The sequence below is a fragment of the Myxocyprinus asiaticus genome, chromosome 39 (assembly GCF_019703515.2).
Source record: "Myxocyprinus asiaticus isolate MX2 ecotype Aquarium Trade chromosome 39, UBuf_Myxa_2, whole genome shotgun sequence".
Taxonomy (NCBI): Eukaryota; Metazoa; Chordata; class Actinopteri; order Cypriniformes; family Catostomidae; genus Myxocyprinus; species Myxocyprinus asiaticus.
The window spans coordinates 9760255-9811621 of record NC_059382.1 but is presented as its reverse complement, the minus strand read 5'-3'; the positions used below and the strand labels follow the sequence as shown (position 1 = coordinate 9811621).

The following is a 51367-nucleotide window of genomic DNA, read 5'->3' as shown; positions in this document are numbered from 1 at the left end:
TTGGTTGTGTCAAGTTAAAGAAACTAGCTACAACATTTAAATAATATTAGTTTGTAGTAGTGACTGGATGTGGTCTGTTTATTTTACCATGATCAGATTTTGACATTTATTTCTGAATGCAGCAATATCAGTGAAATACTTTTGTAAAAGTAGTTTCTCAGCAGATCAAAAGAATTGTGTGACAATGTACAAATTAATCTGCTTCTAATTTAATTTGTTTACTTTTTACATAATGATAATAATTTATTTAAATTAAATTTGTTTAAAAATAAAATAAAATAATGACACCATTTGAGGCTGGAGACTTTTATTAAACAAAATGAAAGCGAGCAAAGAACATCATTTAAATAATTATGAATGAGTTGGGCTAATTTAAATGAAGATCAGAGATTCTTTTCTGCATTATTATGTCAATGAGGAGACAACATTACTTTGTTCATTATTATTGCCATCACACAGTCAGATACATACAAATATTCTTTACAACACTCAAAGTGTAAAATCAGACTTACAAATGTGCCCCCAAATCCGTTTGCTTCCAAATAAATAAAGACTTGTATAGCACTTGTGTATATATCTTCAAACATGGACAGTTTGTGTTACTACAACGTAATTGTATATGCACATATAATGTCATTGTGTTTCTGCAAAATATACACCATTGTTGCACAATGTATGTTCCTGTTGTGTAGTCAAAAGGTCGACAACACAGAACTATATATCATGCAGAGTATTTACATACATTGGTATCCTACCAAGGTGCCTATATGAATTCCTTATGGATGTAAGATGTGATTAATTTAACATAATTAATTTGTTAGTGAAATTGTAATTCAAGGGCCAAATGCATATGCTGACCATTTAACTAACTTCTAAATGAACACAACCTTGCCAGAGGATTACATGATTACATAACACATTACATTTACGTCAAGCACCTTAGGTAAAGAGATACCTTCCTATATGTTTCAAAGGGTCTTTTAGCGTATTTAATTATTAAATATTAATTTCTACTGATATGAAATCTCAGCTTTACCCTATTAGATTGCAGTTTGTATCAGGGCTGGGATGGCCATCAGATATTACGCTTTATAGTACCTTTACTTCCTGTTTTGGTCCTTGCTGTACTTGGAACATATCTAAAATCTGAGTAGATAAAAGAAAGAACTCACAAATATATGTCTGAATACATTTGTGCCAGAAAAAATAAAAATCCAGTTTCTGGTTTGTTTTCAGTTAATAATATGAATAAATTATGATCAAACTGTAAAGAAAAGATACAGTGTATCAACTTGAATCTACAGTGAAATCCCAAAAACACTTCAGCATTCACTTCAGGTGGGGGGGTGGAATATCAGCAGACGAATAATGAAATATGTGTAGACTGGTACGTGCAGAAAAAGACTGAATCAACCGCTGTATTTGAGAGAGTGTTAATCCCCCCAAACATTCCCAGACTTGGGGATAGTGCTTATACAGTACATTGAGGCACAAATTGTGCCTTGTTCCCTGATGCTTCAACTTACAGCGGACACAGTGAAAAGGACCACTAGTAACTGATACTTGCCTGTAACCAATACCATTTTTCCTCAAGCTTTCTTCAAACTATAAGGGGTGGTCCAGACTGAATGTGTTAATGGCAACAGTCAAAGATGTCTATCTAGTGCATGTTTACATAGAAAAACAATGGAAAAAGAGTGTAGACGGATGCAAATAGGCGTGTGCTCTAACTCTTGAAAAATAGACCCCTCCTTTTAAAGGCTCTTGTACTAGGTGAAAACTATTACCTCTCATTTCTAAAGGTATTCCTTCCAAAAAACAAGAAGAAAAAGAGATATGGTTGCAGTCAAGAATGGATATAAAGTGTGTGCATAAATGTATATTTAAAACATGTCTGTGGTTGTCCTGTTGAAAAGACCGGCATATGTTGTGTTTTGGATGCTGTTATGTGGTGTGCCTGCCAGGCCTCTTAACTAGATTAACCAGCACACCTCCCTTGGTCAACAAGCTACGCCAGAAAGACCATGCTGGTTGACCAGCATTTTTTGCTGTGAATAGCATATCTAGACCAGTTTCAAATCAGCATAAAGCAGCATAAAATTAATGCTGGTCTAAGCTAGTCTTTTTAGCAGTGTGTTCCAATGAGATAACTCAACAAGTCTACATTAATGTGGGTGAAATAGTAAATTATTGGGGAAGGAGGAATGAATGGACCCTAGTGGCCACCGTGTCCCGTTTGGCCGAGGCATCAGGGAAGAATCGCGGTTCATTTGGCTTTAACTTCAGTATAGTCACTGCCTACACCATCAGCCCTCCTGAAGGCCCCCTCCCGGTGTCGTCCTTGGAGAAATTCTAGAGCAGTGTAATTCAGCTCTTGCCTCTCCATGACTCCCACTGAGCCAACAGATTGGTAATCACTGTTGTCTCCCTATGAAGAAAGAGTAAACATAATATTTAAAGGCAGAACAGAAAACCTCAGTATGTCAAAATAGGTATGTGCAAAATGTTATATTTTCAAAATCAACTAGTCTGTAGGTTGCCTGAGTGACTAGTCGACTTTATAATGGTGCTATTTTCGGATTCGTATGTAGGGCTGCCAGCTTTTCACCATACATATACGGGACATTTGAGTATTTTGAGCACTTCAATATGGGATGTTTCGCAGTCAGAACGGGGGGTGGGGGTAGTTTCCCTCGAGCGTGTGTCCTCTTTAATGATGGACGTCCTGGCTAATATGGGACAGTTGGCAACCCTATTCACGTTACCCCAGTTGAGCATGTTTCTTTGAGGGCATTTACATAAAACAGATTCTTGCGTACAAAAACAGATAGACAGAGCATACCGGAATGGAACCATAAGCAGGGTTCTCGAGACATGCTTTTAAAGTTGGACTTTTTACAACCTAGTCTCACAGAATGAACGTTACTATAATAAAAAAAAAAAATTCAAACTGACGTTTATTTGCTGCCTTCTATGTTCCTTCGCAGTTTCCTGGTGAAATTATCACTGGAGGCGCTACTGCTGCTACAACTTCCCATTTTCACCCAATTTGGAATGCCCAATTCCCAATGTGCTTTTAAGTCCTCATGGTCACGTAGTGATTTGCCTCAATCTGGGTGGCGGAGGACGAATCCCAGCTGCCTCTGCTTCTGAGACCATCAACCTGCGCATCTTATCACGTGGCTTGTTGAGCGTGTTGCCACAGACCGAACCACATTATAGCAACCACGAGGAGGTTACCCCATGTGACTCTACCCTCCCTAGCAACTGGGCCAATTTGGTTGCTTAGGAGACCTGGCTGGAGTCACTCAGCACGCCCTGGGATTCGAACTAGTGAACTAGCAAACTCCAGGGGTGGTAGCCAGCGTCTTTTACCACTGAGCTACCCAGGCCCCCAACTGTTCATTTTATTAACTTTCACACAAATCACTACAACAGCTAATTATGACTTTATAAACACTTATTTTTGGCTCTATTACTCGCACACTGCTATGTTATGATATCGAAACACTTACTATAATGCATAATTTGAAAAAACTATACATTTTAACGCTTGTATTACAGTTCCACCAACATTTACACACTTACTCCAATGTAACTAGTTTGCGCAGTAGCTCACCGGATTGAGAGAGCGTTGGACTTTGGACTCTAAAGTCCACGGTTCGAGCCAGCCAAACATGTAAGCTGACAATTGAAACGAAAGTGTCACGAAATGACGTGGTTGCTTCAGAAAATGTGCTTTTCCTTTCGCATTTTGTTTTTGGTTAGGTTTAGGCTTTGGTTTAGGGTAAGGATGTCTGTTTTGGTTTTCTATCATTTGATTTTATATCACTATTGGCTAGGTTTAGGTTTAGGTTAAAGTTTTAGGTTAGGGAGGTACGTTTTACTCATTAAAACCTCCATCTAATATTCACCTTAAAAACCTCATCTGATTCCGACACCATTTCACACACTTTTGCCCCCACCTCCCGCTGTACATTTAACTTGGAAACTGTCTTGAAACCTGTAATAAGGCATGTAATTTAGTTTTGCAAAAACATTGCCGTGATCACATAATATTGATGAGAACAGGCTGACTTTTTAACTTGGCACAGCATCTTAAAAGTTCTACAGTCTTAGCATGGTGCTCAGGGTCTGTCTAAATGTTTATGTCTGGAGCGGCGGTGCTTTAAAAAAAGAAGGAAAAAAATCTACAATAACTCATTAACCTCACAAATCGACTAGTCGGTTGGACAATAAGTCGACTAGTAAACCATTGTGGCCCATCCGTTTGTCAAAATAAAAGTCCTGAACAAAGACAGTCTCAAAAGCAAATGGTTAGCAATTAGCTGCTGAACAGAATGAGGTAGCTAGCACATGGTGAACTGTTAGCTTACAGGCAGCAATACAACAGCAGTGTTACAAACAGTCCGAATTGGATATTGTTTCTAAAATATTGTTCCATATTTTGATTTTGTTGTTGTCTATAGCAGATCAGTTCACCTCCACCCATTTGTTTGCATGCGCGTCTTAAATTTCAGCCTTACCGTGCCTTCCTCTAGGATGGAGTTAAACTTTGAGCCCAGGAGCTCAGTCTTAAGCTACGTTAGGGAAGAAAAACAGACAGAGAATGCACAAAAGCAATGAAGGAGGGGAGAATAGAGGTAAGGATATGCTAAAGCACAGGCTACACTGGGACTCTCAGGTGTAACGTGCCATCTACACTTGGCTTTATCACAATGGCTTTGTTCAGAATAGCATACTAGCTTACTACTTTTATGCAAATATGAATGTATTTGCAAAAAATACCCTGATGACCAACAACATTTGCCATAATGTGCAATAACCTGAGCATCCTGTACAGAATAATGTATCCACCAATGCAATGTGCTCAACTTCCATTTCCAGAGTGCTGACTGAACCGGAAGTAATTACAGACATGACTTTTGTTAAGACACTGGATGCCACTTACATGCAATGTAATTAGGCCATGTGACAGCAATGTAGCATACTACTGTTTGAAACGTTTATCTTGGAACAGTGCCTAATGTTTCACTTACTTTTTCTAAAAAGTAGAAGGCAGTAAACTGTACAGTGTATACTGCACAGTATTCACTAAGTAGTAAACTAGTATTCTATTCCGAACATAGCTCATATTCATGACTTTTTCAGGTGTGTGTATCAGTGAATGATAAAATTGCACTGTTTTCCTCTTCAGGCCAAATGCAGGAAGTATGTGAGCAATTATTTTAAAAAGACATAAAAGGATAGTTCATCCAAAAAGAAAGTTTAGTCATTGTTTACTCACCCCTGTGTTGTTATAACCTCGTATGAGTTTCTTTCTTTTTCTTAACACAAAGTTAGAAATTGTGAAAAACAAATTGTGCTCAGTGATGTCATACAATGGCAGTTTATGGTGACCACATCTTCAAGCTTCAAAAAGACACAAAAGTATAATTCAGAAGTCTAATAAATTATTCAATGAGACTCATGATTGTTCTGAAGGAATACAACACAGCTGCACACAAACCAGAGAACCGAACTTACTTAATATGTCTGATGACTATGTAATTGGAGAATAGATGCATTTCTATGCCCAGCCTCATTTGTTTGAAACAGAGTACTCAATCAAACTAAGAGATAGAGGAAGCGGGAATGTTTTGTCTCCATTCTGAACTAGTGAGCGTTTGTAACAGACCTCTGACTGAAGAGAACTATACCTCAGTGAAAACATTCGGTAGGTGTAACATTCTCGGCCAAAGTCAAGTAGTTTTTAACTGACTAGAGAGATGCAGGCTTCAATATACTGTTACAAGAAAGTTTTTGGACTGGTGCCAGTTCATAGTGGGTGGGGTTTCACTGTGCAATGCTGAAAATAGAAAAAAGTGATCGACAGCATGTCCCATTGCTTGTCACAGCTGGTTAGGACAAAAGAAAAGATACCTTTTATCATGTGTCATTTGCCGTCAGGTTAAGACACAGTGTGACTGTAGCTGCCTTCAGCCTCCTCTGTCTATCTCTCATAGTTTGATTGAGTACTCTGTTTCAAACAAATGAGGCCGGGCAAAGAAATGCATCTATTCTCTGACTATAAACTCATAAGACATATTTAGTAAGTTCTGTTCTTTGGTTTGTGTTGTGTTCTGTTGTTTCTATCGCTGTGGTGGACCAGTTTCTGATAAACAAAACGTGTTTTCTCTTGAACGCCCCATGTTGAGAGGGGGCTGCGTGAATTGTTTTTCGTGCAGTCTCATCATGAATGCACAGAGGAGAGTAACAATCGGTCAACAGTTTTACTAAATAATACATTCGATTTCGGTTTGTTTCTCACCGAAGCTAATCGTATGCTTTCTTACAATCATGAGTCTCATTGAATAATTTATTAGACTTCTGAATTTTACTTTTGCATCCTTTTGAAGCTTGAAGAGATGGTCACCATAAACTGCCATTGTGTGACATCACTGAGCACAACATTTTTTCACAATTTCTCCCTTTGTTTTAAAAAAGAGAAAGTCAAATGGGGTTATAACAACACAGGTGTGAGTCAACAATGACTGAATTTCCATTTTGGGGTGAAATATCCCCTTTAATGGTAAGGCTAAGTGTGGAAAGCTAATTACAACAAGAGAAGGGCCAATATATAATATCTTTTGCCACACATATGCATGGAAAAGAGCATGTTTGTCTAATTTATTGTCTGGTGTATTGGCTCTTGTTTTATTACTGTTTACACTGTGTAAGTGATTTATTCATCACTGTAATATCTCACCACTTTTTTCCTGAGACTCTGTTTGTCCTTCTTGACTGTGCTGTAGAACATTGAGGGATTCTCCACTTTAGATCCCACGTCCTGCCCAGGGTTACCATTCTCTCTGGAGGGTGGAGTCAGAGGATCAGACTCTGTCTCTCACACGCAATGAGACTAAACTAGATGGTTCACGGCAACACTTTAAAGGATTAGTTGACCCATGAACATTCTGTCATCATTTACTCACCCTCATATTGTTCCAAACCTGTATGTTTTTCTTTCTTTCATGGAACACAAAGGAAAACATTTTGTCCAAAGCTCAGTTTCTTCACTGCTCTTTTCCATACAATGGAAATGAATAGGAATAGGGCTGTCAAGATTTAAAAAAATTACATATCAGCTTTGACGTCATTGGATGCACCATGTTTGAATTGAACGCTAGCATAATATTTGAGAGCTACAGCGGAGAGGAAGAATTTCGGCAAATAACGGCTAAAATTGTTGTATATTCCTCACACAAAGTTATCATAAAGATTTATGTAATATAAAGCATAAGTCACATTTATGGAGTATCTTTTTGGAGCTTGACAGTCCCAGTACCAATACATTTTCACTGTACACTTTTTGCAAATATCTTCCTTTGTGTTCCACAGAAGAAAGAATAACATATTTTGGGCTACCTGATCTCATAGAATCATGTGAGTAAAACTACATTTTTTCTAAATTATTTTTACGTGGCTCGTTGTATCGCAGCAGTTGATGAACATTAGAGGCGCAACAACAGCAAATACTTTTATTCACTTTCACACATATCACGAGTAAAACGGCAGATTATCAGTTCATAAACACGTTCACTCTGTTCCTCACACAATGCTATCTTACAGTATGACATCTCAACACTTTTCTACTATAGCCTAGGGCATAAATTGTAAAGCGATACATTTTAACATTTGGATTGAAAGTGTCAGAAGCACCACAAAATTATGTGGCTGCTTCAGCAATTGTGCTTTTCATGTCACATTTGCTTGTTGTAATAATGACACTAACAGTAAGGTTTAGCTTTAAGGTTTAGGGTAGCTAGGGGGGTCGATTTTGTTGATTTAAAACTTGACAGAGCATTAAACTAGTGATTTTTTGTTCGTGAACAAATCTTTTAAGTGAACAAATTGTTGTCGTTCACCTCCACACACCTTTCGAAGCCAATGAAGCTCCACTGCTTTTCATGCCTGTAAAGACTGATAATAGCATGAGCCAACAGCATTCGAGTGCACATTGTGAAGGAGCATTTCATTGGTTCAGCCTGCTGAACGAATATGCACCTTCTCTGAACTAATAATAGTCGGTCATTTGAATTTGAACGAGATGAGATGTCATTCATGAACTAACTGAATTTACTGGTAAACTTGTTTGTGAATGACTCGTGAACGAAGATCTGCCTGAACGACTGAACTGGAGGTGTGCCATTCGTTCAGTTTGGCATGTGAGTCAATCGTGTTCAACAAGGAGAGACAGGCGTGAAATGCACTTAAGACAAATTTATAGGTATACACAAAACATGATCCCCAATTTATGAATGTGTAAAAATGACTGAAGATTTGCAGTAAAAATTACATGGATTACTGGTGTAAGATATTTAGGCTTTTCTTAAACTTTTTCTTTGTCTTGGTAATAATTAAGCTCAGCATTTGACAAAATATAGTGAAAATAAGACCTGCCGTTTGTGGTGAAAAAGTTTTGGTGTTTAAACTCAATTTTGAAAGTGTCTTTGTACATTTGTAGACATGCAAATTCCATTTGTCTTGCTTTGTCATGCTTTGTTGTGCTTTTAAAGACTGACTTTAGCATGAGCCATTAGCATTCGAGAGCGGGCTGTGAAGAGGAGCATATCTATGGTTGGATACACTGAACGAATACACCCCTTTACTGAACTAGTCGGTCATTTCGTTCGTGTTGTGTACGAACTGAATGTACTGGTAAACTTGTTCGCAACCGACATGAATGAATCAGTTATCATGAACGATGATCTGCTGACCGAGAGAAGGAGCTACATGTCGTTCGTTCATATCGTCAATCTCATTCAACAAGAAAAGGGGCCGGATGAAATCTAAATAAAAGTGAGTGTTGACAACACATTACAATGACATATGGACATTAATGAAACTCATATTTTTTTTTAGGCTAGTATTGTTGTCCTTATTTTTTTGTATAGCTTGATAAAAAGTCATGCTCAGCAGTTCAAAGTATGATAGATATGCTTTGTTGTCATTTTTGGGGGAAATCTTATGATGCTTTAATAAAGGATAATTAGACTTGTTCTGGTCGAGAATGACAGATTTCAGTTCAATGCAATTACTTAAAAGACGGTCATCTGGGGGGGCCTGGGTAGCTCAGTGAGTATTGATGCTGACTACCACCCCTGGAGTTGTGAGTTCAAATCCAGGGTGTGCTGAGTGACTCCAGCCAGGTCTCCTAAGCAACCAAATTGGCTTGGTTGCTAGGGAGGGTAGAGTCACATGGGGTAACCTCCTCATGGTCACGATTAGTGGTTCTCGCTCTCAGTGGGGCGTATGGTAAGTTGTGCGTGGATCGCAGAGAGTATCATGAGCCTCCACATGCTGGGAGTCTCCGAGGAGTCATGCACAATGAGCTATGTGATAAGATGTGCAGATTGACAGTCTCAGAAGCGGAGGCAACTGAGACTTGTCCACTGCCAACCGGATTGAGGTGAGTAACGCACCACCATGAGGACCTACTAAGTAGTGGGAATTGGGCATTCCAAATTGGGAGAAAAAGAAAAAGAAAGAATCGAGTCACTGAAATGAATCAAAATCACCACCACTACATTAAACTTTAATTTGACTTGCTTTTAGCACCACTCAGTGGACATTTCACTTCAGAACTGTCACGATATGTGTAAGGAGCCACGCAATATCATTTTGCACAAATGTCGCAAGAGTCACATAACAGGCTAGTTTTGGAACGACATGATGGTGAGTACATGATGACAGAATTTTCATTTTTGGGTGAACTATTCCTTTAAGCCTGGGCATCCATTTTAACAAAAGGGGATCATTTTCACCCCTTTATAAAATGCCATTGTGGCACAGAGTCAAGTTTTGGGATGGTTTTGTTTTCTTTTCCAATGGGACGTTTTATTTTTTGTTGCAAAATTAGAAAGTAGCAGGATGTTGGCTGCAGAGCTCAGCGGTTTAAAGGCTAAAAAGCAATGGAGGGACAATTGAACCTGCAATAGGTTTGTTAGTCTGCAGTTTTCATGCACAATATGGCTAACTTCATGTTTACTTTTTTACCAAGCAGTCAGATTGGATCATCTGTGAGTGGTTATGACTTGAAAACCAAATGTCAAAAAACCAAAACAAAACTGAAAATGGATGACCTGGCTTGGGTGTTTAAATAAGTCCAAAACCCCATAATCCCCAAAAAAACTTGTTTTCCCAGTCTTTCTCTTGTGAAAGATACTTACTTTTTATTGTTCTGACTGACGTATCTCACAGCTGCGATGATAAAGGCGATGACTGCTACACCTCCAATAGTCCCCACAATCACAGCCATCATGTACTTTTCTGAAACAATGCATGGATTATTCTGAATCTGAATATAGTCTGATATTGTAATTTTTTTTAGATGATACCTAAAAAATCACATTGTGGTGCATTCGTGTGATAGATACATTTGCTGGCACTTTCCACAAAAAGGATACAAAATCGGGTCTAAAACTAGTTTAAAAATTCCTGAAGTCCTTTTTTACTTGTTCAGCATTTTTTTTTCCCCTTTTCAGAGAATGCTGATCATCAATATCAGGAGGTCAAACTAATATTATTTGAGCTATTCCATTTCATTTTATTTAGTATTTTATTTAATATTTTCATGATTTTATTTCTAAACGAGGTTTGAAAACCTGTTTCCAAATGTTGACACATGTCAAATACAATTGAAAATGAAAACCCTTTTTTGTGTGATTTTTGGGTGAACTAGACCTTTAACTCTTTTTACAGTAATTAACTTACTCTCCTGCTGCAGTTCCAAGCGGAATGTCTCTGAGCCGTACATGTTGCTGATGCTACAGTGCACATGGACATCTGTATCCCCGTTGTTTCCCCTTTCACCCTTGTCGCGGAGCTTGATCATGCCCGTGGATGTGTACCCATCTGTGTGCGTGTAGTAGCTGAAGCGGTTATTGGTCCGGTTGATAGTAATATTGAGGTCAGGCAGGTAGAATTCAATCACAGGCTCAGGGTTTCCAGAGGCAATGCATACACATTGAACACCCTCCCGAACTATAGTGCACTTTGAGTCATCCAGAAGGACTGGAGCAACTGCGGAAATCGAGCAGAAATAGTAAAACAATAATAATAATAAAAATATTCCACTACTGCCCATGTATACAGCAGAAACAATGTTAGGAAGAATTCATTCATTTCATTGTATGGAAAACATATGAATGTAAAAGAGTGACTGAGTTTAACATACTGCCTAACAACTCCATTCCATGAACAAAGAAAGTCATACAGGTTTGAAACAACATGAGGGTGATTAAATAATTTTTGGGTGAACTATCCCTTTAAGGCTGGCCATTTAACTCTTACTTAAATGTAATCCTTCCTCTGGAGAAAACATCCCCATTAACTTAAATTGGTCATGACAAGAGTTCACTGTACTATAAAAACATACTGTAAGTTTCAGAACTCAAAACTTCTCACTGCTAAAAGAACATTTGTGGAAACCAAGCTGACAAAATGACTTGTTTTCTACTTCCTCTACATTGTGATGTCACACTGTGGTAGACATTTGCATCTGACCGCCTACACAACAACACATCAAAAACTACTTTACCTTATCATTTCCGTAGCCCCGCACAGTAACAGAGGACATTTACTGTCAAGTCTTAAAGGAGAAACAGCACCAAAACCGAGTGTCAGGGTCAGAATGAGGGTGGAAAATTATCATGTTTTACAAAATATATGACTGTTTTTTTTGTTTTTTTTGTGCCTTTCCTAATATTATAAGTGAACCTCAAGGAACAAATTAAAATAATAAAAAAAGGCATGTCATGACCCTTTTAAAGGGATAGTTCACCCAAAAATGAATATTCTCTCATCATTTACTCACCCTCTTGCCATCACAGGTGACTTTATAGTGTATGACTTCCTTCAGCAGAACACAAACAAAGATTTTTAGAAGAATATCTCAGCTCTGTAGGTCCATACAATGCAAGTTAATGGTGAACAGACCTTTGTAGCTCCAAAAATCATATAAAGGAACATAGAAATAATTTATAAGACTCCAGTGGTTAAATCCATATCTTCAGAAACAATATAAGTAATGAAAATGAAAGTTAAAGTGGAGATTTAGAGTAAAAAAGGACTTAAATATTGTTCTGTTTCTCACCCACACCTATTATATCACTTCTGAAGATATGGATTTAAACACTGAAGTCATATGGATTACTTTTATGCTGCCTTTATGTGATGTTTGGAGCTACAAATGTCAGATCACTGTTTACTTGCATTGTATGGACCTACAGAGAAGAGATCTTTTTCTAAAAATCTTAGGTTTTTTTTCTGCTAAAGAAAGAAAGTCATACACATCTGCGATGGCATCAGGGTGATTAAATGATAAGAGAATTGTCATTTTTGGTTGAACAATCCCTTTAATGTCATACTCAAACCTGGTTACTCTTCTCCAGTGACTTACATTCTACGGTAACGTTAAGTGAGCTGCTGGCTCGGCCATGTTCGTTCTCAGCTAGGCAGCGGTAAACTCCGTCGGCCTGTGGCGTGATCTCATGCAGCTCCAGCACAGACCCCTCCTCTGCTGTGATGGTGCCCACCAACTCCCCATCCTTCAGCCAGGTCAGTGTTGGCATTGGGTTACCTTTACTTATGCACTGGAGAGCAAATGAAGAACCCTCCAATACTGTCAGCGATTCATTGAGCCACGGTTCCCGTGGGGGATCTTCCAGTTTGAGAGAAAAGAAAGAAAATACAGAAGAAAACCTGGTGTAAAATCATCCACACCAAGTGCAGATTAGCCTAGAGATTCTCATTAGAGGAGGTAAATGAAACCAATGATGTTCATACAGTAGTGCAAGGGATGGAATACTAAAGGTGCACTCAGTAATTTTTTTCCTCATTTAAAAAGTTTTACTTCTAAAGAAATTATTAGTAATTTTGAAACATATGTATAAAATCATTACCACTCATGTGAGATGAAGAGTTCAGTCATATCAGTAACCTTATAAAAGCTCTTTTATTCTACATGGAGCAGGGGTGCCTCATGGGGGCTGCCATGTTGGAATCACATGACCAGCTGAACACTACTGGCTTCATCTCAGTAACTGCACTGTTATTGGACACTTTCACTCATGGATTTAATTAATCCAGGTTTACTGTGCATAGTCAATTTCTACAATGGCACTGGTAACCAGTGTTGGGTGTAATGCATTATTAAGTATTTAATTACTGTAATTAAATTACTTTTTCATTGAAAAAGTAAAGTATTGGACTACTCTTAATTTTTCAGTAATTTAATTACAGTTACTTCTGATGTAATTGTGTTAAATACTGTATATACTATAGAACAATTCTATATAAAACAATAGTGAATTTTAAAATCGAAATTTAATGTCTTATGATAAAATGTATGTTTTCTAATTAAATGCAGCCCCCTTAAATTCTTTGGCCAGTTCATGAATAACTTATCTGATTTTATATGATTTATCTGAAAGAATTAATAGAACAATTTCATGTCTATCCTTGTATTTTACATCTGGTTGAGGCTGATAAGTGTTTTAGAATGTAATTAGTAATAAGTAATGCAACTACTTTTCAGACAGAGTAATTAGTACAGTAATCTAATTACACTGTAGAAGATGTAATTAGTAGTTAGTAATTAATTACTTTTTTAGAGTAACTTACCCAACACTGTTGGTAACTGAAAACTACTGTGTTTGAATGATGCAGCATCCAGACCACTAGGTGTCAGTGTAAGCCATACTTTGACATTCTTAAAAAAATGACTGAGTGCACCTTTAAAGGAATGTTCCAAGTTGGAAGCATTTGTGGCATAATGTTAATTACCACAAAAGATATTTTAGATCCGTGCCCTTGTATTAAAAAAAAGAAAGAAAAAATAGGGTTAGGGTTAGGGTTGGGTTAAGGTTATAGTAAGTTACTTACATTGGAAGTCAATGGGGCCTGTCCAGAAACATTTAAGTACACACGGTTTCAGAAGTATAGCCACAAGACGTAAATGCTTCATGACAACAAAGTTTAAATATTGGTTATAATTTACAAAGATAAGATTAGTAAGCAATTTTATCAAACAAAAATTTTAACATTTATTATTTTTACATCTTGTGTCTATACTTATGTGTGTGTTTTATTTTTTTATGAACTGGCCCCATTCACTTCCATTGTCAGTGCCTTACTGTAACCGCTACTTTTTTTAAATTAAATGTTAACATGCTAAAATGTTAAAATAAATGCCACAAACACTACTGATTGAGCTCAACCTGTCTTGAACATAGAATATTTCTCTAATGTACACAGTACACACTTAATAATTCCTAAAATGATTTAAAACAATTATAATAAAAAATAAGCAAACATCATGCAATGATAATCATTTCAAACAATAACAAAAAACATTGTTATATATATATATATATATATATATATATATATATATATATATATATATATATATATATATATACATACACACACACACACACATACACACACACACACACATGCTAAAAATATGGCGCTTCAGATGGCTGCTTCGGTGTGGAGCTCTCTAGCGTTTTTGTTACTTTTGATTGTCATGTTTTTTGTCACTCTTTCCTGATCAGTTTCACCAGGGATGAACTGCTGAATATTCGGCAGAGCATACCTGATAATTTTTTGCTGGTGTTTGATTATTCAGACATTTTATTAGACATCTTAGTTGGAGGTGCAGCGGTGCTCTACAAGCGATCCAAAAGACGCACGCGAGGGAAGCGAGCCAGTGCGCTTGTGAAGCTTCGTCAATGTAGCTTTAGGACTCTGCTGTCGAGTATTCATCTGGCGAATGTCTGCTCCTTCGCCAACAAAACGTACAAACTGCTTCTGCTCACTCAAACAAATAAGGACTTTTCTAACTCCGCTGCTCTGTGTTTCACGGAAACCTGGCTAAGTGAAGCCATCCTGGACAGTGTGCTGCATCTACTGGGCTTTCAGCTGTTCAGAGCGGATCGCATCGTGGAGTTATCGGGGAAAACGAGATGCGGTGGAACATGCATTTACATCAACAAAAGTTGGTGTACAGATGTAACATCATTGAAGAAGATGTGCTGTCCTAATTTAGAGGCACTCTTCATCAACTGTAAACCTTTCTACTCTCCGCGAGAGTTTCCTCGTTTAATCTGGTGAGTGTTTATATCTCGCCAAAAGCATGCGTGAACGCAGCGTTGCAACAGCTGGCTGATCATATCACAGACATGGAGCAACAACACCTCTCTGATCACTGTCTGGTTCATCTTCTCCCGACCTACAAGCAGAAACTAAAATTAGCTAAGCCTGTAGTAAGGACTGTAAAGAGATGGACCAACGAATCAGAGCTTGAACTACAAGCCTGCTTTGAATGCACTGATTGGAGTGTTTTTGAGGCTGCAGCCACAGACCTGGACAAGCTCACAGATACTGTGACATCATGTATCAGTTTCTGTGAGGATATGTGCATCCCTACTAGGACATTTTTATCATTCATTAAAGATAATTAACCATAAGAACCATGGTTTACAGGAAACCTCAGACAACTTTGTCATGCCAAAGAGGATGCTTACAGACATGGAGATAAAACACTGTACAACCAGGCCAGGAACACATTTACTAAGGAAATCAGACTCTGAAAAGATGAAAACCCAGTTTTCAGCCAACGATCCTGCATCTGTGTGGAAAGGTCTAAAAAGCGTCACCAAATACAAGACACCTCCCCCTTGCTCTGTAGAGAGTCAACAAATGGCTGATGAACTGAATGTGTTTTACTGCAGGTTTGAAAAGCCCAGTCTCACACCCTCCCACTCTCTGATCTTCACTTCACACCAACACCTCCTGGAACCCACCTCCTCCCCCCTCCTGCTACTTAATCTGCACTTATGGTCTGTGAGGAGGATGTGTGCTGGGTCTTTTGGAAACAAAAGACTAGGAAAGCTTCAGGCCCAGACGGTGTTTCACCTGCCTGTCTGAAAGTCTACATTGACCAACTGGCCCCCATATTCACACAGATCTTCAATAGATCACTGGAGCAGCGTGAAGTTCCCTGCTGCTTCAAATGCTCCACCATCATTCCGGTCCCCAAAAAAACCCAAATCACAGGACTTATTGACTACAGACCTGTCACTCTCACATCTGTGGGAGTCGTTTGAGAGACTGGTTTTGGCCTACCTGAAGGAAATCACTGGACCCCTGCTGGACTCCGTTCAGTTTGCTTACTGAGCAAACAGGTCTGTGGATGATGCTGTCAATATGGGACTGCATTATATCCTGCAACACCTCGACAGACCTGGGACTTATGCAAGGATCCTATTTGTGGACTTCAGTTCAGCCTTCAATACCATCATGCCTGATCTTCTCTCAACCAAACTGAACCAGCTCTCTGTGCCCACCCCAATCTGTCAATGGATCACCAGCTTTCTGACAGATAGGCTGCAGTTAGTGAGACCCTCACTATTAGCACTGGTGCTCCTCAGGAATGTGTTCTCTCTCCACTGCTCTTCTCCCTGTACATGACTGACTGCACTGCAAAAGACCCCACTGTCAAGCTCCTGAAGTTTGTATATGACACCACGGTCATCTGCCTCATCCACGACGGTGACAAGTCTGCATACAGATGGGAGGTTGATCAGCTGGCTTTCTGGTGTGGTTACAACAACATTGAGCTGAACATACTCAAAACAGTGGAGATGATAGTGGACTTCAGGAGAAATCCCCCTGCACTCCCCCCCCTCACCATCCTGAACAGCACTGTGGCAGCAGTGGAGTCATTCAGGTTCCTGGGCTCTACCATCTCTCAGGACTTGAAGTGGGACACCCACATAGACTCCATTGTGAAGAAGGCTCATCAGAGGTTGTATTTCCTTCGCCAGCTGAAGAAGTTCAACCTGCCACAGGAGCTGCTGACAAAGTTCTATTCGGTCGTCACTGAGTCTGTCCTGTGTACATCTAAAACTGTCTGGTTTGGTTCAGCCACCAAATCAGACAGAAGGAAACTACAACCGATAGTCAGGACTGCTGAGAGGAATATTGGTGCCCCCCTGCCCACCCTCCAAGACCTGTACATCTCCAGTGTGAGGAAACGTGCAGATAGGAACAATCTGGACCCCACACACCCTGCCCACTCCCTCTTTGAACTGTTGCCCTCTGGCCGGCAACAGTTCAAAGCTACAGAGCTACAGAGCACTGAGCGACAGGACATCCATGCACAAGAACAGTTTTACTCTCAGGCCATTTTCCCCATGAACAGTTAAACTGCCTCAAGACTCCCCCATAGTGCAATAATGTAAATACATATCTCATGTACATATGTAAATTCACATATTTAATTAAATAACTGTATATACCCCTACCTTGCACATACATTACCACTTGCACATGTACTGTACATATGCCATTCTGTTATATGTCCTATTATTTGTATGTCTATTTATACTCTTACATTGTTTTATATTCTGTCTCACTGTAATGTTCTGTGTGCAAAAAGTCCTTGTGTACATGAGAACACTTGGCAATAAAGCTCATTCTGATTCTGATATACTGTATATATATAATTTTTTCCAGAGCTGTATATATATATATATATATATATATATATATATATATATATATATATATATATATATATATACAGTGGTGTGAAAAAGTGTTTGCCCCCTTCCTGATTTCTTACTTTTTTGCATGTTTGTCACACTTAAATGTTTCAGATCATCAAACAAGTTTAAATATTAGTCAAAGATAACACAAGTAAACACAAAATGCAGTTTTTAAATGAAGGTTGTTATTATTAAGGGAAAACAAAATCCAAACCTACATGGCCCTGTGTGAAAAAGTGTTTGCCCCACCTGTTAAAACATAACTTAACTGTGGTTTATCACACCTGAGTTCAATTTCTCTAGCCACACCCAGGCCTGATTACTGCCACACCTATTCTCAATCAAGAAATCACTTAAATAGGACCTGCCTGACAAAGTGAAGTAGACCAAAAGATCTTCAAAAGCTAGACATCATGCTGAGATCCAAAGAAATTCAGGAACAAATGAGAAAGTAATTGAGATCTATCAGTCTGGAAAAGGTTATAAAGCCATTTCTAAAGCTTTGGGACTCCAGAGAACCACAGTGAGAGCCATTATCCACAAATGGCGAAAACATGGAACAGTGGTGAACCTTCCCAGGAGTGGCCGGCCGACCAAAATTACCCCAAGAGCGCCGTGACGACTCATCCAAGAGGTCACAAAAGACCCCACAACAACATCCAAAGAACTGCAGGCCTCACTTGCCTCAGTTAAGGTCAGTGTTCATGACTCCACCATAAGAAAGAGACTGGGCAAAAATGGCCTGCATGGCAGAGTTCCAAGACGAAAACCACTGCTGAGCAAAAAGAACATTAAGGCTCGTCTCATTTTTGCCAGAAAACATCTTGATGATCCCCAAGACTTTTGGGAAAATACTCTGTGGACTGACTAGACAAAAGTTGAACTTTTTGGAAGGTGTGTGTCCCATTACATCTGGCATAAAAGTAACACCGCATTTCAGAAAAAGAACATCATACCAACAGTAAAATATGGTGGTGGTAGTGTGATGGTCTGGGGCTGTTTTGCTGCTTCAGGACCTGGAAGACTTGCTGTGATAAATGGAACCATGAATTCTGCTGTCTACCAAAAAATCCTGAAGGAGAATGTCCGGCCATCTGTTCGTGACCTCAAGATGAAGCGAACTTTGGTTCTGCAGCAGGACAATGATCCAAAACACACCAGCAAGTCCACCTCTGAATGGCTGAAGAAAAACAAAATGAAGACTTTGGAGTGGCCTAGTCAAAGTCCTGACCTGAATCCTATTGAGATGCTGTGGTATGACCTTAAAAAGGCAGTTCATGCTCAAACCCTCCAATGTGGCTGAATTACAACAATTCTGCAAAGATGAGTGGGCCAAAATTCCTCCACAGCGCTGTAAAAGACTCATTGCAAGTTATCGCAAACGCTTGATTGCAGTTGTTGCTGCTAAGGGTGGCCCAACCAGTTATTAGGTTTAGGGGGCAATCACTTTTTCACACAGGGCCATGTAGGTTTGGATTTTGTTTTCCCTTAATAATAACAACCTTCATTTAAAAACTGCATTTTGTGTTTACTTGTGTTATCTTTGACTAATATTTAAACTTGTTTGATTATCTGAAACATTTAAGTGTGACAAACATGCAAAAAAATAAGAAATCAGGAAGGGGGCAAACACTTTTTCACACCACTGTATATATAAAGTACTGTGCAAAATTTTTAGGCACTTAAGATGTTTCACAAAAACATTTGTCTTAAGATGGTTATTTATATCTTCAGATTTAGTGTGTCAATAGAAAAAATAAATTTTAGACTCCCAAACATTACTTTTGCAAATACAAAAGATTAGATTAGAAGAACAGGGCGCTCTGCAACAGATGTCATGGCCCCCACAGAGCCCCCCCACTGAACATCGAGTCAGTCTGGGATTACATGAAGAGACAGAAGCAATTGAGACAGCCTAAATAGATAGAAGAACTATGGTGAATTCTCCAAGAAACTTGGTACATCCTATCTGACAACAACCAAGAAAAACTGTGTCCAGGTGTAAGTAGGAGAATTGGGACTGTTTTAAAAGCAAAGGTGGTCACACCGAATATTGATTTAGCTTTTTTATGTTTACTGGACTTTGTATGATGTTAACTGATAAATGAAAACTATTTATTAGTTTTCATTATTTTTGAAGGCATCCCCACTATGCAACATTTTTCACAAGTACCTAAAACTTTTGCACAGTACTGTGTGTATATATATATATATATATATATATATATATATATATATATATATCTGTGCACACTATGTCAGTTTTTGTTTATGTCAAATTGTGCAGTAGTAAACTAGTATTCCATTCCAAACAGCCCTGTTGTGTACAAACTCTGTGGTATACATTTTGGCAAATCAGAGTTGTAATACACAAATAAAACTATATTTACTCACAATTTACTGCCAAATACATTGAAGTGTTCATGCTTCCATAGCCATTGTCACCAACGCAGGTATAGACACCTTCCTGTTCTGGGGTGAGGTTCTCTAGGGGCAGCGAAGCATTTGAGGCCGTCTCCGACATCAGCTCTTTATCTCCATACAACCAGGTAATCGTGGGAACTGGATTACTGTCTACATCACAGTGCAAGACCACTGAGCTTCCCTCCATTACTTCTTGAGACACATTCACCCACACAGTTCTAGGGCCATCTACACATTAGAGAATGAGTCAGTGCACAATTAATGCAGTGAAAATTATGCATTAAAGGGACAGTGCATCCAAAAATGTCAATTCTGTCATAATTTACTCACTCTCGTGTTGGTCTAAACCCATATGACTTACTCTCTTCCGTGGAACACAAAATGAGATGTTAGGCACAAGTCAGTATGTTAGACTTAGTCACCATTCACTTTCATTGTTTGTTTGTTTTTTGTTGTTGTTGTTTTTTTTGTTTTTTTTTCAAACAATGAAGGGGAATTGTGACTGAGGGTACCATACAGAATTTTCATTTTTGGGTGAATTATCCTTTTAAACAATTAGCAGATTTGGTGAAACTCACACTTGATATCCAGAGAAATGAGGCGTTCATAGACAAAGGTGGTGTTTGGGTAGTGGACCCGGCAGCCCAGCAGCTGGCCATTGTGCATGGGTTTGGGTGTAAAGGTGAGAGTACTTGACAATACAGCAGTGTTGCTTTCTTCAACACTATCAGGGGTGAAAATGGGTTCAGGTAGGTAGTCTGTGTACATCCAGTGGATCTCTGGACTCATGTCTGGACAGTTGTCTGGGACATAGCAAGTCAAATCCAGGCTCTGGTCACTGATTATCACCTCTGGAACATCAATGTTGGGCTGATCTAGGGGAAGAAGGGGCATCTTAAAGTCAACATGAAATAAAGAATTGACTGCATTTAATTCTATATGTTTGTCCCCTCATTAAAGGAATAGTTCACCAAAAATGAAAATTCCCTCATCATTTACTCACCCTCATACCATCCCAAATGTGTATGACTTTCTTTCTTCTGCAGAACACAAACAAAGATTTTTAGAAGAAAATCTCAGCAATGTAGGTCCATAATGAATGGGGCAAATGAATGGTGGCTAGAAATTTGAAGCTACAAAAAGGACATAAAGGCAGCAAAAAAGTAATCCATACGACTCCAGTGTTTTAATCCATGTCTTCAGAAGTGATATGATAGGTGTGGTTGAGAAACAGATCAATATTTAAGTCCTTTTTTACTATAAATGTCCACCTTTGACCAGCCCCAACCAGAAGGTGGTGATATGTATGAAGAATGCAAATCACCATAAAACAAAAGAAGACAAATGGGGAAAGTGGAGATTTATAGTGAAGAAGGACTTTAATATTGATCTGTTTCTCACCCACACCTATTATATCACTTCTGAAGACATGGACTAATCCACTGGAGTCATAAGAATGACTTTTATGTGCTTTTTGGAACTTAAAAGTTTTGGTCACCATTGACTTGCATTGTATGGACCTACAGAGCTTCTTTGTTTATGTCCTGAGGATGAGTAAATGATGAGAGAATTTTCATTTTTGGGTGAACTATTCCTTTAATGTCAGATGCCATTGGTTCTCACATGTCTTGTGACCAAACGTCATTGATGTCAAACCTGAAAAAATGCATCTAAAGGTGCCATATCTGATTTGAGAGTCATGGAGGAGGCCCACTTACCTAACACCTGCAGTTTTGTGGAGTCAGGATATGTGTAGATGTTTGCTCCACCCAAGTCTGCCCGAAAGTAGTACTTCCCAGAATGTTCAACGCCAATATTATTTATCAATAGTGTGCAATTTTTCTGCGTCAGGTCACCCAATAGCTTGGTTCGTCCCTTGTAACTTTCGTGAACAATATCTGTACGGGATTTAAAAACCACCGGAGGGAAAAGTTGGGGGTAGGGTTGGCCAAAGTACCAGATCCCGTGAACTCCCCTGTAAGGCCTGATGCCAGAGGGGTATGTGAATGAACAGGGTATAACTACACAGGAGTTTGTCATGGCTGAAATGTCTCTGGGCATCCACACATTCCACTGAGCACTTACATCTGTTTAGAGAGAGAAAATATATGCTGGCAATTTAGTTATACAAAGGATCCTGACCATACTAACAAAAAAGTACTAAAAAGTACCATGGTGTGTTTTCAGACATGTATGATTGTAATACCATGGTGTTTTGATCATGTACCATGGCAATAGCTTGGTATTCTTTGAAGTGCTTCTGGGCACTATTGCTTGTACTGCAAATACTGTGGTGAATATGATAATCATTCACTACGATGGCATATATCAAAGTAGCACTGTTTTGCCATCTGATGCCATCGCTGTACCATTAAAGAACTTTATTCTAGGTCAAACACGCACTGCACACTTTAATAGATAGACATATCCGAATCAGAATAGTTTTTTATTTGCCCAGGTAAGGTTGCTCTTATGATGAAAATGATCAGTGTTGGGGAAGTAACTTTTAAATTCTAGCCTCCTATGCTACAAGCTACTCACACAACATAAATATATACAAAATATAATGTATACTAAATTTAACATTGAAGATAAATAGCCTAAATTTATACTAAACAAACCCCATGCAGAGTTTCTTACCTTTGAGAAAAAGCAGCAGAGGCAACAGCAGCATCTCCAAGCCCTTCATGGTCTCAGTTTAGCTCTGGACCGTAGATCTCTGTCCCAAAAACACCACATGTATCAACAACACAAAAGACACTACAAACACAATAAAATAGAACTTATCGCAGAACCATTCAGATATTTCGAAGTGACATTATTTTCATGACAATTAGCACATTTCCTCTAATTCTCACTACTGTAATGCAAGAAAATCTTATTCTCATTTTTTGTAATGTGAAGAAAGTTAAAGTTATATTAATACATTATTAAAATCGTAAATCATTTAGACAATAAATGGGACTGGGAATAAATGTTGTACTGCCTTTATGCAAATTTAAATAAAAAGACACAAATGCAGTAATCTTGGAAACACTTTTCAATATATTTGTATTTGTTAATATTAGTAAACTACATTAGTTAACATGGACAATGAACAGCACTTTTCCAGCAGTTATTCTTGGTTACGGTAAATTTCAACAGACCCTAAAACTTTATTAAATTAAAGTTTCTAGATGCTAACATTAGTTAATGCTTTAACATGGACAAACAATTAACAAATGTATCTTTAGAAATTAACATTAACGAAGATTAATAAATGCTGAAGAATAATATTGTTAATTGTTAGTTCATGATAGCTATGCATTTACTAACGTTAACAAATAGAACCTCATTGTAAAGTGTTACAGTAATATTTTATTCTATTATTTATATTTCCATACGCATTGTGATAAAGGGTGCTAAATTATTCAAAAACATAATGTCTAGGAAAAATATATTTTTCAAAATATGTTTTCAAAAGGTTTCAAAATATATATTTTTTTCAGTAACAGTTTACAGTAAGGTTGTATTTGTTAACATTAGTTAACTACATTAGTTAACATGAACTAACAATGAACATCACTTTTACAGCACTTAATTTCATTATATACTAACACATTTTTAAAATCAGAAGTTGTATTTGTGAACATTAGTTAATGCATTATGAACTAACATGAACTAACAAGGAATAATTATATTTTTATTAACTAAAATGAACAAAGATTAATAAATAGTGTAAAAAAATATATATTGTTCATTTTTAGTTCATGATACCTAATGTTAACAAATAGAACCTTATTATAAAGTGCTACTGAAAATTTGCATACTGTCCCACACAGTGTACAGTTTATACTGTATACTGTAAAATCAGCAAGAATAGTTATGGCAGTATGCTAGTGCCAATTCGAACATAGCCATTGGAAAAATCTTGCAGACCTTGCAGACAACAATGAAAGTTGTATACGTTAACATTAGTTAATGCATTATGAACTAACAATGAAAATAGTATATTCAGAATATTGGTTAACATTACCCAAGATTAATAAATACTGTAAAAAATGTATTGTTCATTGATAGTTTATGATGCCTGAAGCAATAACTAATGTTAATGAATTCATACTTAAGCCTAATTTATTGTAAAATGTTATCATATTTTCTTTTGGTTTTGGGGTGAAATGTGTCCTGGACATGTTTTTGTGAGATTCACCCCATTGTGTGCCACAAATATTAGAAATAAAGGTAAAATTGGTGTACAGATGTTAAATTAATTGTAATACTATTTAATTAATGCTACTACAATGTATATCTTTTCAAGGTTCTAAGCAGTGTTGTAGTCGAGTCCAGCTCATCCGAGTCCAAGTCCGGGCCGAGACCAGAATAGGTCGAGTTCGAGTCAAGACCAAGAACAAAGAGGACTGAGTCCGAGATGAGACCAAGACCAGAAAAGTCAAAGTCTGTGAGAAGACTGTTTATGAGTGTATTAAAAATATAGTTTAAACAACATATTAACATTCAGTTTGTTTACAATTTCCTCAGTTGCACTACTATCTTCCATTAATTGTAAGCAGGGCTGTCACAATTATGAAATTTGGCTGACGATTTATTGTCAAATAATTGCGATTATGATGATTAATTGTCTGTTTAAGGGCTCTCACGATTATGCCGATTAATTGTCTGTTTAAGGGCTCTCACGATTATGCCGATTAATTGTCTGTTTAAGGGCTCTCACGATTATGCCGATTAATTGTCTGTTTAAGGGCTCTCACGATTATGACGATTAATTGTCTGTTTAAGGGCTCTCACGATTATGCCGATTAATTGTCTGTTTAAGGGCTCTCATGATTATGCCGATTAATTGTCTGTTTTAGGGCTCTCACGATTATGACGATTAATTGTCTGTTTTAGGGCTCTCGCGATTATGATGATTAATTGTCTGTTTTAGGGCTTTCATGATTATGACGATTAATTGTCATACAAATTGTCATACTTTTGTCATGTGTGTACAGTGTGTGTGCTTCATAAACCTTAAGAAGAAATTTATTCATATTCAACTTTTACAAGATTTATTTTAAGGCTTTAAAAACTTATGAATGCCATTAAAAATAATATTTTAAATATCAAAATACTTAAAATATCTGTTTTTCTTTTTGGTCAACTTTAGTATTGGTCCATTTTGCATTTACATTGTTGTTGTCAGAACCCAGCCAACATGAATAGCTTTTATATTATTTTATACTATATGCAAGTATGCAATAGTAAAATATTTCTGTCCAAAATTCTTCACTTTCATACGTTATATCAAGACTCTCTGATTAAACCCATGAGCCCTTATTTCACATGAAGAAAGACCTTTGAGATATCTTTGTTTCTTCATTCTATCATCTCCTTAGAAACAGAATAAGCAGGCATGACACAGGGCTCTGCAAACATGAAACATGTTACACTGCAAGTATGAACCTACAACGACAAATAACATTTGCCATAACACGATCGTTAAATTAAAGTGAAATCTACGGTGGTGCAATGCTGTCATGTATGTATTATTTTTTCACTCAGTTATGTTGTAAAAAAACACATCTTTTCTCATAATAATGAGATGTTTTGTCATAAAAACGACATCTTTTCTCATAATAACGAGATATTGTCATAAAAATTACTTCTTTTCTCGTAATAATGAGCTATTATGTCATAAAAACGAAAATAATTCTCGTAATAACGAGATGTTATGTCATAAAAACTACATCTTTCTCGTAGTAATGAGATGTTATGTAATAAAAACGACATCTTTTCACGTAATAAGATGTCGTAAAAATTACTTGTTTTCTCATAATAATGAGCTATTATGTCATAAAAACAAAAAATTTTTATCATAATAACGAGATGTTATGTCATACAAATGACATCTTTTCTCGTAATAACAAGATATTATGTCATAAAAACTACATATTGTTTCGTAATATTGAGATATGTTGTAAAAATGACTCCTTTTCTCGTAATAATCAGTAGCGGTTTTAACCACCACGCAAACCACGCAATTGTGTGGGGCCCCGAACGTCGGATGGGCCCCCGCCTTTGTAGGAAAGCTGTGAAAAAACTGCTTGAGGGGTGACATTTTGTTCTGGGTACATGCGTGAATAAGCTGTTCTCAGCGCTCTCAGAGCGGTTCACGTTAGAAGCCACCGGGGTCGGGACGGGTCAGTTTTTCAAGTAGGGTTCGGGTTTGTAGTTTATGAAAAAATATATAGGCCGTCCAAACTTGTTTCGCCCACGCGCTCTCACACACAGATACGCGCGAACAGATGAGTTAGGGGCCAATCACACTCTGAACGTGTCTTCACCGCATCTTGCTGTTTCTTCAGTGTCTCACGGAGGACCGGCACATTTTTAGACACTGTGTCAAGTTAAAAAGAACTTCAGGTCTCAAAAACGCACGTCGAGACACTTCTGTTTCATTCGTTGCTCTGCGTCTAGATTGTTTTTAATGCAGGTGTCACAAAGATTTAACATTCTGAACAAGTTCAGGCTGCAAAGAGATGACTGTTACAATGTTTAACATTATTCCAGATTATTCTGCACCAAGCAAAGCTTCAGTGCTTGATAAACGGCAATGTTTTTTTTTCTTCTGCTCTAGTGTGTTGAGGGGCCGCCGTGCTTTGTATGTCTACTGTTACAATACTGTAATGAATGTTGCCTATGATGCTTTGCCTACATAAAATACAGCTTTTGCAACATGGTGAAAAATACACTACGGCATTAGAATATAAGCTCCAGGTGAAAGTAAATAAGACAGAACTATATTACTATACAACAAAGTAATATAATAATACTGTATCATATCATAATGACAAATTGGACGGCAATAAATAATTGTTGGGTTATAATATTAATAAATAACAACTGAATTCCAAAATGTTATTGGGTGAAGTAGTAGGTTTTGCACACCCTGTTCAAAAAAATTATAAGAACAAAAGTGTTTTGTAAACACATATGTAGGTAAATATGGCTTTTTTTTTTATCACTGTATTGTGGAAAAACTGGAATTATACATTAATTATCTTTAACTAGATTTTTATTTCATTAAATATTTTGAATGTTCTTGGCTACAACGGTTGATTGGATGAATTTAAAATGATGATTTAAAATACATTTTATATAATTTTTAAGCAAACATTTTCTAAATGGGGCCCCAGGTTGGTCGGATGCTTGTGGCCTCAGAAATCATAAAACCACCCCTGGTAATACTGAGCTATTATGTTGTAAAAACGAAAAATAAAATAAAGATTATCTTAATAACAAGATGTTATGTCGTGAAAATGACATCTTTTCTCGTAATAATGAGCTATTTAGTCATAAAAACGTAATTTTTTTCTCTCTCGTAATAACGAGATTGTTATGCCATAAAATCGAGATCTTCTGTCGTTTTAGTGAGATGTTTTAAGCATCTCACAAATTAACTTGGTAGCACTTTTCATGTCTCAGCCCACCACGTGCTAACAGTTCAATGTAGCTACTCAGTGGTAAATGAATCCTACACGTAAAATGTTTTATTTTGTAACATTTTATCAAGTCGGCATGGATTTGGGGATTTTTCTCCAGAATCGCCAGGTTTTAGAGGAACATATTCCAAATAAATTAAGTTAGACAAAGTTTTCTGAACCGTGTTAGTGTAAACTGCAGGCCAAGATGTTTTGGAGTGTTTGCAAAAAAGGACGAGAATATAATATTTTGTTTAATAAAAAATATATGATTGTAAAGTAGCTATTTCATTGACAATTAGAAAATAATGCAAGAAATTCATCTGCCACTTATCAAACAGATCATGTTACAGATGATTGCATATAATAAATACATTGAACGTGTTTATGAGAGATTGTTCATCATTCATGCACTTCACATCAATTATTCGTTAAACAACGAATATATAAATATAAAATGCAATCCAGTGTTTTGTCGGGCATATAAACGAATAAAACTAAAAAGGCATGTTAATGACAATAATAACTATTGTTTTTTTGGTTGACATTTTATTTGCCACTTAATAAAATGTGCAATGAATAAACATTTTTAGTTCAAAACTGTTAAAGTAAAGCTATTGTACATTGATATTTCTATGCATTTTATGAATCTAAATAAACTTACTCAACTAACTTAAATTTTAGCCTATTTTTAAGATGTATTTTATTTTTTACTTAAGATTACTCAGTTCAGTTTGTTGAATTTTGTTATGAAATTGATATGTGTAAGTCACATGTCTTTATGGCTTAAACATAGCAGAAAATAAATATGATTGATTTCAAATAACTGTGCCATGGTTATATGTTGAATTCATTTGCCGTTATTTACTGTATATAGGCTACAGGGCAGAGCTGCAACTACCAACAATTGCACAAAGTTGTAAATTACCGTAGGAAGTGTTATAATTCAGTTATTACAATAAAATATATAATTTTATGACATAATATATCATTAATATGAGAAAATATGTCGTTTTACAACATATTACAAGAAATTATGTTTTTACGACATAATATCTCGTTATTATGAGAAAAGATGTCGTTTTCATTACATAATATCTCGTAATTATGAGAAAAGATGTTGTTTTTACAACAAAATATCTTGTTCTTGAAAAGATGTCATTTTAACAACATATCTCATTATTATGCGACAAGATGTCGTTTTTACGACATAACTGAGTGAAAAAAATCATAAGTAAAATCCATGTTTATATTTATAAGACAATTTTTAAAGGTGCGCTCAGAATTTTTTTTTAAAGTTATCTCCTAAAGACATGAATTGTAATTTTGCAATATATGTAGGAAATAATAACCACTCACATTAAAATGAAGACTCCAGTCATAACAGTAACCTTATAAAAGCTGTTTTATTCTACATGGAGAGGGTCCGCACATGGGGGCGGCCATTTTAGAATCACATGACCAGCCGAATACTACTGGCTTAATCTCAGTAACATCCTGTTATCTGACACTTTCACTCATTGATTAAAGTAATCATGGCTGATTGTGAATACTAAATTTCTACAATGGCATCTGAAACTGAAAACTATTGATTTTAAATTATGTTGAATGAAACAAAGACAAAAGTTACTGAGTGCACCTTTAATAATTGCAACATGCCTAGTTGTAAGTCATGTAAGCATTTCTGTTTACCTCTGCCTGGATGATTTCATCTTGGGGTACCACAGGATTTATTTTATTGTTTTTTTTTAACAAAAAGCAACACCAAACCATTCAATTCTGATGACACGGAGAGAATTTTTTTTTTACATTTTCTTCAGTGTCTTCATGCAACTAATGGCTACAGCAGTTTTACCCATTTAGCCAATTTACAGAAAAGAACCGACTCAACAGAATGATTCGTGAACCGGGCATTATTAGTTCTGATTCTATCCCGCCGACTGAAATACGGGACAAACGTTATAATCGCTGATATAGTAAGTCAAAAAGATGTTTTTTTGACCTATCCCCGAGTCCAGTCAATCCTTGAGAAAAAAAATAAATAAATAATATATATATATATATATAATTTTTTATTTTTTTATTTATTTATTTTACTCAAGGATTGACTGGACTCGGGGATAGGTCCGAGTCCGGTCTCGAGTACTACAACACTGTTTCTAAGTGACGTGTGTTTTTGGCTCTTCTTAAATTACTATGTGTTTACTTGCTTTCAGGCATCCTAATAAGTCCCACCTTGAACTGCTGGCAGAGAGTTCTGGACCGCAACCAACTGTTTGTTATTCCCCTCTACCTCACTAACGGTGTACTAGCCGCTGCTGTTCTTCCCTCACAAACAAGGTGGCGCTCTCTTACAGCACATCAAATCAGCTTTCCCTCTGATTTGTCTAAAAGCAATAACAACAAAATGACATCAGCATCAAGAGGCAACATCAGCTCTCCTAACCCACACAGACGCACAATTTTACTCACGCACTCGTACACGCCGTACAGGGCTGCAGTGTGTGGGAGAGGAGAATTGCTCATTATGAGTGTTTGACGTCAGCCCTTGCGTCTATGGCACACATTCAGTACAGGCAGCACTGTTCAATGATATGACACATCATCCGCGGTCAGACAGCATCACCCAGTTGCCTCTGTTGACTTTATTTATGGGCTTTATTCAGCGTGCTCCATTTGATGTGAAGTTCACCACACACACACACACACACACACACACACACACACACACACACACACACACACACACACACTGCATGTTAGTGCAGCTATCCTCATGAGGACTCTCCATCGACATAATGATTTTTATACTGTACGAACTATAGATTCTATCCCCTAACCCAAAACCTACCCCTTAACTTAACCCTCACAAAAAACTTTCTGCCTTTTTACATTTAAAAAAAAAAAAAAAAAAAAAAAAAAAAAAACATAATTTAATATGTTTTTTTTTAAGCGATTTGAATTATGGGGGCACTAGAAATGTCCTCATAAACCACATTTATAGTACAATACCCTTGTAATTACCAGTTTGTAACCTAAAAAAATGTCCTCGTAAACCACCCAAACCTGTACACACACACACACACACACACACACACACACACACAAGCATCTCTTCAAGACTTTGGCGCAGAAGGAGAGTGCAGATGGTGGGTGATAAATGGACTGTTCTTGAAATCTCAAAGATTTTTATATTAAAATATTCCCCTGATAGATCGTGAGTTTGACGTATTTATTGAGCGAAAAACTTTCACTGCCAAAAGTGACGTAACAGGTCTGTTAATCCAACTTTTATACGCATACTTTCAGATCTTAATATATAAAACAGAAATTCTTAAAGGAATAGTTCACCCAAAAGTGAAAAATCTGTCATTTTGTTCAATTTACTTTCCTCTGTGGAGAAGAAAACTAGTTATTTATAGCAGAATGTCAAAGCTGCTCTTTTCCCCCACAATGAAAGTGAATGGTAACAACTGAAGCAAAATATTTCACTACTTAATCTTCAGTGTATTCCTCGTAGAAAGCTATTGTATGGTTTAGAAGACGAAATATAGTGCAAGAGTAGAATGGACTACTTTTATGGTGATTGTTTTTGTCCTTTTCAGAGCTTGACTGACCCTGGTCCCCATACACTTTCATTGTATGGAAGAGAGCAGCGTGAAAAACTTCTCGTTTTGTATTCCACAGAAGAAAGAACATCATAAGGGTTTGGAACACCATAATGGTGAGTAAATGATGACAGAATTTTTGGGTGAACTATCCTTTTAAAGCAGGCAAAGACATTGATAAATGCCACACACAACATTTAAATAGAACAAAGATAATATTTTCCTCATAGCAGCACTGAACATTCATCATCTGTAGTTTATTCTGTTATTGTGACGAATCTAAAGACAGGGAAATAGGAAATAGTTAATCAAACAAACATCTAAAGCAGTCTTTTTAAAATCATAATTGAGTAATTATATTGACACCAGCTGTTCCTGAATGACAGAACTAATTAATATGCCCATCACATAAGAACTAAGAGGCGGAAAACTGCTGTTACTAGGACAAAAAACCCAGTCGTATGGATGAAGCAATTCCCAAGCCAAACAAACAGACCATTCATAGTCCACAAACAAGTCGCTCACCATCCAGAACACTTGCCTCATACCAGGTCCAGATTCAACTCTTGGGTTCTCCTGAAGGAAAAGAACTGGCCTCCCTGGTTCTGGTTCTTCAAAGTCCTCCTGGTCTTCGTCTTTCCACAGAGGAGCGGGGAAGGGAAAAATACAATGAGAAGAGGGAGGGAGAAGGTGATAGACAAGGAGAGGATAGGATAGAGACATTTAGCTATAAGATGGGTGAATGTGTGCCGTGGGCAGCTTTGAATATGCAGACATTTCACTCTGTGCATTCTTCTCTCTGGCCCACACTGTACATTCCTTTCCATGGCATCTCTCTCTCCTTTTCCCCATGGTCAGCCATTCTCCTACCAGTCAGTCTGGGCATGGGCAACAGTATTCCTTATGGTTTTTACGTACATTTTTGCTTGGGGTTAGATTAACAATTGTGGATGTCACAAATGGTTTCCCCTCAGTATGGTCTTTGGTTTCGTATTTTGATGTCGCAGTTGTTTTGGCTTCTGTACAAACCTTGTCTCCAAAAATAATGTACTGTAAATCTGTTGTAATTAATCTTTAATGCCTCACTCACTTAATACTTAGCTAAATCTAAAGTGTGGCTTCTGAAAGACTCCCTTCTGGCCCATTTAACCATTTTTTTTTTTAAATCAGTAATTTAAACAAAAACAAAAAATCTTGACTTTAAACATGAAATGTCAAAATTAAATCAAACTACCCAAAATTTACAACCTTAATACATGTTCCTGGTCTAATTTTGAACGATTAATTTGTACACATTATTTCAAAGAAAAACTGTTGAAGAAAAAATTTGTCTTCATAGACTTTCATCAAAAAGTAAGAACTTGCTCCACCTCTGAAACGATCACCCTTTTTGGATGTCATCATCAAGCCCTTTATTTTTCAGCCCCTCCCCTTCAATCACATGACATTTAGAGATCTCTTTTTATGAAGGTAAAATAGTGCCTAAATGTATTGCATGCGCAGAGCAAGATTTGTAAAAGCGTAAATGAAGTTACAAGCGTGATAGAAATATTTGCATGCAGAGTAAGATTTGTGAAAGCGTAAATCAAATTGCAAGCGTAAAAATAATTTGCATGCATACAGAATGTTTTGTAAAGGTGTAAATCAAGTTGCAAGTGAAAGAAAAAATACTAGCAATACTTTAATGCTTTGCATAAGTGTAATTCATGTGTTGTGAATCTGTAATTTCGAATTAACACAAAGTAAATTTGGTGTGTATTCTTCTGACTTCCTTTTTTTGCTCTTACACTTTTGACACTGTTTTTGTGCCTAAACATGGCCAAAAACATTGCAAACCTGCAACTAGCAATATGCAAGCAAAGAAAGGATGTCATGAACAGCAAAACGGATTGACCACGTAGAATCAGTCTGTATGTGTAAAATAAACTACTGCAAACGTGTAAATGACTTGTGTTTGTGGCAGAAATATTTTCCAGAAATAATCCGATATACAGTGTTCGTTCTTCCCTTTGTTGCGCTCACACTTTTGACACGAATTTCTCACTGAAAAGAGTTTTGCAAGAGTGAGGGGGAAGGTGGGGCTACCTGCTTCTAGTAACCAATCAAATGAGGTTTTTGGTTAGCAGTTTACTCTGACCTGAGTGGTTTAATAAGGTGACAGACAGCTTCTTCTTCATAAGGCTCAGCGTCATTCCTCTAGGTATCTCTCCTCTCTTAAATATTTTTTCTTTGTTTCTTATAAATATTTTTTCTCATGCTTGTAACTTCATTTACGCTTTTACAAGTCTTACTCTGCGCATGCAAATCATTTAGGTACTATTTTACCTTCATATCTTTTCACCATCCATTAAGTCCCACTCTACATTCCTTATCAATCAGTATTGTGTTTTACCCAGAAATATGTCAAATTACGTAAGTAAAACAGGTGAACACTCTTTCAAGTTGATTTTAAGTGTCCTTTTTCTAACGGCACATCCACACTAATACGTTTTTGTTTGAAAACAAATTGTTTTTGCTACATTTATGCCTCTCATCCACAATGGAACAATGTCTTTCCTTCACCAAAAATGGAGACTTAAAAAAACACACTCCATAACCGCATACTTTGGAAAACGGTGATGTTAGGAAACTGAAAAGGAAGGTTTCAAACTTAAATGGATTAGTGTGGACGTGCCCAAGTGTTTTACAGATTTTTTTTTTGGTTGAAATCGCATTCATTTTGCTACATTTACACCTCTCATTCACACTGGAACAGTCTTTTCCTTCACCGAAAATGGTAATTTTCAAAATCGCTCTCTAGTACAGCGGCATAATTTGGAAAACGATGATGTTAGGAAACTGAAAACAGAGTTTTTAACCAAAAAAAATAAAATATTAGTGTGGTCAGGACATAAATTTTGCCAAGTTTATGCCTCTTGTACACACTAGAATGGCGTTTTCCTTCACTAAAAATGAGACTTTCGAAAACACTCAAGTATAGCATACTTTGGAAAACGATGTTTTAGGAAATGGAAAACTGAGTTTTCAACCAAAACATTTTAGTATGTATGTGGCTTTGAAAATGCATTAATGTAGCTAAATTTACACCTCTTATACACACTAGAATGGCATTTTCCTCCACCAAAAATGGTGACTTTCGCATTCAGTTTGCTACGTTTACACCTCTCATTCACACTGGAACAGTCTTTTCCTTCACCGAAAATGGTGACTTTCAAAATCGCTCTCTAGTGCAGCTGCATAATTTAGAAATCAATGATGTTAGGAAACAGAAAACAGAGTTTTTAACTAAAAACATATTAGTGTGCACGAGGCATTTGAAAAACTCATACATTTTTCTACATTTACGCATCTCATCCACACTGGAATGGCGTTTTCCTCCACTGAAAATGGACACTTTTGAAGACGCTCTCCATATCCGCATACTTTGGAAAAAGATGGAGTTAGGAAACTGAAAACTTAAAACACAGTGTGAATGTGGTATTTGAAAACGCATTAATTATGCCACATTTACACCTCTTATCCATACTGGAACGGTGTTTTCCTCCACCGAAAACAGACTTTTGAAAATGCTCTGTAGAACCACATACTTTGGAAAACAATGATGGTAGAAATCTGAGTTTTCAACCAAAAACTCATTAGTATGGACATGTCCTGAAATACAAATACCAAAGTCGGCACATTGTTGCACCCAAATCAATTTAATAAGCTCACCAAAAGACAAAGATGTGATATTTCAAGCTGCATGCTCTTCATCAAACAAATAATCAGCTGGCAATATTGGCTTCAAAGTCTTCTTTAGAATTTGCTCAAGCAAGATTCTTTGTATGGATATGGTGAGGTCGAAATCAGACCATATCACACTGTATTGTTGATGATGGACAGTTGCCATAGGGACTTCCTTGGTTGATTGAGGGGGCTGGGTAGTGCGACATTAACAACAATGTACAACTGTGCGAGCTCAAGGCGCACGACATGCCACAGCTCCCCACACACATGCAACAACACACACACTGTGAAGTGAACCACCTCCCTGCCAACACACACATAAACACACACACAGGCTCTATTTCAGTGAGCGTGCAAAGCGCAGAGCTATGCATTACAGCTGTGTGCTACTTCTTATCCAATTTTTGTAAGAGTGCTGATTCTAAGTGCAATTTTTGTGCCAGCACAAAGTGCAAGTGGCCGTGGATGGGAGTGTTTGTGCTTATAATGGGTGTATGCACGCAAACTGTGAGTGTATTGTATGTTAATGAAGTGGCGCAAAGCACTATTTCCTGAAAAATAGGTCATTGTGCTAAGACGTATTAGACCCATGTCTGTTTTCAGCGCAAAGTCTAAATTCAGTTCCTATATTTGCAGTTTGAAGATTCCACCTGCAGGTGGTACTAAAGTTCATGTCCAAATTCTGAAAATATAGTAGAACATAAAATTATTTAACTGAATCACAGCTGTAGCCATTTTATGAAACAAAAATTTATGAAATTTGGGATAAACTATATACAGGTCATGGTTTATTTGTAAATGATTATTATTATGCTTATATTTACAACTGTATTAAACTTTTTCCTGTTTCAATAAATGTATGTAATTTTTCAAAAGTGCATTCCGATACATTAACTGTTAATACTAGCCATGATTTGTGTGTCACTTGATTAATATGATTAATAATACTTATATTCTCTATAATTTAATGAAGCGTAAATCTAAATCCTGATGAGAATCAGGTTTTCCATGCGTATAAAAGGAGCGTGTCACTATCATAGAAATATGCCTGACATTTAACAAGGATGCAGTTAATACACAAAAGAACATAAGTCTATACTTCTATACTTCTATTCTTCTAATTAATTGCATTCAGTCCATTTACACTATCAACTTCTTATGAACAGGCTGTCTTTGTTAATATCGCTGGTGCTTGACAGGGAATGGACTATATAATAGGATGCAGACAGTGCAATAACCGGAGAAGAACTTTAGAATTAAATTGCACTTGGCCCAGTACATTTGCACTTTGCGTGCGCAATTTTGCCAAATTCCTTTGCAACTAGACTTAGCACATGCTTGCACGAAAATACCAAAACTTCATGGTCGTGCCCATTGACTTTGCACGTTTGACTTAAAGCATAGCACTGCGCTTAGTACTAGTGCTAGTGCTCTTAAAATAGGGACAAGCATTTCTTTTGCGATATCCAAAAATTCTCATAAAATTACGTGGATGGAAGCAGCTATTGTTCAGACAAAAATGTAGTGCCACCCCAAACTCACACCACTGGTTGGGCCAACATGTCGGACCGCTCAAACAAACAGAGCACATAGAGCCATGTTTACACTGTTTTTTTTTTTTTTTTAAGGGAAATCAGCCTACTATTGGCTTACTTTTAGTATAAAACATTAAGCTGGGATAGGAGCAAGTATTTTAACATTAAAACATTTACACACAGCTTTACAGACCCCATAAATTCACTTGATGAGCACAGTTTTCTATCCTGTATTTGTGTATTTCCTATTGAAAAAGTTTAGGCGGGTAATATCCAAGGGATTTTCACTTTTTTAAATGCCTAATAGGCTTTAGTTACGTCACAGTCATGAATCATAGAGACCATTTTATTGGACACAAATCTGTGTAGTGCAACATGAGTCATCAATATTCATCACCATTTGATCCATTGTCTTGGAAGAGAAATACGGTCAATTTTAAATGTATAATCTGCTAAAAGTGAATTCTTTCAAATGTTTAGGAGCACACTAGCATATTGATGGCCTCAAAACTAACACATATAATCCCCTTTTCCACCAAAATGGGGATGGTTCGCATGCTGAGCCTGTGCTCTACTGGTTCAAGGCCGGTCTGGAGCCTTTCAAAAACCGGACACACTTTTTCACTGACTTTAGAACCAAACGGTGACGTAATGGATTACGCAACTACTTTACCTGCCCATAAAGAAACATGGTGCGTCACAACAGTGTTTGTGTACAGCTTTTACTCTTGTTTTTGAGGACATATTTAGAAATACAGAGTAATGCGATCCAACGTTATTACATTGCTCAACAAGATTGTCTATGTTAAAGATGACAGGTAATGTAATTACATTATTTTGTATGACAGGGTTCCAGACTAAAAAAATGACTTAGGAGCCATACTATGCATATACAACCCCAAATCCAAAAAAAGTTGGGACAGTATGTAAAATACTAATAACAACAAAAATGAGTGATTTGTAAATGATATTAACCCTTTGCTATATTGAAAGAACTACAACTACATATTATATGATGTTTTCCCTTGTGAATTTCATTGTTTTTTAAAAATGTACAGTAATTTCAAATCAGATGATTGCAACACGCTCCAAAAAAGTTGGGACAGTCGAGTGTTTACCACTGTGAAACATCACCATTTCTTCTAATAACACTTATTAAGCATTTTGGCACTGAAGACAGAAATTTGTTAAGTTTAGAAAGTGGAATTTTCCCCCATTCATCCATTATGTAGGTCTTTAGCTGCACAATTGTATGGGGTCTTCATTGCTGGATGGTGTGCTTAATAATGTGCCACACATTCTCAATTGGAGACAGGTCAGGACTGCAGGCGGGACAATCTAGCACCCGTACTCTCTGCTTACACAGCCATGCACTTGAAATCCAGGCAGTATGTGGATTTGAAGTTGTCCTGCTGGAAAATGCAGGGAGGTCTCTGGAAAAGATGGTGCTGGATGGCAGTATATGTTGCTCCAATATTTGTACATATCTGTCTGCATTCATGGTGTTCTCACAGATGTGTAAGTTACCCACGCCATGGGCACTGACACACGCCTGGCCCATACAGACACTGGATTTTGGACCTGACACTAATAACAGCTTGGATGGCCCTTTTCATCTTTGGCCCATGTAACACGACGGCTTTGTTTTTCAAAAACTTTTTGAAATGTGGACTAAAAAATACAGTTCCACTGTTCTACTTTCCATCTAAGATGAGACCGAGCCCAGAGATGTCAGCATCGCTTCTGGACAGTGTTGATGTATGGCTTCTGCTTTGCATAGTAAAATCTTAACTTGCATCTGTGGATGCAGCAGCGAGTGGTGTTGACTAACAAAGGTTTACCTAAGTTATCCCAAGCCCATGTTCATGATATACATAACGAATGCTGTTTTTGTAAGACAGATATGTCTGAGGGATCAGAGATCATGTGCATTCAGAAAATTTCATCTTGCCCTTTACACACCGAGATTTGACCAGATTCCTTGAATCTTTTAATTATATTGTGCACTGTAGAGGGTGAAATGCCCCAAATCCTTCCAATTTGTCTTTGGGGAACATTGTTCCCAAAGTGCTGGATTATTTGCTGAAGCATCTCTTGGCAAATTGACAAGTCTCGAACGATCCTTGCTCTTGAAGGACTAGGCTGTTTTTGGAGGCTCCTTATACAGTATATAGGACTATGACACAATTGCCTCACCTGTTTAACATCTCCTGTTTCACATCGTCTTGTTATTTCAACTCGTCAAATTGTTATTAGTCTTAAATTGCCCTGTCTCAACTTTTTTGGAGCATGTTGCAATCATCTGATTTCAAATTACTGTACAATTTTTTAAAAAAAAACAATGAAATTCACAAGGTAAAACATCATATAATGTTTAGTTGTAGTGCTTTCAATATAGCAAAGGGTGAATATAATTTACAAATCACTCCTTTTTTTTTTTTATTAGCATTTTTCATACTGTCCCAACTTTTTCAGAACTGGGGTTGTAATAGTGTGTTGACTTCTTGAGCATCAATGAATGTTTGCACCTTGTGTAATAGCTGTGTACAAGTGTCAAAAGCTTGATCTCATATATATATATATATATATATATATATATATATATATATATATATATATATATATATATATAAAATAATTTAAATTGTTTTTAAAATTTTTCCTTAGACCTTCTTTACTGCTACCGATGGACCAGACACAAAGTACAGACTACAAGAGTGCAAACTGAATGAAATCCCAGATGCAGTATATTGTGCTACTCCAATCTCAATCAATAATAACCAGAAGAAAAAAAAAAGTGGTACATAATGCGGGACTTTTAATTATAAAGAACCCTGAAAAACATACTCTTATTTTGAAATGTCTGCGCTCCTAGTTGTGAACTCACTGACACTACGGCTGATTCGCTGAGAAAGTGACTCTGATTCAGACTGCTAACCTGTGCTCAAGAGTTCAAACCCTCAGTCCTTTTCGGGTGATTCATGAAAAAGACCTGGTTCAAAAGAGTAATTTGTTCACGACTCTATCGAGCTGGGTTTGTTGTTGCATGCAGCGAGCTTGTCACAACAGAACAGGTGAAAAGCGGCGCGAGACACACTGGTGCACGCTTTAAAGATGTATTCAATAACTCACAAGATAATATCTGACGAAACCGCATATGAACGCACAAAACCAGACTGTCACCAGCGGCGACTAGATTTTAATTTATTGTCGCAATCAATTATTTTTGGTTGCATTTGAGACCAAATGCATTTTGCCATAGCATATAATATTATGTTTACGTCTTGATTGAGAATCCCACCGGTTTACTTAACAGATAGACGCGATCTTCCGAACTTGGTGAGTAGCTGGTCAAAATGTCCTTACTGAACAAAACAATGCACAAAATAAGAGGACAACAGTGTAAGAAAAGGTAACAAAGCTGACAAATATAATAACTTACTAAGATCAGCAGCAGAGGCGATTCAGTATTTATCTCAAGCATGACAGGCTGAATTCAATGTCCCGGTTAGACAGCAGGTTGGTCGGTGTCCGAGTCTAAAACATTGTTGCTCCGTCCACTGTTGCTTTTGTTTAGGTCCTTCTCACGGTCCTTGCACTCCCTTAAGTGTTTTTCAATTTGTTTATGCTGTATCTTCTCGTAGACAAATTTTTTCCCCTTTACAAACTCTTTATCTCCATAAAGACCATATCGCAAGTGCTCTTTTCATCTGCATTACCTGAACGCTTTTGATATCTGATCTTTTTTTATTTTTATTTTTTATTGTTTTTATAAAGTGAAGAAGTACTCTTTGCTACAGATGATAGTTGTTGTTGTTTGGGTAAAATTGGTGACAAAGTTATACCGCCCTCCGCCACCTGACATAATTGGTTCCTGCATGGAGACAAGCAAGCTTTTGGGGCTGGTGTCGAACCAGGTTTTCAGCCCCGGAACGGCCTTTTCTGCAGTGGAAACGCGTGGAACAGTTCAAGAATTCGCACCAGCCCAAGAACCCGCCCCCAAACCATGTCGGTGGAAAAGGGCTAATAGACTAAAAGCAACAAAACTCTCATTTTGATTTCACAGCATATTTAAGTAAGTAAAATGTTCTGGATACACATATTTTAACTACTTCTATATAAACGAAGCACACTTTTCACTATGGAGGCAGGTTGATTTCTCCTAAACAGGTCTGATCACAGCATGCTTTGCTGTTAGCCGGTGACGCACCCTGTGTCTGCAAGCATGGGCACCCTCTAAATTTACCAGAGGAGCAGATGGTAGTAAAACATCACTGCTGGCCCTCCCACACTGTTTACCATGCAAGCAAGTGTAAGTGTGTTTATGAATGTGCACTTGGTAGGGCATTTTCTCAGTAGCTTGCAACATTTTAGTGGGAGGTATTACAAATACTGTGGGCCAAAATGATGACAAAGATGACATATTAAGGTAAAAAAATCGGCTTCACTGTTGGATATTTCAGCATAGAGTAACAACTATTGAGTAATTAATAATGCCAAGATGTCAACAAATTTTAGACCAGAGCTCATTGGCAATTTCTAGCTTATTCAAGCTGCAATCATTTGATGAGTCAGAGTGTAAACTTCTCTCAGATTTAAACCAATCAGATTAGGGCATGTGTTAAATCAACGAAGCAGTCCACCCACACCAGGGACCTACAAGAACGCTCCCAAAATGCCCAAACCTCTATGACTTTTATTCATCCATGGAACACAAAAGGAGATGCAAATGTTAGGGACTGACCGCCTCAGTCACTATTTCCTTTTATTGCATTTTTTCTGCAAAAAAAAAAATACAACAGAATTTTCATTTTTGAATGAACTATCCCTTTAAATTCCATAGAACTTATTATGCAAGGAGGAACCCTAAATCCATTTTTATAAAAATGAATGCATACAATATAATATCTTGTATTGTTTAATTAGGTTAATTAAACTGTTTCTTGAGGTTTAAACAGAAAATATACTCTTACATAAATGAACATAAAGTATTCAAAATGAATTTGTCCTTCCTAGGTTAAAATATTCCATGGCCGCAGTGTGCTTTACAGCCCATAGGGGCAGATGGTATTCTCAGTAGTCTACCATCTCTACACAGCAGCTTCCTTTCCATATTTCAGAGAAGTCCCAGGCCCAGGTCCAATTCAATATACTGTAGCTAGGCCTGTATCGGATTATTCTACATTTATCATTATCATACATAATCCAAAATACTTGACTATTTCACATCACAGAAAAGATCAGATATTTGCATGTGTTCTTTGGCAAACAATAAAGGATACGAGTAATCAGTAACAAATCCAACATCACGCCACTTAGCAGCTCATCTAAAGTGGGATGTGATAAAGCCCTACTATATTGTTTAGGTGAGAGATTGCAGTGTTTGGCAAGTATATTGTCACCGCATGACGTGTAGTCATGCATGACTGAACACTACTTCAACATCCCTCTCTCCTTCAATCTCTCATCCTTTTTTCTCATGTTGTGCTCATGACGGTGTCTTTTAATTCTCCCCAGTATGCATATAATTCATTTACTGACAACAACAGCATGAAAAAAACAACAACAATTAATTAACTAAAAACTACCATTTTGTTTTTTACCCTTTCCACTACAGTGAACACATCTATAAAATCCATTTGTAACTATTTTGAGTGTAACCACCATGCATGATTACATTTGACACTTACCTATTGTTCTATATCACTGTCCTCTGTATGCAATTTAGTTTTCATTTTTGACAACATAAATGTAAAATGGCTTACAAAGTATTGATGCAACAAGCACTTACTATATTCTCTTACAATTCACAGATGCTCCTTTAAAATACTGTACATCAATTTGCAGGAAAAAAAAGAGTAATGAATATATATTTGTTTTAAATTAAAAAGAACCATTATGGGACAAATATCAAGGGACACACCTGATAGACTGTACTAAATTTTCAAATGTATCTATGTATGCGAGACAAATTTTTAAATATACTAATAAACAAAAATGTCTGTAGTAACTTTTAAAAGACAATTTCTATGAACGTTTCAAGAATGCAATGAGACTCACCAGGCACAATGTTTCAGGCCTCCTCACCTCACCAACAATGCAAATCAGCTGAAAACTGTACGACGACATACTGACAGTTACAATAGTCACACACACACATGCGTCTGGGATGGAGGCCTTGCTTGCCACCTTCTGTACCATGCCCCAGGCTGAGCGGGCAGACGGGCCAGGGGGGAGAATGAGGTGGGTGGTTACTCTCCTCCTTTTAACTCCTCCGTTCTATATGAAAATGTCAGATGCTCAGAGCAGGGAGGCTCTATTGTTCTATCCACTCAGGCCATTCAGAAAGCGTCATCCGCTCTGCTGAACCTACAAAGCACTGCACTGTTCCTACTGACCAGCCAGTGTTCAGAGCATAGGTCAATCCAACCAAGAATGAAGATGCCTCCACACACACTCAAAAACTAATATTATGCATAGTTTACACTGGATAGAATGCGAGAAATGTGAGCATTTTGATAAGAGAGCCACATGGAGTGTGCAGTTTTAACATTGAGAGTGAGAGGAAGCAAATGCGAAGCTGTTTTTCACTCTATTGAAAACAAATGTTCTTCAGTGGTGCCATATCTTAGGTTCTCCTCTTATCAAGCCCCATGTTTCAGTGAATAGAGTTACTGAGTTGACTATATACTGTTCAAATATGAAATACAGGTTCAAATTAGAACCATAATGTGATTTAGATCCTGATGTCATAGAAGAATCTTTAAAGTTCCATAAGAAGTTTCTTATCATGGCCGAGTCTAATGGGGGGCTAAGATTTGCCTTGTGCCCCTCATGTATCTTTTCTGCAGAACCCCTGGAGTACCTACTAAAGGAATACAGATATATTGGTTTTACCAATTAATCAGTGCCGATAGGTGCCTTTTGGAACCATCGTTATCGGCAAAAATCTATGGCGATAGTTGCAGATCGTTTTTTCATAATTTTGTGATTTCAAACTAAGAGTCCCCGTTGTGTTTCGGGTTTGTTTAAGTTATTTTGGGGATTTTGGTTGAACAATAAACTGCACCTGGGATTTATTTATTTAGGACTCTTTGTCTGCCCATCATAGTAAAGCCCCGTTCACACCACTGGCGGCATGTCGCTAGACTTTGTGATCTGTGTCGCTGGTGGGCGTTCCTACTGCTGGCACGGCTCTAACGTTATTGGTGGACTGCACAACTGGCCATAATAGCGTTTGAAATGCTGTTTACAGATCATACTGCCGTTAAAACTAAGATATCATACTAATTTGACAAGGAATGCCAGCACTGAAAGCATTTTATATAACCTGCAGCAGTGCTTAATGCATCATATCATTAAACAAGATGAAAGTTATATCAATATATGAATCAAACTCACACAGAATGCCGACACAGTTTTCCACGTATCATTTTTATCATATTAGGCCATAACTGAAATTGAAATTGAAATTTTCTCAACTTGTCTTGTCGCTCCCCACGGCGATCTCTGTCGCCAACGGTCACGACAGCGTTTGACGCCGGAAGTCACTGTGCTCTCATTGAAAATGAATGGGATGGTGTTGCTGTCTTGCATGATGCCGCTGGCGGTGTGAATGATGCTTAAGAAAAGAATAAGAAATCTTTTTGGCATTCTATAAATCAGTTTTAAAAACTATCGGCCGATTAATCAGTTATCGGCCTTTCCCACCACCTTAGTTATCGTATCGTCAAAATCCACTACCGGTCGACCTCTAGTACCTACACAGACACCTGGTTGAAAACCATGGTCCTGTATGGCATCAGGCTCTATAACCATTTTTTTGGTTCCAACTGAAACCTTGAATTTGGTCAAACACTTATAGAAGACATGTGGACCACAAAAAACAGCTACAGCTACAAAAATGTGTCATATTTATTTATCTCAATACTGCACATCACCCAAAATCTCACAAATAAATGTTGTTAGCAACATTTCAAATAACAGTCAGAGACCCAAATGCAATAAAGGAGCCTAAGGGCTAAAAGGCACTGAAGCCCATTGAGATGTAATTTCCAAACTTTAAGTGATTTCAAAGCCATGATATTTGCTGGATGATTACGTCACGGTAAACAGCATTGTGTTCCCAGCTGTCTTCAAGAAAACACACTGTTCCAGTTACAGTGCTACCAGAGATATAACAGTCAATCAGCAATTTGTAAATGCTCCACAGCCTCGAACACACTTGCCTAACAAACCCCAGTTCCCAAACACACACACTTACACCCCTGCCCGTTGTGCCTCTGTACATAGTGGCTATTGTTTATGCCGTCCCGGGGAGAGAATAGAACGAGCAAGCTGGAGCCTGATACCACACAACACAGGGAAGTTGATGCGCACAGCTACTTGTCTTATAGAAAACAACAATCACCTATTTACTCTTACTCATTCGTATTCATTTTCTTACTCCCTTTCTCTTGCTCACTCTCATTTGAATTTCATAATTAAGCAGTAAGGTATGAAAGGTTGTGCTTTCTTGTAAATATAGTCACAGCTAAGTTTTTATTTATAAAAATATATTAATTAATGTTTTATTTAAAGTATTTTAAAGTTTTAATTAGGGCTGTTGATTTAACGTGTTAATTCAGTACAATTAATTATACAAAAAAATAACACATTTAGAAAATGTACGCACTCAATCATGTCTCCAGACAGTAATAAGGAATATTACGTACTACCATCCGAGCAATTCAAGCTTTTCGCAATTCAAGCGAAATTCCGAATGCAGGGATCTCAAAATGTGTTTTTCAGCATTTTAAACTACATTTAACTTGACACAGTGATCTAAAAATTCAGTGTTTATGACGCGACGTAACCAAATTGAGACGCTCCAGAAGCTTCCGTCTGACGCATGTGTACATTGACGCCTACTCAGAAAAGCCCTTATGATAAATCTATCAGACAGATTGCTGTGGAAATAAATAATATATTGCCTTCTAAATCCACTTTTTTGTATTGCCTTATCACTGCTTTACTCATCTACAACAATAATGTAATGGTTTTTAATTATTTGAATTATATTTAAAACATTTATTATATCTATAATTATTTAAATAAAACAATAATTATTTATTCATTATATATAGAATATTTGTAACGTGAGAGCCTTTCTCAGCAAATATTTATATATGTGATTAATTGTGATTAATTCAATTAATTATTCAGCATATCATGTTATTAATTTAATTAGAATTTTTAATCGATTGACAGCCCTAGTTTTAATACAAATTTTAAGCTAGGTGAACATTTCACATAGTTTTTCGCAGCATAGCTGTTACTATACTGTTTACTTATTTCGGCACAGCTGGAATGATGTATCGACCAATCAGTATCCTGGACTGGAGGCTTATCCTTTTAGTAACAAGTATTATATAGCCTCTGGAATACAGGCAACAATCCTTCTCTCTCTTTCTCTATCCCAACAGGTTGGTTTTACACCAGATGAGTCAGGCTTGTCTCCATTACTACTGAATCTATGATTCAGTTACACACAAACCAGGCCTCTGGTTTGAGCCATGATGTCAGTGTGCCTGGAGGACAGAGCTCTTGCCCTGCTGTAGAAATGGGATGACAAAAAGGGTCCATTGTCCTCCTATTGTCTTAGGGGAGACAGACAGTATAGATGGTTTGTGCTTCAATGGAAAGGTAGAGGATAATAGGGCCAGAGGACTCATGGAACAGGGTGACTCTGACAGTAATTAATGACTCCTGTCTAAAATAGGATCAGTATATGAGTCCAAAAACAACCATCCAACAATGACAATCACAATTTTTTTTCCATGAATTCCTCAGGAATCGAACCAATGATCTTGGCATTACTAGCACCATACTCTACCAACTGAGCTACAAATAAAGATGCATGTTCTCCCAGATTGCCTGTTTTGGTGAAAAATACTTTGATTGACAATCACTACAGGGAATACTGACAACACATGGCACACTATTTTGAGGAACCACCATAATGCTGTCAAATTCTATTAGTAATCATAATGGGCACTTTTCCAAACCTGTTTAAACCAATTCAAACAGAAAAACAGAGTGCGATGGCAACCAAGTCTGGCCTAAAATGTAGTTTTATTATATAACATTATTGCATGTCTAATAGAATAATATACAGTACAGGTAATGATAGATGGTTAAGCTTAAGTGTCCCACTCTGCCTGTATTCATTCTACTGTCTAATAAAGTATATCTATTCTACTACAGTACAATCGAAACTTGAAGTGTGTTAGACAACATCTAAATGTCATAAGGTCTGGGAGAACGTTCGTGTTTCGTCTGGATAATGTTCACCTGTCTTTAGTCTGTATAACGTGCACCTGTCTTGCGTCTGGAGAACAGGTGTCTCTGCCTTATGACTTTTTCTAGATCATAAGATTAATGTTACATTTTACTGTGGCCAGTGGTACCTGGAGGGCCATTATTAGTTAATCAGTTGTACGGTCCTTGCGTTATTTTTTGACAATCTCACTGCTAACATGCTCCAATCTGTATATACAAATAAAGCCAGCAGCATATTTCTACTAGCTGACTTCTATGCATAATCTGCATTTTTTTTTCTATGAAAGATTTAAAGTAATGTTATAAGCACAATATAAAATACTTAATTTAATCTTATCTTGTTCATATCATTTTTCATGAAATCAAAGACAGAAGAATTTTAAGAATTACACCAAATCCTGTTGCCTGAATTCTGCCATTGCCAGCACACTCATATCAGTCCCACCCGGATTTTGCAGCACTTTATTCTCATTATTCTGGCCCAAAATTATTGAATTTGTTGCTGCTTTTCTCAAAAATTGCTGTGAAAAATGTGTGCACATGAAAGCAGAAGTTTTATTTGACTGTAAATATTGTAATGCATAATAACTAAATTTGCAGTAAGCAATCAAATATGATAAATGCACACCAAAATAGCATAGCCTACATTTTAGAGTTGAAATCTGTGACAGTTCATTGTAAGACCTTTCATTATTTTTATATTAAAATGTTCAGCCTCGGCAGACAGTGCAAGTTACAATACAGTACTATTATTTGTATTATTTCATTAGAATTAAACTTGCATTATCTGCTGAGGTTGAACATTTAATATCAAAATAATGAAGGTAAGATCTTAAATAGGTGCAGTCAGGGTGCTCTGGCCTGTTCTGCCTATAGGCTACTTCCTGTTCGGTATTTCGTTTAATATAAGTATTGTTCATATTTTCGTTTGATCCACATTGAACATTTTTATTGGTTATTAAGCCACAGAAACACAGTGTTTACAGATTTTGAGAAAAAATGAACCTCTGAATGGCTTACTTATAGTTATCTCTGCATATTAAGCTGAGGTAAAAGAAAGTATTTTAACACTGAAAAAGTTACATATTTCAGCTTTAATAACATACATTTGGGCAATCAAAAACCTAGATTGTATTAGAACACTGCTCGAATTTATTGTGACAAGCCTCACATCTCCAAAAACTATAGGACATCAATCCACTGTGGGGTCTGGTATATGGCACTTTGCCCTCTCTGTTGTCAGAGTGGAAGCTGCCAAGATTATAATCCTTATCTAGAGATAAAATAATTCCATTAGGCATTATGAGTCATGACCAGAGCATTAGACTGTGATGAATGTCACAGGTTAACATGCACAATAATACTGAGAATGTAATTTCTGCCTTTGTAAAAAAAAAAACATCAAAATATTTTCCCTCTACAGTGCTCTCGGGAACTGTTATCAACATGTAATCACATTTGATGCTCTGATATAATGCAATAACACCAACAAAAATGGGCAGCTAATTTGCTAACAAAGCACTAACACTGAAGTTTAGCTTAGTGTATATTACAGTGTTTACACATCACTTATTCATCCTAAGGCTATATGCCAACAAGCCCTCTTTTATAAATTAAAAGTAAAATATGTAGAATATATTTCCTATATTCCTATATATAAAACTGCTGTATATTATGAAGTGCCATTAATTAATGAAATTAATTTAATTTCTAACATCTGACTTCCCACGTAAGAGTGAACGTAAAGTCACCGGACAACACAACAGTAGTCCAGAACGATTTGACTTTAATCAGCTGATCACCAGAAAAATATTCCACTGATTTTACAGATTTAACTTTTAACAAAGTAATCTCATAACTATATTTTTAGTTATTTTTTTGTTCAAAACAAAATGTGACATTCCAAATAAACATCTCATGATTCTTGGCCCCAAAGATGTCTCTTGGTAGCATATCATCTACAGACACAGGCATAAAAAAATCAGACCTACCTTATCAGACGGTCTTCACCATAAACGTGCAGGCAGAATGACTATAATTCAAATGTGATGCCAGTCTTTTTTCCTATTGCATCTCAATCCCTCCCACCATGCCTCTCTTTCTCTCTCTTTCTCTCTCTCTCTTTCTGGTTGCCACCCCTCACTCTCACACTGATCCTCTGGTGGCATATGCCACTGACACTTGATTGTTATTGTGGTTTTTACAGTACAGCAGCACCCTGATTAGAATAATATTTTGATAATAATTGTAATCTATCTATCTATCTGTCTGTCTGTCTGTCTGTCTATCTAATGATTCTCACAAAACTAAATCACTACAAATTCTACTTTAGTTTATATTGCATAATCATGTACGGTTTTGTAATCTGAATCAATCTATTCATTGAAAAGATCCGACCCAAAAGCATGTTTCTAACTCGAATCAGACATAACTACTTCTCACTTTACTACTTCTACTACAACTACTATGAACTTTCATGAAAGCCGCAAACAAAGCTAGTGCAGATGACACAATTTAAAGTTAATATCAACTTTAATAGACCTTTTTAACAGTAGCACCGTCTTTGATTTTTATTTATTTATTTTTATTTTTGGGATTTTTCTCCCCAATTCCCAATGCACTCTATGTCCTCGTGGTGGCATAGTGACTCGCCTCAATCCGGGTGGCGGAGGATGAATCTCAGTTGCCTCCGCATCTGAGACTGTCAATCCGCACATCTTATCATGTGGCTTGTTGAGCATATTACCGCAGAGACATAGCACATGTGGAGGCTTCACACTATTCTCTGCGGCATCCACGCACAACTCAACATGCGCCCCACCAAGAGCAAGACCACATTATGGCGACCACGAGGAGGTTAACCCAACGTGACTCTACCCACCCTAGCAACCAGGCCAATTGGTTGCTTAGGAAACCTGACTGGAATCACTCAGCACTCCCTGGATTTGAGCTTGCGACTCCAGGTGTGGTTGTCAGCGTCTTTACTTGCTGAGCTACCCAGCCCCCACCATCCTTGATTTCTGACATGAATGAAAACAGGATAGACTTACAGTCTTTCTATGACATCCATAAAGCTTGTAGATCACATCTCATTTTCCAAAACTCATGTTTTCTGTGAGTTTTTGTCAACTGAAATTTCTCAGAAAGATGTTTTTCAATATTTCGTCCACACAATTGCTATCATATGTCTTCAGAAGACTTGGAATAGTGCATCTGAGTCAAATGGACCACTTTTATGGTGCTGTTTTGGTCATTTCGTAGCTTGACAGCACCAGTTCACATTCACCTTCATTATATGGTAAAGAGTGGCCGGGATATTCTTCAAAAATTCATCATTTGTGTTACACAGAATTGAGAAAGTCTTCATTCTTGGATGAACTACACCTTCAAAACAGCCATCTAGGCTGTGGAGGTCATCTGCCCATTTGGTGGTGGTATTGTTCTGCTGATGTTGGCTATAAGCAGATCTCCCCAAGGTTCCTTTACCTCAAAAAAAAAACAAAAAACAAACAAAAAACAAAACAGGCCAGCATATATGAAGGAATGGTAGCTTTAAGACACCAGATGGATGAAAATGTTGATGGCTACCTCTCTGCTATGATCTTGGCATGACACCAATAGTGGATTTCAGAAACTAACATCTCACTCTGAGACAGAGGCAGTTGATGGTCCATCTCCTCCAACTGTGTTAAAAAAATGTTGCTTTTTTTGTTAGAGGTATAGTTCATCCAAAAATGAAAATGTATTTTCATAATTTACCTGTAGTTCAAAATATGACTTTCTTTTTTATACAAAACACGAGGAGATGCTTTAATTTTAATTTAAGTCATTTTACAGTAAATACAGTGTCTTAGTGAGCCTTGCACGTTCATGAGTGCTTTAAAGAGGTCATGACATTGACGTTTTTATAATTTTATTGTTGTAACAGTTTGGGAAAGAAGGATGCAGGAACTGGAGTAACAAACAACAAATCTTTAATCAAACAGAACATCAAACTGAAAACACAGCAACACAAACACACACACACAGAGCGGCCGCGTGTGTCTCGCTCCCTCTCTGGCGTCCCTGGCTCTTCCCTTATCTTCCTCCCACGTGTATCCTCATGGCCCGGCCAAGTCCTTCTCCTCATCACACTCCTCCACCACCCGATTCAGGCCGGGGCGCCTTCCGGACTGGCTTACTCCCCCCACCCATCTCTGGAGGGGAGACGCTGCCCTTCTGGCCGTTCCACCACCTGATGGTCCTCCCTGCCTCCTGAGAATCTAAGAGAGATGAGGGGAGGGAGGGGGAGAGAGAAAGAGAGAGAGAAAAGAAACTCTCTTCTTCAGCTCCCGCGGGCACGCTGCCCACCCGGTCCTCAGCCGCTCCTCCATCCCCTGGCGGATGGCAGCGGTTCCTCCATCCCCTGGCGGACGGCAATGTCTCCTCCTCCACCTGGCGGACGGCAGTGGCGAGTTCTCCCGGACAGCGTGTCCTTCCTCCTTTCCCATGTTTCGGCACCAGTGTAATGAGGATGCGGGAACCGGAGTAACAAACAATAAATCTTTAATCAAACAGAACATCAAACTGAAAACACAGCAACATAAACACACACACAGAGCGGCCGCGTGTGTCTCTCTCCCTCTCTGGCGTCCCCAGCTCTTCCCTTATCTCCCTCCCGCTGATTAGGCAACTCAGCGCCGGGCGTGTATCCTCAC

The 51367-nt window shown here is 37.4% G+C and overlaps 1 protein-coding gene across 5 annotated transcripts; it reads right to left on the bottom strand.

Moving 5' to 3' along the window:
- Window positions 1-290: 290 nt before the first annotated feature.
- Window positions 291-48736, bottom strand: LOC127430102 (myelin-associated glycoprotein-like). Of its 5 annotated transcripts, none has more exons than XM_051679575.1 (13): window positions 48662-48733; window positions 31615-31724; window positions 29717-29868; window positions 22665-22743; window positions 21743-22111; window positions 20603-20899; window positions 19995-20252; window positions 12443-12703; window positions 10756-11064; window positions 10212-10311; window positions 6749-6851; window positions 4527-4580; window positions 291-2428 (listed from the first exon to the last, which is right to left on the bottom strand). In XM_051679575.1, the coding sequence occupies exons 4-13, from the start codon at window positions 22711-22713 to the stop codon at window positions 2267-2269; spliced, it is 1962 nt and encodes a 653-aa protein (XP_051535535.1). In that variant the 5' UTR covers window positions 22714-22743; window positions 29717-29868; window positions 31615-31724; window positions 48662-48733; the 3' UTR covers window positions 291-2266. The 5 variants fall into 5 exon arrangements, with proteins under 5 accessions (XP_051535535.1, XP_051535536.1, XP_051535538.1 ...); XM_051679576.1 differs by lacking the exon at window positions 48662-48733 and adding an exon at window positions 42411-42429; XM_051679578.1 differs by lacking the exon at window positions 4527-4580 and having other exon boundaries at window positions 48662-48734.
- Window positions 48737-51367: the final 2631 nt, after the last annotated feature.

What these genes read in the sequence shown, in the direction of transcription:
- LOC127430102 (XM_051679575.1), bottom strand. Translation starts at nt 22,713, where the DNA reads ATGAAGGGCTTGGAGATGCTGCTGTTGCCTCTGCTGCTTTTTCTCAAA. An exon ending in GTCAGTCAGAACAATAAAAA is followed by an intron (nt 6,852 to 10,211) that starts GTAAGTATCTTT and finishes TCCACCCTCCAG; the next exon opens with AGAGAATGGTAACCCTGGGC. An exon ending in AGAGTCTCAGGAAAAAAGTG is followed by an intron (nt 4,581 to 6,748) that starts GTGAGATATTAC and finishes TCCCTAACGTAG; the next exon opens with CTTAAGACTGAGCTCCTGGG.